We start from the raw sequence: 72,089 nt of genomic DNA, 5'->3' as shown, positions 1-72,089 counted from the left end.
GCCTTCACCCGCTGACTCTCGGTAGCCCGTACAGTAGCAGGGGCAGATCCCTGCGATGCTCCCTGTGCTGACCCCCGCAGCTGCGGACACGCAGCCTTCCGGTGTCTGGTCTGGTTGCAGTGGAAACAGACTGCAAACCCCTTGGGGCAATCCTTGGCCATGTACCCCTCCTTGCCATACTTGTAGCAAGACCCTGCTCTACAAATCCCCTCATGACCCTTGCCGCACTTGCCACAAGTGCGGCCCTTCTGGTTTCCTGATCTCGAATCGGCGGGCTTGGCCCGCTTGGCTGCCGGCTGGGACTGTGCCCGTCGCCGATCCCTCCCCTGAGACTCCGCCTCCTCCCTAGCCTGAGTCTCAAGCTCTATCTCCCTCTTCCGAGCATTCGCCTGAAGCTCGAAAAATGTCCGGTACGACGAGTTCGCCACGAACTCGCGGATGTCTCTCCTCAAAATGCTCAAATACCGACTCATGCGTGCCTGCTCGGAAGACACGTGATCAGGGAAGAACATCGCCCTCTCATGGAACATCCTGGTGATCACAGTAACAGACTCAGTACCCTGCTTGAGGGTCAAGAACTCATGGGCCAACCGTTCCCTTTCCACCGGGGGAACGTACTCATCACGGAACATAGCGGTGAACCTCTCCCAGGTCACTGCGGCAAGCTCTGCAAAAGAATCGTGCGCTCTCACAAACATCCACCAGTCCTTCGCTCCCAAGCGAAGCTGGTTTAGCGCGAACCGAACTCTCAGATGCTCCAGACAAGAACACGTATAGAAGCATCTCTCGATGTCAAAAACCTACCTCATCGTAGCAATCGGATCCTGTGTCCCATCAAACTCTGGTCGCTTCGTGTTCCTGAACTCCCGGAACAGCAACGCATCACCACCCTGAGGTCTAGCAGCAGCAACAGCTGCGGTAGCTGCAGCGGCTGCAGCCTCAGTAACCGCTGCGTATCTCTCATCAAAGGTCTCAATCAATGTGGTCTTAATAGACCCAAACATCTCCGGAATCTCTGCGCGGATAGCCGCAGCCACCTCCTCGTGGATCATCTGACGAAGCTCCTCATCACTCACACCGCTCGTCTCTGGTCTGTGGCGTGTCCCAACCATGATGTCTCTGAAATACAGCATAAGAAATATCAGAGACTCGCTCGAGCATACTCACACTCGGAAACTCAGCCCTACTTGTTCCTTGTACCCTAAGGATTCTTACTTCGACTGCGCACTGATCCGATATCTTCAGTAGTATGGGCCCAATACTACCATCCACACCGCATCAGTATTCACCCCAAGTCCTCCTCCTAGGATCCCAAATCCCAAGTACTCTACTCTCACTATGCATAGGCTACTCTCTAGCAGACCTGTCATAAGCTCTTCGCTGCTATCTACTCACTCTCAAGCATCTCCCAGCAGCAAAACCCCTAGGCTAAGGCATCACGAATCAGGCCACTCTAGTCCTAATAAGAATACCTAGCCTACTCTAGCAAGCATAACATATCATATCATATCTTATAACACATAATATAAGGATATTTTGGGAAATCATCGTTCGGGCGCTGACTGATCGTACACACTGCTCTGCTCTGCTCTTTTCAAAACCTTTTATTCCTTTACAAAAATTTTGTTTTATTTAGAAAAGTTTCTCAAATCCTCAATTTGAGTTCAAATGCGCCCGAAGTTGCATCCAAATCCCTCAAACCAAGGCTCTGATACCAACTTGTAACACCGTAAATTCCAAAACAATTTTTCTCTTAAAAAATATAATTCATTCATAAATATTATCAATCTCAATGTATCACATATCAAATCCATAAAATTCATCCCAAGATCACAATACATGAAAACTCCACAGGTGTGTACTGATCATGCCGGCGCCTTCCCGCGATCCTCACTAGTACCTAAAACACATAACACAAAACACTGTAAGCATAAACGCTTAGTGAGTTCCCCAAAATACCATATATAACACATATTAGCCACTCGAGGCTATAACTCTGTGGGCCTACTGGCCCTAACGTTGTGGACCCTCTGGTCCTAGCTCTATGGACCTTCCGGTCCTAACTCTGTAAACTCAGGAATACACACAGCATAAATCACATAGAAATAGTGCAATGCAACACATCACATACATAGCATACAAGATACTCTGTCACATAACTCTACTTACCACTCAAGGTAAAGTATAGTGAGAAGACTCACCTCGGATAACTCGGTAATCCTCGAACTCGGAAATACTGATCTAGCCTTCGCCTAATCACATAAAATAATTACTCTAATTAATACGACTTTCACAGACTAGGCTAATCCCTCTCTAAGTTCTCTAAGAAGGGTAAAAGACCATTCTACCCCTCCAATGGCTCACAAGTCCAAACATTGACTCAACCCTAAAAGTCAACGAAATCAACTCTAGTCAACGGTCAAACTTTGACCAGACTCGTCGAGTGCATCCGGGCGACTCGGCGAGTCCACGCAGGTCCTCTGAATCCTTCTAAGCCTCACTTGGCACGTCGAGTCCCTCCTCCACTCGTCGGGTTTCTCTGCAACGTATCGTGGGGCAACCCCGACTCGACTCGTCGAGTCCACTTATGAACTCGGCGAGTTGCTCCCATGACAACACTCAAATGACCTTCTGAGGTCAGATCTGCTTCTCAAAACTATAGATCTGACTTCCCCATGACCAATAACCACGTAAAGGTCGAATCTTGACTCACATGCAACGCACCCAAGGCTTCTTTTGGTGAAATAACTACTAAAATGGCCACCTAGGCTCATAACCTCAAAGGAATGGCATAAAGCAGAGTGATAGGGGCTCTCTGGACCTCTTAAGGTCCAGATCTAAGAATCATTTCACCTTGGGACCTCACACACTCCAGATTCAAGCTAAATAATGCATAAAGAAACCCTAGATTCAACTAAATCATCATAAATACAAGAATAAGCACAGATTGATACCTCCAACAACTTCCTCTGATCAAATGGAAGTAGATCAAAGCTCCCCAACCCGCCTAGCTTGTTCTTCCTCCTTCCTTCTTGCTAAAACACACAAGAAATGGTGAACAATGGCCTCCTTTCTCACTCACAAGACTCACAGATGCTCTGGTACTCTCCAAGACGAAGGTAGCCGCAAATAAGAGCCATAAGGTCCTTTAAATAGGGAGCAGAGCCGAGGATTTAGGGTTTCAGCCCACAGCGCGGACTCGTCGAGTCCACCCTTTCCGACTCGTCGAGTCCATTCATTAATCCAGTCAGCATTCGCGATCCTACTCGCCGAGTCTAAGCGTCAACTCATCGAGTCCCTCTCTTTAACTCAAAATAAATGATCAAAACATAATACCTGGGAATCCGGGTGTTACATAACTTCTCCATTTTATCAATTTCTTTTATTGGAAGGAAGTGTGCGGATTTGGTTAATTTGTCGACGATTACCCAAATGGTGTCATGACCACCCGTTGTCCTGGATAACTTGGTTATGAAATCCATTGTAATCCGCTCCCACTTCCACTCAGGTATTTATGGTTGTTCTAGTAGACGTGAGGGCTTTTGATATTCTACCTTGACTTTGGCGCAAGTTAGACACTTGCCCACATAGGTAGCAATTTCAGCTTTCATGTTCAGCCACCGATAGAGTTTCTTAAGGTCTAGATACATCTTGTCTGAACCTGGATGAACGGAGTATCGAGTTTTATGGGCTTCGTTCATGACAACGTCTCTGTAACCACCAAACTTCGGTGTCCAGATTCGATTCATGAGATAACGAACTCTGTCACCCTTGATGTCCAAGTTCTTTTCCATTCCTCTTAAGGCTTCACCTGTCATATTCTCTGGTTTGAAGGCTTCCAGCTGAGCCTCTTTGATCTGGGCAGACAGGTGTGAATGGATTTTCATAGTTGGAGACTTTACTCGGTGGCCCGAGTACTCTTTCCAACTAAGGGCATCTGCTACTACATTGGCTTTGTTGGGATGATAGCGAATTTCACATTCGTAATCTTTGAGTAGTTCTACCCATCGTCGTTGTCTCATGTTCAGTTCTTTTTAATCGAAGATGTGCTGGAGGATTTTGTGATATGTGAACTCTGTGCATTTCGTACCATATAGGTAATGTCTCCAGATCTTCAGAGAAAAAACCACTGCTCCCAGTTCAAGGTTGTGTGTGGTATAGTTGACCTCGTGGTTCTTAAGCTATCTCGAGGTGTAGGATATGAGCTTTCCTCGCTGCATAAGAACGCAACCTAGCCCTTGCTTGGACGCATCGCAGTAAACTACAAAATCTTCTGTCCCTTCTTGGATGGACAAGATCGGTGGACTGCAGAGGGCTCGCTTTAGTGTCTGGAAAGAAGTTTCTTATTTCTCTTCCCAACTGAAGGTTACACCCTTCTGGGTCAAGGTGGTGAGTGGCTTCGCGATCTTTGAGAAGTTTTGGATGAATCTGCTGTAGTAGCCAGCGAGACCTAGAAACTGACGAATCTCTGTTGGGGTTCCTGGGGTCGCCCAGTTTTCGATAGCCTTGATCTTGTAGGGTTCAATATTGATCCCTTCCTTGCTGACTAAATGACCTAGGAAGTCTACCTTTCGAATCCATAATTTGCATTTCGAGAACTTCGCATACAATTTCTATGCCCTTAAGGTTTCCAAGATTTACCGTAAATGTTGGATGTGTTCTTCCTTACTTCAGTAATAGAATAGTATATTGTCGACGAAAACTATAACGAACTTGTCTAAGTAAGGTCGACACACACGGTTCATAAGGTCAATGAACACTGCGGGCGCATTAGTTAGACCAAAGGGCATCACTACAAATTCATAGTGACCGTAGCGAGTTCTAAAAGCAGTCTTTGGAATATCGGTCTCCTGGACTCGTAGCTGATGGTATCCTGATCTCATGTCAATCTTGGAGAAGAAACTGGCTCCTTGATGTTGATCGAAGAGGTCGTCTATTCGTGGCAAAGGGTATCGGTTCTTGATAGTGAGTTTATTTAACTCCCAATAGTCTATACACATGCGAAACAATCCATCCTTCTTCTTCACGAACAAGACCGGTGCTCCCCAGGGTGAGAAGCTTGGTCTTATGAATCCTTTGCTTAGAAGTTCGTTCAATTTGCTGGACAGTTCCTGCATCTCTAACGGTGCTAAACGGTACGGGGATTTAGCTACGGGGGTAGCTCTGGGAATTAAGCCGATTCGGAATTCGAGTTGGCATTCAGGAGGAACTCCTGAGAGATCTTCAGGGAATACATCATGGAAATCACAAACTTTGGGGATATCTTTGATGTTTTTCACTTCTTGTGTCTTATCCACCACGTGAGATAAGAAGGCACAATAATCTTTGCGAAGATACTTCTGGGCCTTGACACAATAAATGATTTGAAGATTCATATCGGGTTTATCGCCACAGTTAACGAGAGATTCGTTACTTGGCAGATTAAGAAAAATCGTTTTTTCATAACATATGATATCAGCACGATGAATACATAACCAATCCATGCAGATGATAATGTCAAAGATTTTAATTGAGAACGACATAAGGTCAATTTGTACTCTCGGTCTTTCCATTTGCCATCTCTATGGTAAATGTGTCTTTTAATGTTTGGGGATTTTGTTTTAGTAGATGTTTGAATTTATGGCTCACGAAGCGTTTCTCCACACCACTATCAAAAAGAATGCATGCGTAAGAATTGTTGAGAAGAAACGTACCAGTAACCACGATAAGATCTACAATAGCTTCTTCGTGGCCAATTGCCAAAATTCTTCCTACAACGCCAGCATTCCTTGTCTTTGTGCAGTCTATCTTGAAGTGACTGGTTTCGCCACACTCATAACAAGCTTAACTTACTCCCGCGGCGGGGACTTGAGAGATAGGTTGTGTTGGCGCTTTACAGAAATGGACAGTGTGCCCCTTCCTGTTGCAGTTTCTGCAGTGCATTTCCCTGCAAACTCCCGTATGATGGAAGTTGCATTTATTACACTTTGTCAAGGTTCCAACATATCGACTCGGGGATGTTGGAGTAGTAGAAACAGTGGTAGGAACAGAAGCAGCAACAACAACAGGAACGATAGCAGTGTGTACTGCCACAGTTTGTTGTTTCTTAGAAGGCTCTTGCGATGATTGTCCCTTTCATTTATTCCAGAATTTCTTTTGACTGCCTCCTTCTTTGGGTTTTTCAGAAACGGCTGGCATGGAGCCTTGACGAACTCCATTGTCTACAAATTTATGAGCCAAACGCTTGGCGCTATCGATAGTAAGTGGATTGGCGGCACTAATGTTTCCTTGAGTCTGGGGAGTTAATCCCCAGATATACATCTCCACCTTCTTACTCTCCGGGGTGACCATCCCTGGACACATAAGAGCCAGGTCACTGAATCTGGCAGTATATGTAGCAATATCAGAGTCCTTCATCGTCAGACCCCAAATTTCCTGCTCTAGCTTTTGTATTTCGCCTCTTGGACAATATTCTGCCAGCATCAGAACTTTTAACTTTCCCCAGCTTATGGCATTGGCTACTGGGAGAGATAACGACTTGACATAGCCGTTCCACCAAGAAAGTGCATGCTGCAAATTTTACTTTGCTAGCTTCAGGGCACGCACAGATTTCAAAGACTGATTTGGTTTCCTCGAACCAACGTGTTAGAGTAATGACACCTCCAGTGCCATCAAAGGATTTAGGCTTAGCATTCGAGAAGTCTTTATAAGAACACTCCCTTGGGTGTCCAAGACTTTCCCCGTGATTAGAGTTGTGAGCACCACTACCGGCTTCACTGTGGAGGGTCATACTGTGGAGGTGGTGGCGGTCGTGGAATTGGTGGAATTTTGTTGAAACGCCTATTTGATTTACGTGGCGGCATCTTTTTCTGTAAGATTTAAAGACGAAATAATGTTAAGTCCTCTATAGTAGTTACGAGTCAGGCGATATTAAACAAGATATATCTTAGTTCTAAACGTATCATATCCTGAATTTCATAGTGTTCTGTGATTTACAATAGAAGTTTACTAATATAAGTATACAATCGCAATTTCAGTTTATGGAATTTGTAGTAACATTTCTAAGGAATTTGTATAGTATAACTCATACTCGGCCCCCCTATAATCTCATAGTGCATACGAATTATATATAACTAAAACCAAATAGACCTTTGAATAAACGATTCTACTCTAAGTCCACAACCAAACAAAGAACAGGAAGTAAAGCTAAATCACCAACTCTAAGTCTATACAGTCTTAATTATACATAACTCTTGTAATTATAGATCTACCAGTATGAGTCCTTTTTTTCACATGTTTTTTTCTAGTAAAAATGACCTTCTTGAATATTTTTGTTTCAGTGTTATAGTAACATAAAATACTCCTATAGTATTTTGAATTTATGTTTGGTTCTAGAGTTCTTCTGGTATATATAGTTTTGGTAAGTTTTAGACTTGTTGAAACACCACGATCACTCCTAAACACATGTTGGTCGTATCTCAATTAAATATAGTTGATAAGGCTATATTTATCCCATATATGATTACATAACTGTCCAGATTTAACTGCAGTGTCCAACATCTAAATACTTTTATGTAGTTCTCACTGTCATACTGTTTCTTGTACGTATGTATGTTAGTATACTTCTTATAAAATAATTAGATTTTAAAAGTATACTATTAGTTAGAGCGCTTCAGCCCCATTGTATTTATAGGTGTATATCTTTTGTGGTTTGATATACTTAGTTCACTATAAACACTGCTCTGATACCAATCTATCACAGCCCCAAACCGGAACGGTAGAAACGTTCGGGGGCGGAGGATATCATGTACAGTATCACAACAATTGCATAATAGTAATCAAAGTACAACAACCATTACATTGATAAACTATAAGTTTTTACATATGTGTTCAAATCATTGTATAATGTTACCAAAATGTATAGCAAAAGTTAAAAGACATGAGTTTATGAATCTCCGTCTTCTCAAAACCTATGGACACATGTTTACTGATTTCCTGAGAATACAAGTAGTTTTGAAAAGAGTGTCAGCAATTAACTTGGTGAGTTCATAAGCATGTTTGTAATTGAAATCTGTTATTTGTTCCTTTAAAATGTAAGTATGTTTTCCCCCGAAAATCCTATATTTTATGTTGTAATATATTGTAATCAAAACGTGTAAATGTTATTGTACTCTGTGATAGTTAAATTTAGTTTTGATTCACATAAAACCATGAAAAATATGTTTTTTTACATATGTGTTCAAATCATTGTATATTGACACCAAAATGTATAGCAAAATCTAAAAGACATGATTTTATGAAGCTCCGTCTTCTCAAAACCTGTGGATACATGTTTACTGATTTCCTGAGAATACAAGTAGTTTTGAAAAGAGTGTTAACAATTAAGTTGGTGAGTTCATAAGCATGTTTGTAATTGAATCTGTTATTTGTTCCTAGAAAAAGTAAGTATGTTTTTCCCAGAAAATCCTATATTTTCTGTTGTAATATATTGTAATCAAAACGTGTAAATGTTATTGTACTCTGTGTTAGTAAAATGTCGTTTTGATTCATATAAAACCATGAAAAATATATTTTCTTTGTACTTGGATAGTATTATGTATTTGAACTTGTGTGAAAAGTGGGTAATTGTAAATGCCTGGATTTACCATCTGTACTCGTAAATTATTTTATTCTAGTTTTATTATTTAATAAAACTATGTGAAGATGTTTACTTATTCTTACACTAATCGTATTGTTCAATACCAAATTGTGAGTTATTATAACCATGCTTGATGACCTAAGATGGCCTGAATACGACGTTCTTCAGGCGTCGAAATCGGTATGACATTTGTCACCCCAGGCCTGCAGGCCTAACTGTAGCGAACGGTTAAGGTGCGAGATTGTCAGTCTCGTATAGATCTATACACAAGTGTCACGCTCTCCCTCCAGGAGACTCTGGTTATAATTTCAGTACTTGGTTGGTACTTAGATAAGTACGTGAAGTGTGTCTCACAAATGCCATATTGACGGTTACGTGTAGAATAATGAAAAGTTACTTTGTAATGGATAAACTGTAAGTATATCTCGTAACTATATTTATTATAGTTTATAAATTTGTTTTCCGTAATGTAATCTGAATGTGTAAAGTAGTGCATATGATCCATAAACTATATCTATTATAGTTTATATGTTTGTTTTCTGTATTGTAATCTATATTTTTAAAAACAATATGTAAGTTCCATAAACTATACCTATTATAGCTTATATGTTTGTGTTTTGTTGAAACGAAAATCTTTGTATTGTTAATAATTCGGCATGTTTAAAACGTGAAATTTGTAGTACCGTTGTTCCGTGAAATTCAACATTTATGTCCAAATGGTACTAACACAGTTTGCAAAAATTATATTTTTGTTTAATAAGTTTTAAATTATTTTATACTTATACAAATATAATATTTATATAATTATGATTAAATAGACACTCGAAAAAATAATTCTACCCCAAGCCCACAACCAAACAAGGAACAGGAAATGGAGCCAAATTATAAATTTTATGCCTGTTGAACCCTAATTATAATATATATATATATATATATATATATATATATATATATATATATATATATATATATATATATATATATATATATATGACTAAATAGACAGTCGAAAAAATAATTCTACCCCAAGTCCACAACCAAACAAGGAACAGGAAATGGAGCCAACTTATAAATTCTAAGCCTGTTGAACACTATATATATATATATATATATATATATATATATATATATATATATATATATATATATATATATATATATATATATATATATATATAGGGAAAGGATCAAATGAGAAAACCTAAAAGGTTGCGAACACGAGAACAATTGTGAACCAATCATCTATAAGGGCATAAAGGGAATTTTACAATATAATTAATTATGGATAATTTATGAGTAATTAATTAATTTCTAAAATCATGGGATTTAATATGATTAATAGATTTTTTACCCAAATATTAGGAACTTATATAATCTATTTTTAATTAACAAAATCAATAAAATGATTTTAAAAAACGTTTTTAAAAATAATTAAAAAAAAAAAGTTTTTTTTTTTTTGCTTTAAGTTTTTTTTTTACCAACCACATCAAAAATTCTGACGCATTAATCATTTTATCCGAATATTAGTAATCATGCATTAATAAATATATATTTGTAGTCATATATGAAGCCGGTAATAATCTTGAATGAATACATGAATTAATTTATATTCATAAATGAATAAAACACAATTAAAGAAACATTGCCATAAATGAAAACATCTAAATATCAATTACTTCAATCATTAATGAATATACATCTAATGAATACATTTAAATACATATTTAATCATTAATGAATACATTTCAATCAGTAATGAATATACATATAATCTTATGAATACATTTGAATACACGTTTATTCATAAATAAATAGAAAACACTGTTAAGAGACAAAGAATTTCTAATATGGTATCGACTTTGGCTTCCTCGGTTAAAGAGATTGATTTGTTGTGGATCTTCGATGGGTCACAGAGGCGTGGTAGTCCGGCGATGATTTTTCTCAGACCGCCTTAATCTTTTGTTACTACGGCTTTGTATGTCGTACTTTGAGAATATTTCGTAACGTCGATGGCTGCCATCGTTAAAATTTTGAACCCAATGAAACCCTAATGAAACATCCCAATAAAGAAAAATACTGAAGGCGGAAACTATAGGGTTTCCTTCGAATCTCAGCGATACGGATTAGAGCTTCAGTCTGGCAGCCATGGTTCACATTCACTGAAATCAACTAAATTGAACAAAAAACAACTGTATTCGCATCAAGGTTTTGAGTAATCGGAGACAGATATACCTTTGTGTGATCTATTGACCTATAATCTTTCTTGATTTTGATCGCAAAACCCGTAATTGTCTAAGGTTGTCACAGTGGCTGAGGCGGTGGAGGAGTGAGGACTTGAGATCCTTCTTGATCTACTATCATTGTTGTTTCAGTAATTAGGGCTCGGATCTAGGGGATAAAGATGATATTACTAAGCAGAGAGGAGAATGGTACAAAAGATGGAGATATCAGTGGAGACGATGGTGGAACAGAGTGGGCTCATTCCGAAATCGATGTAAAAGGATCAGTTGGAAGCAGTCGAATAGATGAGAGAAAACCGTGGGGGAGAGACGTGTATCGGTAGAAATAATAAATTGTGGGAGAGAGAGAGAGATAGAGAGAGAGAGATTTTAGGAGCTGATAAAAATAGGATAAAACCTAATGACTATAGTACCCTTTTAGTTAATTAAGAAGTTACAGTTTAATCGTATGACTTTCAGAATTTATATTAATGGCCCGTTAATATTAACCTTTGATTTTAAATTTTAGAGGGCTTAGAACTGTTCTCGCGTTCTCAACCTTTTAGGTGATCTCATTTGATCCTACTCTTATATATATATATATATATATATATATATATATATATATATATATATATATATATATATATATATATATATATATATATATATAATTTTCATAACGGCAACGATTAATAAATATTTAAAACATTTATATATTAACACAAATTTTCTTGTGTTACACTTGTATTCCCCCCTAAAACAGTGAAAAATCATGAAAACGTAGGGGTATGAACTCACCTCGTGTGTGATAACGGTTTTGATAACGAGATAGAAAAAAGGTCTTCTTCGGCTAGATTACGGAAAGTGATCGTATCCTACGAGTATTTTAGCACACGATTTGTGGTGTGTGTTAGTTAAATTATTAAAACATGATGTAAACACTTGATGAATAAAATAAATACTTACTGAATTACTTAAGAAGAAAATTTGACGAATGAAAGAAAACTTGATCTTTGCAATGAAAGTAAGTATGATATTTGAGAGGATATATTGTTGAATTCGTTAACTGTAAGTGTAATAATGAAGGATATTTCTATGAAGTATCTTAAGTATGAAGTAATGAAATGAGGCGGTTATACTTAGAAAAGTGTGTCAAATGGATCAAAATTGGAGTTTTCAGCCGAGAACTCTACCCGAGAAAATGAGATTTCGGCCGAGAATGGAGATTTCGGCCTAAGGTTTGCGGTCCAATTGATTTCGGTCTAAGCATGTTTGCGGTCTGTGACAACTGTCAAATTCAGGTCATTCTCGGACTCATGCATCTTTATAAAAACCATTCATGCACAACATACCATGACCTAGTAGTATAGATTAGGTCAAAGTCTTGCATAAACTAGGATCCAACTAAGATCTAGGACTGATATACTTGACACTTACAATTCTAGTAAGTTGCTCAACTACAATAGGAAATGCCAATGCGATAAATTGAATGAAACTTTCAAGCTTTGTTATAATTGGAAAAAGGGTGTAAAACCCTAAAAATAAATTAAAGTATTCTAATTATACTTCATTATGATGATAAATATCAAGCAATATTCCAAAACCCTAAAAGAGTTAAAAATCCAAATTTGTAAATTATAAAGCTTAAAAACTTTATAAAATTTGGCTAAAAACTCTCTAATATCAAATTTTTATTAATCAAATGATGAATTATGTTCAATAAAATAGAAATTAAATTATCAAGTATTAATCATAATTTATTAGTTAAAAACAAGATTTTTAAATAAATCAAATTTGCTTAAGAAATATTTTTATAAAAGTTAGGGTTTTTATAAAAATGTTGGAGGGAGTTTTATAAAATTTGAAATTAGGAGAGAGGAGGCCTAACCCACTCAATGGCCGGCCATCTCCCCTCTCCCCATGCTCTCTCTTCCCAAAAACTCCATCATTAGGCTCATTCCCTCACTCCACCTCTTCTCTCTTCACTCTCTTCACTCTCTCTTCACTTCCACTCACAAGCTCTCCTCTCTCTCTCTAACCCATGAAAATCCTCTCATTCTCAGCCATAGTTTCGAAAATTTGAAGGCTTGGAGTGCTCTTACTTCCTTCAAGATCAAAACCAAGGTAAACAACAACATCTTCTTCCATGGTTTCAAGTTCTACTTCTTCATCTTCTTAGTTTTCTCTTCTTTTTCGGATTCTATGCCTTTCCATGGCTAGAAATCTTTATTTTCCCCTTGTGGTTTGTAGATTCTTACCATAACACAATGCATGTGTTTGAAATGGTGAAAATCCGGGATCAAACCCATGCAAGGAGTGAAAATGATGCATGCATGTTCATATGACTTCAAAAACTAGTGTTACATCTTCTTCTCCATTTCTTTGGTGTTCTTGCATGATTAAAAGCATTTACAACATTTCTAGTACATCTTGGATGCTCATTCACTCCATGCATGTGCTAGAAATCGGACCTTAACAAAGGCATGCATGGTGTTCTTGTTAAATGTCCTAAAAATGCACTCAAGCAAACATGCAATCTGCCAGAATACTTTGTTCAACTTTGAACGGCCATAACTCGGTCATTTCGTAACCAAATCCCGATATTCTTTTTGTGCTGGATAGTTCCATGGGTTAACTTTCAAACCCAACTGGTCTCACTGTAAAATATTAAATATCCGATTTTTGGCAATTTTTACAAAATGGTTGCGCAAACAGCTCTTTTTCTATGATTACCATTTTTGTCTTGCATGAACAATGGCTTTAAACCCAACCATAAATCTGGGGAAAAATACTTTGGAAACTTAACATATCCAGTGAATGATGGTTAAAATTTCGTGGCTTAAAACCCTACTGATTGGGCTACACAAATTCATGAACTTTAGCCACCTTTACACCTCATGCATCATTGCATGCTACTTTTCTTAACTTGTTTGGGTTCAATACCCCTATTTCCCTTCTGAATAAATTCTGGATATTTTTCCTTTTGAAAGCCCTCACATGCATGTGATAATCTGTAAAATACCAAAAGCTTTTATTATTTCTTTGATTTGTTAAAATTATTGCTAGAAACCAAGGGCATAAATCACCTAAAATACTTCCAGAGGTCAATAAATCCGGAATAAATTCATGGATGACCCTTATGGTGAATAATGACCCTCACTAAATTTCATCAGTTTTTGTTGCTGTTTGATATGATTTCCGATTTTCTTTTTGTTTGGGTATATAATAAATCACAAAACCACTTTAGAGAGTGAGAAAATTGTACCTAACAATTTTCGCATACCTTACCTGTGATGGGTGACTCAGAAAAATAATTTCAACATTTTTCATCATGCCTTGCTATTTTTCCCAATTTTTGGTAATTATAATGGTCTAAAAATAGGAAAAATAGTTCTGAGTATCCAAAATTCATGAAAATTTACCAGAACATCATGTTGAACAGTAAAAATTTTGAGGATTTGTCTCCACTGTAAACTATTTTTCCCTTAATTTCCAAAGTTAATCACACCTAAATACACATAAATACCCAAAACCAGATTTGACAATATGAAAACCACTTTTGGCATTTTTCCCAGGTTAATTGTACTGTAAATGATGTTACAAAAATTTTTGGTAATTTATTTTAACTGTTTAATATTTATTCTTCAGTTAATGATTATTTAGAGGAATAAAACAAGGAAAAATAGAAATACCCACTGAAAAATATGTTTTATATTTTTCCCAGCCTAGTTATGTATAATAACAGCTAAATAAAAAGTTTGGGTAATTTTGGAAACTGTTTTCTATTTATTTCAATTTTTATTGAAATAAAGGCTCAAAAATCATAAAATATAATTAAACAGCTTGGAAATCCATTTATATATTTTTCCCAGCTTAATATTGTGTAATAACAGTTAAATAAAAAGTTTGAAAATTTTTATCCTTTGAATGCTATTTTTCGTGAATTTATGTTGTAATAAGGATTTAAATTTGGAAAATTTATATTCCAATGTTGTAATTAATCGCACGATTTGTAGAATTGTATTATTCAGAAAAAGTGTAACCAATTGATACAAAATCAAATACTAAAATGTAAATTGGCATTTCACTATATGTAGGATTTAGTATATTAGCATTAGATTCGACATGGAAACTCACTAGCGTGTGTTTGATGTCGTAGGATCCCGGTAGTAAGACGTTGGTGCATTCCGAAGCATTACTTGTATCTTCTCGAAACATTGTGAGTATTCACGCACTCCCCTATTTTCAGTTTTTATGTTTTGGGGTGGAAAAGCATGTCCAGAAAAACTATTATTTGCATGTTGTATTTAAATTGAATTGTATCAAACATGATTGCTATTGTATTGCTATGTTTCTTTATGTATGTCTATGCAACACGGAACATGAGAACTTATCGTACTAAGGCCCTTCCCGTATCTCTAACCATTAACTCTTTGAGCCAATGGTCATTATGGATAGCGCTATTAGGAATTGACAACTCCTCACTCGCCCGAATCGCTGGAGTGCATGATACCATATTCATCTATGGAACGATAAGCATAGATCTCGATAGGGCTTCAGTCATAGGTTTGGTTGAGACTCATTGTTTGCTCATACACATACAAAACTCGATTCTCGTTATAGCAATAAACTTGTATTCTTTAATAGCAATCCACTTGGTTTATCATTCAAGCAATGTACTTGTATTACGAAAAGCTTTGTTTCAAGCTCGATTTTATATACTTGTGAACTCACCAACTATTTTCATAGTTGACGCTCGTTTTACATGCTTTTTCAGGAAATAATTAGTAAGTGGATGTAAAGATTCATCATCATAGAGCATGCTGCATCGTGTTGAAGCTATTATGAAGTTTTATTTTGAACAATGCTGTTTGGAAAACTTGTATTTTGTTTCTATTTAAGCTATGGGTTGTAAACTTTTAAATACTGCTATGGTGATGTATCTTTATCTTTTGCAATGAAACCGTTATCGCTGTCATACCTTGCGTTTCCGCTTTAGCGGGGTGTGACAGAAGTGGTATCAGAGCTAAAGTTATAGAGAACATCGGTTTTCCTTTAAGAAAACACAACCTATAACTAAAACTTACAAAGAGATTCTTTTTACATCAAACATATTACTAGTATAATTAGGTCGGGAGTTGTATCATTGGACCTCGATTAAACATAGCCTGATCACCTATGTTTAATTAAGGAAAGATTTATACAAAGCCCAAGCTAATTATAATGGGAACATGTTCAACAAAAATATTTGAGAAAACTTTATTTCAAAAAAAAAAAAAAAAAAAATTTAATTTTGGTGTGTGTAAGCATTGCATATTATAGGCATACATTGTCATCCATTTCATATCTCATTGAAACTATATCACAGTCCACTATGTCAACATCGTCATCTTCCCGCGCTACCGCCTCAGCCGATGAGTCCGGCTACGTCACTGTCATCCCTCGACGCAATCCCTCTGCCTCGGTAGAGGAAGACCCATCGGAGGACACGGAAGATACTGGGAACTCGGTGGAGATCAGCAATGACAACGCCCCGAGTCAACGACGTGAGGCATCGCCTTCATCCGTGTTGCCTCAGCCGCCGCTTTATGGACTTCGCATTCGGAGGACGGCGAGGAAGAGTGTTCCCATTCCAGGGAGGGTAGCCACCAGCACAGCAGGACTTGGCACGGCAGGACCTAGCAGGGTAGGACCCAGCGTTGCAGGACCGAGAGCACCCTCACCGCCGCGAGTCATAGGGATACCTGTCAGGCAGCCAGGTATGACCCCGAAGGATTCACAGAGATTGCAGTCACTGGCAGCGGGCCTACGTCACAGTCTCGCTGTGATAGTTGGGCATCGGGAAGTTTTGGATGAGGTCTTGACAAGGATGGAAATCCTGTTTCAGCATTCGATGGAGACTGCTGTCACTGCTAGTGCTGCTAGGCGAGAGGCAGGTCATACGATGACCGCATATTATGTGCTTGGAGGGCTATTACTGATTGTGGTGTTGATGTTTCTTGTTGGGATAGCGATTGGCATTTGGTTCTGATTTCAGTATTTTATTTTATTTTGTCATGAAATGAAAACCCATGTTGGGTGTCTTTTGGGGAAAAACATTTAAAACTTTATTTTGGAATTGATGTATTGGTTTGGTTTTAAAGCAGTTTCAAATGGTAATGAAGAATTTTATTTATGTTTGAAAACTTTTACTATGAGGTCAAACCTTAGAACTTATTTGGTAAAAGGTAGAATAAAGAGATTTTTCTTTTCTTTTCTTTCTCAAATCTATATGCATGGTATTAATGCAACCCCTTTATTTGACAACACGTATGGTTTCCAAAATAGTAGTGAACTAAATATTATACATTATTTCATGTATTTATACGTATTTCTACTCTTGTGTCATAGAACCATGTCAGGAAGGCCTAATCGCGGGCGCCCACAGAACGAAACACCCGATGTTGCTCAAGTTGTAGCACAACAGCTTTTGGAAGCAATCCCAAACATTGTTACTCAAGTAACTGCAGGACTTAATGCTAACCAAGGAAGTAGTGGAGGAAACCGGGGAAACAATGAAAGAGAATGCAACTACAAGTCCTTTATGGCCTGTAAACCTAAGGAGTTCCATGGAAAGGAAGGTGCGGTCGGGTTGCTGAAATGGATTGACAGCATGGAGTCGGTCCTTCACATTAGCAAATGCCTCGAGCGCAACAAAGTTGAGTATGCATCTTGCTTGCTCCAAGATAGGGCATTGGTCTGGTGGAATACTCTAGTGCAAACCCGAGGCCGTACAGCGGCATATCAGCTAACTTGGGAAGACCTAAAGAAGCTGCTGATAGAGGAGTATTGTCCCAAGGATGAACTTCAAAAGCTTGAATCTGAATTCTGAAACCATTCTATGGTTGGAACACAGATAGAGAAGTACACAGTCCGATTTCATGAACTAGCAAAACTGGTACCTCACATGGTTACTCCTGAGGAGAAACGGATAGATCGTTACATCTGGGGTCTGGCACCAGAGATTCGGGGAATGGTTACCTCAGCAAACCCAACTACTATTCAGAGTGTAGTAAGCCTGGCAAACCGACTAAACAATGATGTGATAAGGATGGGGACATCGACAAAGGAAAACTCTAGTAGCAAGAGGAAGCCAGTAGAACAGGGAGAGAAGAAGTATGGAGGCAAGTCAGGGAGGAAGCAGAAAGTCTCAAGAAACTTTATGGTAAGAGCCCAGGAGCAAGAACCAGTGAAAACTCAAGAACAGGAAGTGCAGGAGAGAAAGCAGTACTCAGGACCGCTTCCGAAGTGCAATAAGTGTAACTTTCATCATAAGGGAGCGTGCCCAGTGTGCCAAAACTGTAAGCAATCAGGCCATTTCTCGAAGTATTGTAAGCTGAATAAGGAAGGAAAAAGGGCATGTTACGAGTGCGGAAGTATTGATCATTTCCGTAGAGCATGTCCCAAACTGAACAAAGGGCCTGGTAACAATGGACAAGGCCAAGCCAGGCAAAACTTCCAAGGAAATCAAGTTGGACGGCCAAGAGGTGTGGCCTTTGTGATTGGTGCAGAAGAAGCTCGTCAGAACCCTGAAGTGATAACAGGTACGTTTCTCCTGAACAACCATTTTGCATCGGTAATATTTGATGCGGGAGCAGATATGAGTTTTGTTTCTTTAGCATTTAGCCCGTTAATTGGCTTGAAATCGAAAAAGATGAGGAATGCTTATGCTATTGAACTTGCTGATGGGCATGAAATTAGGGCTAATGATATAATTCCTGGTTGTACTCTGAATTTAGCTGATAAGCTCTTTAGCATTGACCTAATTCCTATAGAGCTAGGTAGTTTTGATGTGATAGTAGGAATGGATTGGTTATCCAAGAATAGAGCGGACATTGGTTGTTATGAGAAAGTCATTAGAGTGCCTCTCCCTAATGGAGAAACCCTTATCATACACGGTGAGAAGCCAGGGAGAAGTTTAAACATTGTATCGAGCATGAAGATTCACAAGTACCTGAAGAAGAATTGTATTGCATTCATGGCCCACGTGATAGAAAGAGAACCTGAAGCTAAGCAACTCAAGGAGATCCCAGTGGTTCGAAACTATCCCGAAGTGTTTCCGGAGGAATTACCCAGTCTACCCCCTCTCAGGCAGGTCGAATTTCGGATAGACTTAATTCCCGGAGCGGCACCGGTAGCAAAAGCACCATATCGCCTTGCGCCATCCGAGATGCAAGAACTGTCCGGACAACTTCAAGAACTTCTAGACAAAGGGTTTATTCGACCAAGTTCTTCACCTTGGGGAGCCCCAGTGTTATTCGTCAAAAAGAAAGACGGGTCATTCCGAATGTGTATTGATTATAGAGAACTGAACAAGTTGACAATTAAAAATCGATATCCTCTCCCACGGATAGATGACTTGTTCGATCAGTTGCAGGGCGCTTCATATTTCTCAAAGATCGACCTTCGGTCAGGGTATCATCAACTAAGAATTCACGAAGGGGACATTCACAAAACAACATTTAGAACCCGTTATGGGCATTATGAGTTCTTAGTCATGCCTTTTGGACTAACGAACGCGCCCGCTGTTTTCATGGATTTGATGAATAGGGTCTGTAGACCATACCTAGACAAGTTTGTAATTGTGTTTATCAATGACATACTTGTTTACTCGCAAACCAAAGAAGATCATGAGAGACATCTGAAGCTAGTGTTGGAGCTGTTGAAGGAGCAGAAATTGTATGCAAAGTTCACTAAGTGTGAATTTTGGATTCGGGAAGTACATTTCCTTGGACATGTGATCGGTGAAAGAGGAATTCATGTAGATCCAGCTAAGATAGAGGCAATCAAGAAATGGGAAGCCCCCAAAACCCCGACAGAAATACGACAGTTCCTAGGATTAGCTGGGTACTACAGACGCTTCATTGAAAATTTCTCTAGGATTGCTCAGCCATTAACATCTTTGACTCAAAAGGACAGAAAATTTCTCTGGGAAGAGAAACACGAAGAGGCGTTTCAAATCCTGAAAAACAAGTTGTGCAATGCACCAATTCTGGCTTTACCAGAGGGATCAGAGAACTTTGTGGTGTATTGTGATGCGTCTCATCAAGGATTAGGATGTGTGTTAATGCAAAAAGATAAGGTCATTGCGTATGCTTCTAGACAACTCAAACCGCATGAGAAGAATTATACCACCCATGATCTAGAACTAGGAGCAATAGTTTTCGCTCTTAAAATATGGAGGCATTATTTATACGGAACCAAGTGCACCGTTTATACCGATCACAAAAGCCTTCAGCACATCCTAGATCAGAAAATGTTAAACATGCGGCAAAGGAGATGGGTAGAGTTGTTTAGTGATTATGATTGTGAGATACGTTATCACCCAGGGAAGGCTAACGTAGTAGCCGACGCTCTGAGTAGAAAAGAAAGAGTGAAACCTTCCCGTGTGAGAGCTTTGGGAATGGTGATTCAGACAAGCTTGAAATCTCAAATCATTGATGCCCAGGAGAAAGCTTTATTCAAGGAAAACCTTCCAGGCGAGACCTTACATGGTTTGGAAGTGAGATTTGAAACCAAACCTGATGGAGTTCGTTATTTTAAGGACAGGGTCTGGATTCCAAGGGTTAACAATCTGAGAGACATGGTACTAGAGGAGTCTCATCGATCTAAATACTCAATCCACCCTGGAGCGGATAAGATGTATAAGGATCTTAAAGGGTACTATTGGTGGCCCGGAATGAAAAAGGATATTGCCTTGTATGTCGGGAAGTGTTTGACATGCTCAATAGTCAAAGCTGAACATCAAAAACCATCCGGCTTGTTGCAACAGCCTGAAATTCCCCAATGGAAATGGGAGCAAATATCTATGGATTTTGTTACCAAACTTCCTAGAACTGCTAAAGGTCACGACTCAATTTGGGTCATAGTGGATCGACTGACAAAATTTGCTCATTTTCTCCCCATTCGGGAAGATTTCAAGATGGAAAAATTGGCCCAAATCTACATCGACAAAATTGTTTCTCTACATGGTGTACCCCTATCTATCATTTCTGATAGAGATAGTCGTTTTACATCACGATTTTGGTGGATGCTACAGAAGGCACTAGGAACCAAGATAGATTTGAGCACAGCTTACCACCCTCAGACAGATGGGCAGACGGAGAGAACAATACAAACATTGGAAGACATGCTTCGAGCGTGTGTCATTGAGTTCAAAGGAAATTGGGATGCTTATCTGCCTCTAATTGAGTTTTCCTACAATAACAGTTACCATACGAGTATCCAATGTGCTCCATATGAAGCATTGTATGGACGCAAGTGTCGTTCGCCCTTATGCTGGACTGAAATTGGAGACAGACAATTGACTAGACTCGACCTTATCCAGGAAACATCTGACAAGATTGCTATCATTAAGGATAGGCTTAAAGCTGCTAGAGATCGTCAGAAAAGTTATGCGGATAATCGTCGAAAACCATTAGAATTCCAAGTAGGAGACAAGGTACTTTTAAAAGTGTCGCCTTGGAAAGGGCTTGTGCGTTTTGGTAAGAAAGGAAAACTAAGCCCGAGATATGTTGGACCCTTTGAAATCATTGAAAGGATTGGTCCGGTAGCTTATAAACTCCAGTTGCCCCAGGAGTTAAGCGCCATTCATGACACGTTCCACGTCTCCAATCTTAAGAAATGTCTAGCCGATGAAGCATTGATAGTACCCCTGGAGGAAATCAAGATCAATGATAAGCTAAACTTTGTTGAGGAACCGATAGAAATCCTTGACAGGGAAGTTAAACAACTTAAGCGGAGTAAGATCCCGATAGTGAAAGTTCGTTGGAACTCAAAACGCGGACCGGAATACACTTGGGAGCGCGAGGACTTCATGAAGGAAAAGTATCCACAACTTTTCCTTTGCGACGACAAGTGATGACATAGAATGAATTTCGGGACGAAATTCTTTTTAAGTAGGGGATACTGTGACAACTGTCAAATTCAGGTCATTCTCGGACTCATGCATCTTTATAAAAACCATTCATGCACAACATACCATGACCTAGTAGTATAGATTAGGTCAAAGTCTTGCATAAACTAGGATCCAACTAAGATCTAGGACTGATATACTTGACACTTACAATTCTAGTAAGTTGCTCAACTACAATAGGAAATGCCAATGCGATAAATTGAATGAAACTTTCAAGCTTTGTTATAATTGGAAAAAGGGTGTAAAACCCTAAAAATAAATTAAAGTATTCTAATTATACTTCATTATGATGATAAATATCAAGCAATATTCCAAAACCCTAAAAGAGTTAAAAATCCAAATTTGTAAATTATAAAGCTTAAAAACTTTATAAAATTTGGCTAAAAACTCTCTAATATCAAATTTTTATTAATCAAATGATGAATTATGTTCAATAAAATAGAAATTAAATTATCAAGTATTAATCATAATTTATTAGTTAAAAACAAGATTTTTAAATAAATCAAATTTGTTTAAGAAATATTTTTATAAAAGTTAGGGTTTTTATAAAAATGTTGGAGGGAGTTTTATAAAATTTGAAATTAGGAGAGAGGAGGCCTAACCCACTCAATGGCCGGCCATCTCCCCTCTCCCCATGCTCTCTCTTCCCAAAAACTCCATCATTAGGCTCATTCCCTCACTCCACCTCTTCTCTCTTCACTCTCTTCACTCTCTCTTCACTTCCACTCACAAGCTCTCCTCTCTCTCTCTAACCCATGAAAATCCTCTCATTCTCAGCCATAGTTTCGAAAATTTGAAGGCTTGGAGTGCTCTTACTTCCTTCAAGATCAAAACCAAGGTAAACAACAACATCTTCTTCCATGGTTTCAAGTTCTACTTCTTCATCTTCTTAGTTTTCTCTTCTTTTTCGGATTCTATGCCGTTCCATGGCTAGAAATCTTTATTTTCCCCTTGTGGTTTGTAGATTCTCACCATAACACAATGCATGTGTTTGAAATGGTGAAAATCCGGGATCAAACCCATGCAAGGAGTGAAAATGATGCATGCATGTTCATATGACTTCAAAAACTAGTGTTACATCTTCTTCTCCATTTCTTTGGTGTTCTTGCATGATTAAAAGCATTTACAACATTTCTAGTACATCTTGGATGCTCATTCACTCCATGCATGTGCTAGAAATCGGACCTTAACAAAGGCATGCATGGTGTTCTTGTTAAATGTCCTAAAAATGCACTCAAGCAAACATGCAATCTGCCAGAATACTTTGTTCAACTTTGAACGGCCATAACTCGGTCATTTCGTAACCAAATCCCGATATTCTTTTTGTGCTGGATAGTTCCATGGGTTAACTTTCAAACCCAACTGGTCTCACTGTAAAATATTAAATATCCGATTTTTGGCAATTTTTACAAAATGGTTGCGCAAACAGCTCTTTTTCTATGATTACCATTTTTGTCTTGCATGAACAATGGCTTTAAACCCAACCATAAATCTGGGGAAAAATACTTTGGAAACTTAACATATCCAGTGAATGATGGTTAAAATTTCGTGGCTTAAAACCCTACTGATTGGGCTACACAAATTCATGAACTTTAGCCACCTTTACACCTCATGCATCATTGCATGCTACTTTTCTTAACTTGTTTGGGTTCAATACCCCTATTTCCCTTCTGAATAAATTCTGGATATTTTTCCTTTTGAAAGCCCTCACATGCATGTGATAATCTGTAAAATACCAAAAGCTTTTATTATTTCTTTGATTTGTTAAAATTATTGCTAGAAACCAAGGGCATAAATCACCTAAAATACTTCCAGAGGTCAATAAATCCGGAATAAATTCATGGATGACCCTTATGGTGAATAATGACCCTCACTAAATTTCATCAGTTTTTGTTGCTGTTTGATATGATTTCCGATTTTCTTTTTGTTTGGGTATATAATAAATCACAAAACCACTTTAGAGAGTGAGAAAATTGTACCTAACAATTTTCGCATACCTTACCTGTGATGGGTGACTCAGAAAAATAATTTCAACATTTTTCATCATGCCTTGCTATTTTTCCCAATTTTTGGTAATTATAATGGTCTAAAAATAGGAAAAATAGTTCTGATTATCCAAAATTCATGAAAATTTACCAGAACATCATGTTGAACAGTAGGAGGTTACATAAAAATTTTGAGGATTTTTCTCCACTGTAAACTATTTTTCCCTTAATTTCCAAAGTTAATCACACTTAAATACACATAAATACCCAAAACCAGATTTGACAATATGAAAATCACTTTTGGCATTTTTCCCAGGTTAATTGTACTGTAAATGATGTTACAAAAATTTTTGGTAATTTATTTTAACTGTTTAATATTTATTCTTCAATTAATGATTATTTAGAGGAATAAAACAAGGAAAAATAGAAATACCCACTGAAAAATATGTTTTATATTTTTCCCAGCCTAGTTATGTATAATAACAGCTAAATAAAAAGTTTGGGTAATTTTGGAAACTGTTTTCTATTTATTTCAATTAAACAGCTTGGAAATCCATTTTTATATTTTTCCCAGCTTAATATTGTGTAATAACAGTTAAATAAAAAGTTTGAGAATTTTTATCCTTTGAATGCTATTTTTCGTGAATTTATGTTGTAATAAGGATTTAAATTTGGAAAATTTATATTCCAATGTTGTAATTAATCGCACGATTTGTAGAATTGTATTATTCAGAAAAAGTGTAACCAATTGATACAAAATCAAATACTAAAATGTAAATTGGCGTTTCACTATATGTAGGATTTAGTATATTAGCATTAGATTCGACATGGAAACTCACTAGCGTGTGTTTGATGTCGTAGGATCCCGGTAGTAAGACGTTGGTGCATTCCGAAGCATTACTTGTATCTTCTCGAAACATTGTGAGTATTCACGCACTCCCCTATTTTCAGTTTTTATGTTTTGGGGTGGAAAAGCATGTCCAGAAAAACTATTATTTGCATGTTGTATTTAAATTGAATTGTATCAAACATGATTGCTATTGTATTGCTATGTTTCTTTATGTATGTCTATGCAACACGGAACATGAGAACTTATCGTACTAAGGCCCTTCCCGTATCTCTAACCATTAACTCTTTGAGCCAATGGTCATTATGGATAGCGCTATTAGGAATTGACAACTCCTCACTCGCCCGAATCGCTGGAGTGCATGATACCATATTCATCTATGGAACGATAAGCATAGATCTCGATAGGGCTTCAGTCATAGGTTTGGTTGAGACTCATTGTTTGCTCATACACATACAAAACTCGATTCTCGTTATAGCAATAAACTTGTATTCTTTAATAGCAATCCACTTGGTTTATCATTCAAGCAATGTACTTGTATTACGAAAAGCTTTGTTTCAAGCTCGATTTTATATACTTGTGAACTCACCAACTATTTTCATAGTTGACGCTCGTTTTACATGCTTTTTCAGGAAATAATTAGTAAGTGGATGTAAAGATTCATCATCATAGAGCATGCTGCATCGTGTTGAAGCTATTATGAAGTTTTATTTTGAACAATGCTGTTTGGAAAACTTGTATTTTGTTTCTATTTAAGCTATGGGTTGTAAACTTTTAAATACTGCTATGGTGATGTATCTTTATCTTTTGCAATGAAACCGTTATCGCTGTCATACCTTGCGTTTCCGCTTTAGCGGGGTGTGACAGAAGTGGTATCAGAGCTAAAGTTATAGAGAACATCGGTTTTCCTTTAAGAAAACACAACCTATAACTAAAACTTACAAAGAGATTCTTTTTACATCAAACATATTACTAGTATAATTAGGTCGGGAGTTGTATCATTGGACCGTGTCACACCCCGCTAAAGTTATAGAGAACATCGGTTATGTTGTTTACAGTCCGAGGATGGGGATGGTTTGCGGTCCGAGGAGGGTGAAGCTAGATGCGAGGGTTCTCGGTTGTTATGTTTTATTTTCAATATTTGCAACACTTTAATAATAAAGGGTTTATATACATCAAAATTATTAATTTAGACTTATTAAAATAACAATTCAAAAATAAGGGTTATCATAAATAAATAGGTATTTTTTTCATTTGTTGATTTGTTGTAATAAATTAGTTAGACTAGTTGTATCTCTTTTTATGACATCCCCTAATTTCTCGGCCAGAAAAGACCGATTTATTTTATGCTTTTTAAAATAAAATCAGAGTAATCATTTTAAAAGATGTTGCGGAATTTGTTCCCAAAACAAAATATGATAAAAATTTATCAAAACCTTTCTTTAAGAAATATATATTTTCATTTCATATCAAAACCTCGGGATGTCATGTTCCGATACAGATCAAAAGCATAAACAAGACATTATAAGCCTTACAACAGTTATTTACAACTACTGGCCAAGAATCCAAAAATCACTCATCATCATCATCCGACTATGCTCGGGGTCCACTTTCTGTAATATAAAAAGCTGAGTAGGTCAGGCTTGGAAGCCTGGTGAGAATATATGGTTTTCAACCCACAATAAATAATAAATTTATTAAGTTCATCAATCGACAATAAATTTATTAATTTCATCAATAAAAAATAACCCTAATTACTCATTCCAGTTATCCTCACTTTACGTCCCTAAAACAACTATCACAAGGGATCTACCCTAAGGATTTTCATTAGGGGGACAACATTGCTTCAGACGTTCCTCAACAATTTATGTCAAATAAGGCAACCATTGGGGTGACAACACTGCTTTCCTCAGCAATTTATGTCAAATAAGACAACCAATGGGGTGACAACATTGCTTTCCTCAACAATTTATGTCAAACAAGACAACCAATAAGGTGACAACATTGCTTTCCTCAGCAATTTATGTCAAACAAGACAACCTGACATAAAACAACCAATAAGGTGACAACATTGCTTTCGTCAGCAATTTATGTCAAATAAGACAACCAATGTGGTGACAACACTGCTTTCCTCAGCAATTTATGTCCAATAAAACAAACATCGGGGTGACAACATTACTTTTCCTCAGCAGTTTATGTCAAACTGGCACGAAGTCACATCGTCGCCAAGGTTTATACAACAAGCACTAAGTCCATAGCTGCCAACGTACTAAATCCATAGCTACCAGCGTACATCTATATTGTACTAAATTCATAGCTACCAAAGTACATCTATACTGTACTTTTATCCCTCATCCTTTATCTACCCATGTTTTACCCAACATATTTGAAGATAAAATATATATACATTTTAAATTATTTTAAACATGTATAAAACATCCATTCAACATCCATTTCAAATAAATAAACAACATATATACACATAGCACCTATTTTATATAAAATACTTCATATCTATGTGTAAGATGAAAGTGACTATACACTCACTTGATTTAACGATAATTGGACAGCACTTCGTTTCCTAAAACGATCGTTTCTAATAAAACCGGGAGTTTTATTGAGAAACCGGGCTCTGCGAGGGTCGGGCTTCAAAACCGAAAAGATAAACTTTTCGGGCTTCTCGGGAACTTCAGGACGTGTTTCAGGTGCTATAATTGATACCGGGGCTTCGGGGGAAGTTGGAATGAAAGAAATATTGAAAAAGGGGTTAAAAATGACAAGTTTGCAAAATATACCCAGGAGGTCTCGCACCCTTCTATTTATAGGGGCGAGGCTTATGATCCAAGGGCTGAGAAGCCTCCACGCTTCAGCAGATCCGGAGCGAAGTCACTTGGGTTGCGCATGCGAGGGTCTTGCTGGCAGCTTCTAAGTGGACCGAGGTCTAGGGTCCGAGGTGGGGGTTCGTGGCACACCTGCGAGGCTCGGACACGTGAGAAAGGGTACGCGTCGGACACCAATTGGACCGAACTTCGGATGCGAGGGCAGGCGACTTGTCTCGCCAGCTGGCTTCGGTGACCCACCAATTTCGGACACGTGGCGCGTTTTCAGCGAGGGTGACGTGGCTTTTCCGGGTGAAGCTTATCTATGCGAAATTTATCGATTTTTGTGCCAAAATCTTCTAAAATTCATAACTTTCTCATACGAGCTCCGTTTTTGACGTTCTTTATATGCACGCGTAGGTAAAATTACGCTCTACAAATTTCGTTTATACTTCATCGGCTAATTTTGAATTTAATTTGTATATTATTATTTTTAACAGACCGGGACAAGAAATCTGTTAAAAATTCATAACTTCTTCATCCGACGTCCGTTTTCATCTGTCTTTTTACCGTTGTGCTACTATTGACGAGACCTTCGATTCTCGTTTAGGTCGTGTCGGCTAAAAATCACTCGATCTAAAATTCGAGTTTTTAGCTGTCTACTGCTAAGCTGAAACTTAGAAAAATCATAACTTCCTCATACGAAGTCAGATTTGGGCGTTCTTTTTATACATACTCTCGGTTTAACAAACACTACGACTTTCGTTTAGATCACTAAGGCTAAAAAGTAGTTTATCAAAAACTCACTTTTTACGACATTCGGCATCGTGCCGGTTTTGTCGCGAAACTTCGACAGGTCATAACTTCTTTGTTATAACTCGGATTTCGGCATTCTTTATATATCTGTAATCCCTGTCACGACCACTACAACTTTCTTAATAGATATTGGCTTTATCTAATATTTATTTTCGACGCTCATTTTTATTCTTAATTAATTAAACCCGAATAATTAAGCATAAAACACATAATTCACATAATATTCACATAATTCCTTTTCATTTCTTCAAAATTAATTACAAAGGTTAACCTAGACTATCACATCAATATTAATGCCTAGCCTAGAAACACAGGCATTACAATTCTCTCCCCCTTAGGATGATTTTGTCCCCGGAATCACACATCAACAAACAACTGCGGGTAGCAACTCATCATGTCACTCTCTGTTTCCCAGGTGAGATTTGGCTCATTCGTATGTTTCCAGCGCACAAGCACTAAATCAACCATCTTGCGTCGCAACTTCTAAGTCTTACGGTCAACGATTGCCTCAGGTTCTTCCATTAACCTCTTGTTTTCATCCAACCTTAATTCAGGGATTGGAATTATGTCGGGCACATCTCCCGTGAACTTTCTCAAATAACACACATGAAAGGTGTTATGAATACCCTCTAGTTCTACTGGTAATTCTAGCTTGTAAGCTTGATTCCCGATCCTCTGAAGAACTTTAAACGGTCCAATAAACCTTGGACTCAGCTTTCCCGAACCACGTAACATACCTATCTTAGTCGGACTCAATTTGATATGACCTCTAGGGTCGGAATAACAATCATCTTCTTAGTCATTACCGAAACGAAGGTAATGAAATACTCGAACAATAACGGAATCAATTTCTAGCTTCTTGGTAACCTTGTGACTTTCCTTGATCCAAAGTACGAGTCCTGTACTTCCGATAGTATAGGCCTTTACTACCATTCACACCTACTCATACTCGTCCCATGTATTGTCTCGTAGTTCTCCATGTCACCATACAAGAATTTCACATAGTCATTCAATTCATCAGATGACAAAACCAGGGTTTATATTATTTCTTGAACTAATTACACAGAGGTTCGAGTTTACCCTATACTACGCCTCTAATAGGCTACACCACAAGTTACTAACTGCATTGCTACTTTATATCTTAGTTTCGGGAATATAAGGTCCTTACTCCTGATCCCTTGTATTTCCATCTGCTTCATTAAGGATCATTTGGAATGCCTTTGGTTTTTGTTTTGGTGGAACATTGGGCCTTGCTGCCTCATTCTTCTTTGGGCAGTCTTTCAAAATGTGCCCTTCCTCGTTACATCTATAGCACATCCTCTTGTTGGACGGACACTCGTTGGTATAATGCCCATTCTTCCCACACTTGTAGCAGGCCACCTCTTCGCTACATTTCCCGAAGTGCTTCTTTTTGCACTTCTCGCACCATTTTGCTTCGCCGCCTCCTCCTCCATACTTCGAGATTTTTCTTTTCTCGTTGGACCCTGAAGTCCCTTCAAACTTTCTTTTCTCGCCAACTTCAATCTTGTTGGCGGCTCTTCCCTTAATCATATCTGTTACAGACTTGGCAGCTGTGACAACCGTCAAAATTGGAGTCGGTTCTAGATTTAACTAGACTTAGTTTCACATATAGGCATTACACATACTAGACTTAGTAACTAGAAGCTAAGTTATAACCTACTAGAAACTTGGAAACAATTAGAATCAATGGATAGTGTACTTAGATTGCACATTGATATGTGAATTCTATAACTACTTAACTGTAGAGACTATCCATATTTGGGTCACTCTTTGACTCGAACACCTTTTCATTAATCATATACACACATCATGCACTTGACCTAGTGGTATAAATTAGGTCCGAGTCTCGTAGGAACTTAAGTCAAAGTTGAAGACTAGGACTAGTATACTTGATTCCTCAATTTCGCTTGAATCTCGGAATCACTACATAGAATGCCAATAAACCGATAAAAATAAATTACAAACATTATTTATAACTATAAAAGAGTTATAATACCATAAGATAATTTAAAGTCTCAAATATTCTATTTATTTTGATATTCAAAGTTTATTAAACTCCAAAACACTAAAAGCCCTAAAAACTCATATTTATAAACTTTAACCTTAAAAATCCTATAAAAACAATTATGAACCTTATAATATTATCTTATCATAATAATTATTATGAAATACAATTCAATGAAAAATAAAGATTTAGTTATTGACATTTACCCTTGATTTATAAGCCAAAAATCAAGAGTTTTATGCATAAAAACTAGGTTAAGGTGCACATTTTATAAAAAGTTGGATATTTTTATAAAAGATTTGAATTTTCATAAAAGAAACAAGAGAGAGGGAGCCTCTCCTCCCCTAAAATCGGATCCCTCTCTCCCCATATCTCTCTCTCACACTCTCATTCTCCAACACACACACATCTCTCTTCTTTCTCTCTCTAGAAAACTCTCTCTACCTTCTCTCTACTTTTTCTCTCCAAACACCACTCCATTCTCTCTTCCTCCCTCTAAGAACCAAGAAATATTCCAGAAAACAAACCCAAGAACATTCCTCAAACTCGAAATCTTCATCTTCTTGTGGTATTCTTGAAGGTAAAATCGATTTCTACTTCACTTTTCCTTCAAGTTTTGCTCTTTTTCTTACACTTTCTCCTTCTTCATCTTCTTCAAACTTGTTTTCTTTTTGTTAAAATGGTTTTTAGAACATTATGGATGTGTTTTAACACCATGCATGTATGATAAACAAGGTTGCATGTTCATGATCTTAGGGCAAAAATCGATTTTAAGGATTAAAACATCAAACTCAAGTTAAGAGTTTTTGAGAAACAAAATTTTCTTCATAAATGCATGTATACATTTTGATAAGTTTTAATCTTTTGATCTCTGGAAACATGACCAAAATATGAGGTTATCATGATATATTTAAAATACTTCAAAAGATTTACTCAAGGAAATGATGAAAACCCACTTTTCTAACCAATCATCATGCATGCAATCTGCCAGATTTCTTTACCTGACTTTAAACTGTCATATCTCACTCATTTCTTAGCCAAAATTCGTGATTCTTTTTCTGAAATATAATATTTTGAGTTAGCTTTCAAACCCATCTGACCTCACTGAAAAATTCCAAAATTTCGATTTTTACCAATGTTTACAAAACTGTTGCTCAAACAGCACTTTCCTTATGAACATTTGTTTTGTGTTGCATGTTCAAAGGACTTATTCATCACTAAAAATCATTCAAAAATTATTTTGAACTCTTAATATCATGTATTAATAGGTACAAAAAGATCTTGATTCAAAAGTCTTTGTAACATGTTGCAAAAATTGTCAAAGTAACATCAATAATCTTTACATAAATCACAAGAACCAAGTTTTCTCTATAATTTATTGAGCCTTTAGGCATGGTGTTCAACATCAAAAATAAGAACACAAATTGTCATTGTTATCAAATTGTATGAAGATGCATTCTGGAAATTTTCAGCTCAAAATATATTTTCTTTATTTTTATATGAAAATAATAAGAAAATAAAGTGTTAAATCATATAAAATACTTAAGCTAGTAAATAAATTATGGAAAAATTCTTGGATGATCCTTTAAGTTAATAAACATCTCCCATTAAGTTTCATCCATTTTTGTTACTGTTTAATATGGTTTTGAATTTTCTTTTTGTTTAGCTCTAATAAATCATAAAACCAAATTAGGGAATATAAAAATGGTATCTAATAATTTTCGCAGCTTATACTCTCTGTGGAACACTTAGAAAAATATTTTCAGCATTTTTCATAATGTATTCCTATTTTTCTCCGATTTTTGTATTTATAATGGACTAAAAACAGGAAAAATAGTTTTACTCATCCAAACATTATGAAAATTTACCAGAACACCTTGTAGTACATTAGGATGCTACATAAAAATTTTGATGATTTTTCTCTTCTGTATACTATTTTTTCTTCTATTTTCCCAAGATTAAATACACTTAAACCCAATTTTTATTAGAATACATACACAAAAATCATAAAATTGGGATAAACAGTTTAGAAATTCATTTTTATATTTTTCCTAGCTTAATAATGACTAATAACAGCGTTACAAAAATTTTGGGCAATTTTGGAAACTATTTTCTATTTATTTCAATTTTTATTAGAATAAATGCTCAAAAATCATAAAATTGGGTTAAATTGTCTAGAAATCTATTTTTATATTTTTGCCAGGTTAAGTACGTGTAATGACATTACTATAAAAAGTTTGGGGCATTTTCTTAACCGATTTCTATTTTTCATGAATTTTTATATATTTAGAGAATTAAATATATGAAAAATGGTTATACATATCCATAATCCATGAAAATTTATCTAGAAGTCTTTTAACATATTTAGAACCAAAATCTGAAGTTTGGTAATTTTTATTAATTGTTTAGTATTTTTCATGATTTTATGGTTATTCAAGAAACTAAAATGGTGAAAAATAGTTAGACAAATCAAAAATTCAAGAAAATTTATCTTGAGGTATTTGACTTCAATTAAAACTGAAATACAAAGTTTGGGAACTTTTAGAACTAAATTGATTTAGTTTTGAATATTTAATCATTGGAACACTTCTAAAATGTTAAATATTAACATTTCAATAATGGAAATTTTCCACTTAAATTGTTATATAACAATTGATTCATTGAAATTAAATTTTCATAGAAAAATGTTTGTAACTTATCTATATTAAATTTTGACACAATATTGGCATAATTCTATGGTAGTAGTATGTATACTAGTGTTAGATTTCGATTAGAGACTCATTAGTGTGTAACATCGTTGTAGGAAAACGATAGTGGTACGAGTGGAGCGTAGTTCAAGGCACCATTTGCATCATCTCAATGCATAGTGAGTTTTCACGTACTCCCCTATTTTCAGTTTTTCTGTTTTGGGGTGGAAAAACATGTCCCGAAAAATTATTATTTGAATGTTGTATTTAAATTGATTTATATCAAACATGATTGCTATTTTATTGCTATGTCTCTCTATGTATGTCTATGCAACACGGAACATGAGAACTTATCGTACTAAGGCCCTTCCCTTATCTCTAACCATTAACTCTTTGAGCCAATGGTCATTATGGATAGCGCTATTAGGAATTGACAACTCCTCACTCGCCCTATTGCTGGAGTGCATGATACCATATTCATCTATGGAACGATAAGCATAGATCTTGATAGGGCTTCAGTCATAGGTTTGGTTGAGACTCATTGTTTGCTCATACACATACAAACTCGTTTCTCGTTATAGCAATAAACTTGTTATTAATTATAGCAATGAACTTTGTTTCTCATTACAACAACGAACTTTTATTACTGAAAACTTATATACATGTTTTAGCAATGAAATTGTTTGCTCCTTGTAGCAACGAAATTGATTGCTCATTTTAGCAGTGAAACTTGTTTACTCGTTTGAGTAACGAACTTTATCTTCCATGAGAATATGAATGTTGCATCTTATTTGGGCAACATACCTTATCTCTCATGATGACAAAGAACTTTGTTTTTACAAACTTATTTACTCATCTTAACAATATACTTTTATTATTGGAAACTTTTATCAAAACTTTGATTTCAATTCATGGAACCAGTACCATTTTGTTTATCTATGAGTACTCACCAACTATTTTTATAGTTGACGCTCGTTTTACATGCTTTTTCAGGAATCATCGAGTAAGTGGCACTTAGGGACACTTCACCTTTAGGAGCATTCGCATGTGTTGTATTTCAATTTACATTGTAATTTCTTTTAAAAGTTGTTCAAACCCATTGTGAATTTGTAATGATTTTTAATACTATGGTTGGTGTTGTCTTTTAACTTTTGCGATGAAACCCTTTGTACTGCCATGCCCTGTGTTTCCGCTTTAGCGGGGTGTGACAGGAAATGGTATCAGAGCCGAAGGTTATAGAGAATACTGGTTTTCCTTTGGAGAACCACAACTATAGCCAAAAAATTTCTAAGCGTTTTTTAAAATACTGAACATACTACTGGTGTAACTAATTCGAGTACGCATTATCAGACTTTAATTAAGTATAGCCTGGCCAACTATGCTTAATTAAGGAAACTTAATGGAGGCTTGAAACGGTTATAGTAGAATTATGTTCAAAAAGATTTTCAACTTAAACTTTTGAAAAACAAAATTTTTCGGTGTGCGTACGGGCATTGCATATTATAGGCATTCATCTAGATACACTTAGAAACTAAGTGCACTTTTATAACAATGCCTTTATTTAGAAATATTCTTGTCCCTTATCAAGTGTTAGGTTAACCACTTAGGTTATATCACTAGCTACTCTAGGAGCAATGCACTTAGTACTGAGAATGAGTATTCCTTGGTAGCTATTGACTTTAGATATAAGGTTAGTAGCTAGATATACACTAGTAATAATCATAAGTCGAAACCTATACAAATTATTCCTCAATACCTCTTCATCGTCTTCGTACTAGAGTTACAACTAGGAAAAAGCGTTTCGATATCGACACAAATGATAATTGGAGCATCGCGTAAGGAGGTAGATGAGTCGCCACTAAGTAATCACTTGGATACCATTGGTGGGCATTTCGGATTTGACTCACGAGGAGACACAGAGGTTTAACCCATACGTGAGACCTTCTTAATATGCTACGATTTAGCTCTACGTTGTTTCCACCTTGAGCTTAAAACTTAACATAGGATGTCCCTTTAACCTCTATAAAAGGTCGTAAACTGCATTGACACCATAAAACGTTTTACAAACAATTTTTCTTGTCCTTTATTTTGAGGAAAAGACACCGATACTCGCCTTGTACTCGCCTTAGTATTTAGGTACGATCAGCTACACTAACATACTTATTCCTTACTTCTTAATCTTCCATCGAAAAATTATTTCGCTTCATCGGTTTTATTTATCATCAATAAAATATCTTATAACCACTTCAATCAACTTAGTAGACATTTCTTAACAATGTAAGCAATATTCTCGCTAAAAATCTTTTGACAACTTGCTTTAACTTAACACTTTTCTTCAAAACTCAATTTAACCATTATTGGTTTTAACCTTGCTATTACAATCTCATTTCAAATCCATTTCAATGGATAGATGTGCTTTTGAGGGCACATAAACCATTTTAAACATTGCTTACCATTTTGACATGTTTTCGAAAAACTAGAAACATTTTCTTTTATAATCGTGTTTAAACTCTTTGCTACAAAACGTAGACCTATAACATTGAAGTTCATTTTATGTGTAAAAGCTTCATCGAATCTTCAAAACACTTTTGTTTTGACACTTTTAACAGCTTTCTCATTTAGAAATTGTAATTTACTTTAATGTGTTTTCTCGAAACCCAACATGATATTTATGCAAATTTCTACTTCAAACATGTTTATAAGACATCTCTAATGCTTGTATTTCAAAACATACCTTATTTGTGTTCTTTGCTTCAATATAGTTTTATAATCTATAAAGTTTTTAAAATTTATAGCATTTGAAAACTTAGTGTTCATTTTTAAATTTCCAGTGATACACTTTCAACAATGAATAATTATTCTTATAAATATATTGAGTCTTTACCTTATCCATTTTAATCATTGTTGGACTTTCGTTTAAAAAGTCAAAATTGTCAGATTTTCAATTGCCATTTGTAGGGCTTCTTCTTTTTCACAAATGGAGTTTAACTTAATAGGTAACTTATGAATTTTTAGCAATCCTTAGCAAACACTTTAGAACTCCCACATGTCTATTTAATCATCAATATACATCAAATATTGAAGTTTGAAATATATCTCAACCTGGTTTTAAATCTACCTATAGGTATTGTTCTTATAATTTTAACAATAACAATCATTGTCGCCGCTACCTTCCTTTTTCTTTCGCCCGAACTTGATTTCTTGCTCTCCTTTTAATTTTAGATATTGCACACCCACGATAATAACATAATACATTGACTAACTTAGTTTCTTTCTATTTTGCTTCTCTTGGTACCATGTTCGTACACATATAGACTAGAAGTCTACCCTTTCGTTTTGAGCAATTAATACGTGTATAGTCATGAGACATACTTTAATTTTAGTCAACTTTGATATATTCAATTACGCCTTTTATCATATACATCTTGTTTTTTATTTTGAAATCTACTATAAACAAGTGATCCTTATTTACATTTGCTCTTTCGTTCTAAATTCAAAAACTTGATATAAAATGCAATTTTCATTGTATTTTTCCTTATAATTAATACACAAGATGAATATTCTTATGCTTATCATTTTTTCTATATCCGAAAAATATGTGGAGGATATGTATTCTTATGCTTCTTCTTTTCTTTAAATACATCAAAAGTCTTGAATTTTACTATTACATATTCTCTAAATGATTGTTTTTGTAGAAACACTAAATTAAGAATCCACTATTTTCAATTATCGATATTTTTACATGTTTCTTAAAATAGCATTCTACTTTGTAATTTTCAGTGAGTTCCTAAACTCTCAACTTTGTTTTCATAAATATTCTGACTCATAAGCTTGAACTTGTCCTGACTTAGACAATTAGACAATTTTTATTTTTATTTATTTATTTTTTTTCAAAAGAGTAATCAAAATATTTTTGTATAGATTCCCTTATTGATGACTTAAACTTGTAACCTTAATTAATCTTTATATTATTTTACTACTTCGTTTGATCGCCACACATGTATCTTCATTATCTTGGAATTATTATACGTTTTGATAATAGTGAGATTAATTATCATTTCTAAACACACATTTTGATAACAGTGAGATTTTTAATCACTTCTAAACACTTAAAATGCTATATACACAATGTGATTTAATTTATCATAAATTTTCATCGCCTCCATTTGCACCAATGACTCTCTAAATATATTTATTCTACGAATAAGGTTTTATTATTGTAAGAGTAATCGTAGTAGTAATTATAGCCTCGGAGATGCTCAATCATTTCGTAATTTATTTTGTCGACGACACTTAATTAGCCTTTACATTTGAGATGTACCAAAACTTCGTTGTCTACCCTTAGTACGTATTTTTAGGAACTTACCCTCAATCGCTTCTTTTTCATTCGTGCCACCCCTTCTTATTTCAAAATATATCTTTTCCAGATGTAGTAGCCAACCCGGAAGTGAACAAATTGTTCCTAATCTCTTCTTTATTAGGCGACGAATTTACACTTAGTGCTAATTTAGAACGCGACTTAAGGATCAATGCGGATTTAACGCTCAGTGCAGTTAGTGCTTCAGCAAAACTTATAGCTCTCTTAATTCAGATAATATCTAACTAGATGATCTTTTTCGACTAGGTCGCCATGTTTGGATCATGATTTCCATGATCCTAATTTCTCGCAATCTAAATTGTAGAACTCGAATTAAGGAAACATTAATTTGACTATAGCTAAAGAATTGGGTTCCTCCTTTGAGGAAATAAACCCGAAATAATCAAAGAACACTGCAAGTCACCACCTCTCCAGCTATATAATTGTATTCGACTGAGTTCTAATAGAATACGTCACGAATTGAATTTCGGGGCGAAATTCTTTTAACCGGGGGAGAATGTGACAACCGTCAAAATTGGAGTCGGTTCTAGATTTAACTAGACTTAGTTGCACATATAGGCACTACACATACTAGACTTAGTAACTAGAAGCTAAGTTATAACCTACTAGAAACTTGGAAACAATTAGAATCAATGGATAGTGTACTTAGATTTCACATTTATATGTGAATTCTATAACTACTTAACTGTAGAGATTATCCATATTTGGGTCACTCTTTGACTCGAACACCTTTTCATGAATCATATACACACATCATGCACTTGACCTAGTGGTATAAATTAGGTCCGAGTCTCGTAGGAACTTAAGTCAAAGTTGAAGACTAGGACTAGTATACTTGATTCTTCAATTTCGCTTGAATCTCGGAATCACTACATAGAATGCCAATAAACCGATAAAAATAAATTACAAACATTATTTATAACTATAAAAGAGTTATAATACCATAAGATAATTTAAAGTCTCAAATATTCTATTTATTTTGATATTCAAAGTTTATTAAACTCCAAAACACTAAAAGCCCTAAAAACTCATATTTATAAACTTTAACCTTAAAAATCCTATAAAAACAATTATGAACCTTATAATATTATCTTATCATAATAATTGTTATGAAATACAATTCAATGAAAAATAAAGATTTAGTTATTAACATTTACCCTTGATTTATAAGCCAAAAATCAAGAGTTTTATGCATAAAAACTAGGTTAAGGTGCACATTTTATAAAAAGTTGGATATTTTTATTAAAGATTTGAATTTTTATAAAAGAAACAAGAGAGAGGGAGCCTCTCCTCCCCTAAAATCGGATCCCTCTCTCCCCATATCTCTCTCTCACACTCTCATTCTCCAACACACACACATCTCTCTTCTTTCTCTCTCTAGAAAACTCTCTCTACCTTCTCTCTACTTTTTCTCTCCAAACACCACTCCATTCTCTCTTCCTCCCTCTTAGAACCAAGAAATATTCCAGAAAACAAACCCAAGAACACTCCTCAAACTCGAAATCTTCATCATCTTGTGGTATTCTTGAAGGTAAAATCGATTTCTACTTCACTTTTCCTTCAAGTTTTGCTCTTTTTCTTACACTTTCTCCTTCTTCATCTTCTTCAAACTTGTTTTCTTTTTGTTAAAATGGTTTTTAGAACATGATGGATGTGTTTTAACACCATGCATGTATGATAAACAAGGATACATGTTCATGATCTTAGGGCAAAAATCGATTTTAAGGATTAAAACATCAAACTCAAGTTAAGAGTTTTTGAGAAACAAAATTTTCTTCATAAATGCATGTATACATTTTGATAAGTTTTAATCTTTTGATCTCTGGAAACATGACCAAAATATGAGGTTATCATGATATATTTAAAATACTTCAAAAGATTTACTCAAGGAAATGATGAAAACCCACTTTTCTAACCAATCATCATGCATGCAATCTGCCAGATTTCTTTACCTGACTTTAAACTGTCATATCTCACTCATTTCTTAGCCAAAATTCGTGATTCTTTTTCTGAAATATAATATTTTGAGTTAGCTTTCAAACCCATCTGACCTCACTGAAAAATTCCAAAATTTCGATTTTTACCAATGTTTACAAAACTGTTGCTCAAACAGCACTTTCCTTATGAACATTTGTTTTGTGCTGCATGTTCAAAGGACTTATTCATCACTAAAAATCATTCAAAAATTATTTTGAACTCTTAATATCATGTATTAATAGGTACAAAAAGATCTTGATTCAAAAGTCTTTGTAACATGTTGCAAAAATTGTCAAAGTAACATCAATAATCTTTACATAAATCACAAGAACCAAGTTTTCTCTATAATTTATTGAGCTTTTAGGCATGGTGTTCAACATCAAAAATAAGAACACAAATTTTCATTGTTATCAAATTATATGAAGATGCATTCTGGAAATTTTCAGCTCAATATATATTTTCTTTATTTTTATATGAAAATAATAAGAAAATAAAGTGTTAAATCATATAAAACACTTAAGCTAGTAAATAAATTATGGAAAAATTCTTGGATGATCCTTTAAGTTAATAAACATCTCCCATTAAGTTTCATCCATTTTTGTTACTGTTTAATATGGTTTTGAATTTTCTTTTTGTTTAACTCTAATAAATCATAAAACCACATTAGGGAATATAAAAATGGTATCTAATAATTTTCGCAGCTTATACTCTCTGTGGAACACTTAGAAAAATATTTTCAGAATTTTTCATAATGTATTCCTATTTTTCTCCGATTTTTGTATTTATAATGGACTAAAAACAGGAAAAATAGTTTTACTCATCCAAACATTATGAAAATTTACCATAACACCTTGTAGTACATTAGGATGCTACATAAAAATTTTGATGATTTTTCTCTTCTGTGTACTATTTTTCTTCTATTTTCCCAAGATTAAATACATTTAAACCCAATTTTTATTAGAATACATACACAAAAATCATAAAATTGGGATAAACAGTTTAGAAATTCATTTTTATATTTTTCCTAGCTTAATAATGACTAATAACAGCGTTACAAAAATTTTGGGCAATTTTGGAAACTATTTTCTATTTATTTCAATTTTTATTAGAATAAATGCTCAAAAATCATAAAATTGGGTTAAATTGTCTACAAATCTATTTTTATATTTTTCCCAGGTTAAGTACGTGTAATGACATTACTATACAAAGTTTGGGGCATTTTCTTAACCGATTTCTATTTTTCATGAATTTTTATATATTTAGAGAATTAAATATATGAAAAATGGTTATGCATATCCATAATCCATGAAAAATTATCTTGAAGTCTTTTAACATATTTAGAACCAAAATCTGAAGTTTGGTAATTTTTATTAATTGTTTAGTATTTTTCATGATTTTATGGTTATTCAAGAAACTAAAATGGTGAAAAATAGTTAGACAAATCAAAAATTCAAGAAAATTTATCTTGAGGTCTTTGACTTCAATTAAAACTGAAATGCAATGTTTGGGAACTTTTAGAACTAAATTGATTTAGTTTTGAAAATTTAATCATTGGAACACTTCTAAAATGTTAAATATTAACATTTCAATAATGGAAATTTTCCACTTAAATTGTTATATAACAATTGATTCATTGAAATTAAATTTTCATAGAAAAATGTTTGTACCTTATCTATATTAAATTTTGACACAATATTGGCATAATTCTATTGTAGTAGTATGTATACTAGTGTTAGATTTCGATTAGAGACTCATTAGTGTGTAACATCGTTGTAGGAAAACGATAGTGGTACGAGTGGAGCGTAGTTCAAGGCACCATTTGCATCATCTCAATGCATAGTGATTTTTCACGCACTCCCCTATTTTCAGTTTTTATGTTTTGTGGTGGAAAAGCATGTCCCGAAAAACTATTATTTGAATGTTGTATTTAAATTGATTTATATCAAACATGATTGCTATTTTATTGCTATGTCTCTCTATGTATGTCTATGCAACACGGAACATGAGAACTTATCATACTAAGGCCCTTCCCTTATCTCTAACCATTAACTCTTTGAGCCAATGGTCATTATAGATAGCGCTATTAGGAATTTTCATGATTTTATGGTTATTCAAGAAACTAAAATGGTGAAAAATAGTTAGACAAATCAAAAATTCAAGAAAATTTATCTTGAGGTCTTTGACTTCAATTAAAACTGAAATGCAATGTTTGGGAACTTTTAGAACTAAATTAATTTAGTTTTGAAAATTTAATCATTGGAACACTTCTAAAATGTTACTATTAACATTTCAATAATGGAAATTTTCCACTTAAATTGTTATATAACAATTGATTCATTGAAATTAAATTTTCATAGAAAAATGTTTGTAACTTATCTATATTAAATTTTGACACAATATTGGGATAATTCTATTGTAGTAGTATGTATACTAGTATTAGATTTCGATTAGAGACTCATTAGTGTGTAACATCGTTGTAGGAAAACGATAGTGGTACGAGTGGAGCGTAGTTCAAGGCACCATTTGCATCATCTCAATGCATAGTGAGTTTTCACGCACTCCTCTATTTTCAGGTTTTATGTTTTGGGGTGCAAAAGCATGTCCCGAAAAACTATTATTTGAATGTTGTATTTAAATTGATTTATATCAAACATGATTGCTATTTTATTGCTATGTCTCTCTATGTATGTCTATGCAACACGGAACATGAGAACTTATCGTACTAAGGCCCTTCCCTTATCTCTAACCATTAACTCTTTGAGCCAATGGTCATTATAGATAGCGCTATTAGGAATTGACAACTCCTCACTCGCCCTATTGCTGGAGTGCATGATACCATATTCATCTATGGAACGATAAGCATAGATCTTGATAGGGCTTCAGTCATAGGTTTGGTTGAGACTCATTGTTTGCTCATACACATAGAAACTCGTTTCTCGTTATAGCAATAAACTTGTTATTAATTATAGCAATGAACTTTGTTTCTCATTACAACAACGAACTTTTATTACTGAAAACTTATATACATGTTTTAGCAATGAAATTGTTTGCTCCTTGTAGCAACGAAATTGATTGCTCATTTTAGCAGTGAAACTTGTTTACTCGTTTGAGTAACAAACTTTATCTTCCATGAGAATATGAATGTTGCATCTTATTTGGGCAACATACCTTATCTTTCATGATGACAAAGAACTTTGTTTTTACAAACTTATTTACTCATCTTAACAATATACTTTTATTATTGGAAACTTTTATCAAAACTTTGATTTCAATTCATGGAACCAGTATCATTTTGTTTATCTGTGAGTACTCACCAACTATTTTTATAGTTGACGCTCGTTTTACATGCTTTTTCAGGAATCATCGAGTAAGTGGCACTTAGGGACAATTCACCTTTAGGAGCATTCGCATGTGTTGTATTTAAATTTACATTGTAATTTCTTTTAAAAGTTGTTCAAACCCATTGTGAATTTGTAATGATTTTTAATACTATGGTTGGTGTTGTCTTTTAACTTTTGCGATGAAACCCTTTGTACTGCCACGCCCTGTGTTTCCGCTTTAGCGGGGTGTGACAGCAGCCCAGATAGCCACCTGCAAAGTAAGTGCTTGACGCACTGCCACTGCATACTCCCATGGAAGTCCCTTTGCGTACCTGTCTATTTTCGTCAACTCATCTGGGACAATACGCAAAGCAAACTCCATTTTGTCTGTTAAGTTATTGGTATATTCATCAATGGTCATACTTCCCTTCTTCAACGTCAGGAATTGGTTTTCTAGCTCAAGCACATTTTGGGCCAAGCAGTACTTGCGCTTGAAGTGCCCCAAGAACTCTGCCCAAATCAGTTGTAGTGGCTCATTAGGGCTTAGGGTTTTCCCCAGAGTATTCCACCAACGAGCAGCGCTACCTCTGAACTGACGCACTGCAAGTGTGGTTTGTAACTTGCCTTGGCAACCACACGTCATGAAAGCCAATTCCATTTCCGAGATCCAATCCATTACTCCGACAGGATCTTCTTTTCCAGTGAAAGTTGATGGCTTGCAAGTCATAAAGTCTTTATACTTACACCCATTTCTCTCCACTCTATCCTCGTGGTTATTTCTCCCAACCAGAAGTGGTTCACTATGACCAAAAGATCTACCGTTGTTTCCTTCTTCAGATCGATCGTCATTTAATTCACGTTGTTCAACAAGAATTGAGGGTTCACTCCTGTTGTTTAGCAATATTTGCCTCATTTCCTCCCTTTGTTCAGCCATCATTGTCTGAATCATGGCTTGTACACCAGCCATGGTGATGGGTTCTGGTGCAACTCCTGCTATAGGCACCTGTTCCATCACTTGGGGTTGAGGTTGCTGATTTCTATTTACATTGCAGCTCCACTTCGGGTTCTTGCCATTATGATCTATACGCCAAATTAAGTTAATTTAAACCTTTATCTACGACAGGTATTTAAATTCTCCTTATCACTCCGAAACGTTACATGTTAGTTCTAATATCGTAGTCATACGTTTAGAATCCTACACACATAAGGTTTTCAGATCCGGTCGGCAACAGACCATAGATCCGAACAAATAATATCATATATGGCAAACATATAGCATTTAACACTTAAAAGCATTGTAGGCATCTTTCCTAAAATATACTAGTGCTCGTGTCTAAAATATGGTAGACACTCATCTCACAATCATCACTTAGCATTCTAAGTTTAAGTCTAGAAATCCTACAAATTCCTAGTTCCCTTAAACTAATGCTTTGATACCAACTATGACATCCCCTAATTTCTCGGCCAGAAAAGACCGATTTATTTTATGCTTTTTAAAATAAAATCAGAGTAATCCTTTTAAAAGATGTTGCGGAATTTGTTCCCAAAACAAAACGTGATAAAAATTTATCAAAACCTTTCTTTAAGAAATATATATTTTTATTTCATATCAAAACCTCGGGATGTCATGTTCCGATACAGATCAAAAGCATAAACAAGACATTATAGCCTTACAACAGTTATTTACAACTACTGGCTTATAATCCAAAAATCACTCATCATCATCATCCAACAATGCTCGGGGTCCACTTTCTGTAACATAAAAAGTTGAGTGGGTCAGGCTTGGAAGCCTGGTGAGCATATAGGGTTTTCAACCCACAATAAATAATAAATTTATTAAGTTCATCAATCGACAATAAATTTATTAATTTCATCAATAAAAAATAACCCTAATTACCCATTCCCGTTATCCTCACTTTACGTCCCTAAAACAACTATCACAAGGGACCTAGCCTAAGGATTTTCATTAGGGGCACAACATTGCTTCGGAGGTTCCTCAGCAATTTATGTCAAATAAGGCAACCATCGGGGTGACAACACTGCTTTCCTCAGCAATTTATGTCAAATAAGACAACCAATGGGGTGACAACATTGCTTTCCTCAACAATTTATGTCAAACAAGACAACCAATAATGTGACAACATTTCTTTCCTCGGCAATTTATGTCAAACAAGACAACCTGACATAAAACAACCAATAAGGTGACAACATTGCTTTCCTCAGCAATTTATGTCAAATAAGACAACCAATGTGGTGACAACACTGCTTTCCTCAACAAGTTATGTCAAATAAAACAAACATCGGGGTGACAACATTGCTTTTCCTCAGCAATTTATGTCAAACAGGCACGAAGTCACATCATCGCCAAGGTTTATACAACAGGCACTAAGTCCGTAGCTGCCAACATACTAAATCCATAGCTACCAGTATACATCTATACTGTACTAAATTCATAGCTACCAACGTACATCTATACTGTACTTTTATCCCTCATCCTTTATCTACCCATGTTTTACCCAACATATTTGAAGATAAAATATATATACATTTTAAATTATTTTAAACATGTATAAAACACCCATTCAACATCCATTTCAAATAAATAAACAACATATATACACATAGCACGTATTTTATATAAAATACTTCATATCTATGTGTAAGATGAAAGTGACTATACACTCACTTGATTTAACGATAATTGGGCAGCACTTCTTTTCCTAAAACGATCGTTTCTAATAAAACCGGGAGTTTTATTAAGAAACCAGGGTCTGCGAGGGTCGGGCTTCAAAACCGAAAAGATAAATTTTTCGGGCTTCTCGGGAACTTCGAGACATGTTTCAGGTTCTATAATTGATACCCAGGCTTCGGGGGAAGTTGGAATGAAAGAAATATTGAAAAAGGGGTTAAAAATGACAAGTTTGCAAAATATACCCGGGAGGTCTCACACCCTTCTATTTATAGGGGCGAGGCTTCTGATCCAAGGGCTGAGAAGCCTCCACGCGTCAGCAGATTCGGAGCGAAGTCACGTGGGTTGCGCATGCGAGGGTCTTGCTGGTAGCTTCTAAGTGGACCGAGGTCTAGGGTCCGAGGTGGGGGTTCGTGGCACACCTGCGAGGCTCGGACACGTGAGAAAGGGCACGCGTCGGACACCCATTGGACCGAACTTCGGATGCGAGGGCAGGCGACACGTCTCACCAGCTGGCTTCAGTGACTCACAAATTTCGGACACGTGGCACGTTTTGAGCGAGGGTGACGTGGCTTTTCCGGGTGAAGCTTATGTATGCGAAATTTATCGAATTTTGTACCAAAATCTTCTAAACTTCATAACCTTTTCATACGAGCTCCGTTTTTTATGTTCTTTATATGCACGCGTAGGTAAAATTACGCTCTACAACTTTCGTTTAGACTTCGTCGGCTAATTTTGAATTTAATTTTTATATTATTATTTTTAACAGACCGGGACAGGAAATCCGTTAAAAATTCATAACTTCTTCATCCGACGTCCGTTTTCGTCTGTCTTTTTACTGTTGTGCTACTATTGACGAGACCTTCGATTCTCGTTTAGGTCGTGTCGGCTAAAAAGCACTCGATCTAAAATTCTAGTTTTTAGCTGTCTACTGCTAAGCTGAAACTTAGAAAAATCATAACTTCCTCATACGAAGTCAGATTTGGGCGTTCTTTTGATACCTACTCTCGGTTTAACGAACACTACGACTTTCGTTTAGATCACTAAGGGTAAAAAGTAGTTCAAAAACTCACTTTTTACGACATTCGGCACCGTGCCGGTTTTGTCGCGAAACTTCGACAGGTCATAACTTCTTCGTTATAACTCGGATTTCGGCATTCTTTATATATCCGTAATCATTATCACGACCACTACAACTTTCTTAATAGATATCGGCTTTATCTAATATTTATTTTCGACGCTCATTTTTATTCTTAATTAATTAAACCCAAATAATTAAGCATAAAACACATAATTCACATAATATTCACATAATTCCTTTTCATTTCTTCAAAATGAATTACAAAGGGTAACCTAGACTATCACATCAATATTAATGTCTAGCCTAGAAACACGGGCATTACACTTTTAAATGTAACAAGATGAAGAAATGAACTCCTTGAAGATGACTTAACCATTTAAGACCATAATCCCAACCGCAAGCTTCCACGTTTGGTTTTGGGCTTAATTATAGTCTTAATGGTTTAAGTGTTGCAACTTTTAGAACATGAAGATTTGAAGTCCTTTTGCAAGCAAGAGTTGACTTGACAAGTGGGAGCTTGAAGATCTTTTGAAGTGTCCCTTAAGTCCTTTAGGAAAGACTTAATAATTCTTCTGATGTCTCACAAAAATTATTACTAGACATGGCTTGGTTTATACACATTATAATGCATGCTTGTGATGTTTATTTTATGTTAAATGTATGTTATGTTTTATGTATAAAAATGGTTTTTACATGTCAAATAACATTTTTTTCATAAGATAATATCAATTGGAGTTTGAGTAAAAAAATATTTAAAAGATAACATAAGATGTTTATAAATGGATATTTATAAAAACGTTTTACTGGTTATCGGTTACCGGTTAAAACTCAATTTTTTGATGAAAATAGTTTTATTGTAAATATCCAACTTTAAAATATTTCAAATGGTTTAAAAGATGTTTAAACATTATATAAACTCCATGTATTTATAACAAATAAGGAGTTTTTATTAAAAATACTGAAATCGGTTTATAGCGTTATAACGACAAATAATAAAACTAGTGATTATTTTTTGCGTCGAAACTTAATATATGATATTGGTATTTTAAACATAACGCAACATGTTGATATTATGTTTTATGCATGCTAAATGAGATTTAAAACATAAGTATCATCAACCAAGTTTTGGTTTATCAAAATATGACTTTTATCATAAGATGCATAAAATTGAGTTTATAAAATAAAATGAGTTTATTCTACAAATTCATTAAGTCATAAGCTTTTTAATTGTTAAAAGGAGATTTAAAATAGTGATTTTATAACTCATCCAAAACTCCAAGTCTTAAGTATAAAGTAATGTTTTATTAAGACTATTACCGGTTCTTAAAACCGATCTACGACTAAACTTTAAAATACCGGATTTCGGTTTATAATTGATTGCGGTTAATGGCCAATAAAATGAAGTTTTATTTGGCACCAAAAGAACCTCATAACAAGTGATATGAATTTTATAAAAGGGTACATGAATTGTTGGATGCATGTAGTATTCATGAGACCATGTTTTTATAAACTATAATTGTAAAACATATATAAAACCTTTTCTAAAAATGAAAGTCATTGCCGTCCTTTTGAAGAACACTCGTTATCATTTGAGGGTTTTAGTGTCACGGGGTCACCTGCGCCTAGGATTGGATTTTGATGTTCAGGGTAGTTTGTAGTTTCTGGTTTCTAAAGGGTCACCTTGTTACTGGTTAGTTGCAATGCTACAAGTTGTTTCAAGTAGGATGACTTGATTGGAAAGGTCACCTAAGCATGAGAGGTCTGAGGCATAGATTGGATAACCATGCCAAGCTAAGCAATAGTTGTTTAGAATCCCATAATCTAGGAGTTACATATCATATGCAATTGGTAATCGCTACCTACCGAGTTTGATTAAGTTTATGAGATAAAGGTCACCTAAACATTTACTTTTTTCGTTACTTGGATCCTAGACTTTAATAAATTAATGATTTAAGAAACAATAAAAGGTATTAATTTTTAAAGACTAAATATGAAAATACTAAATGAAACTTTGTTAAATTCTGGTGATAATTGTTAATAATTTTACACCCTACAAAACCTCTCTCTTGCTGAGTTTCAAGAGATAGTAGCATTTGATGGTTATAATTTCTATTACTGATATAATATCTTGAGGTTCTACCTTTAAGATAAATAGAAATTTATAAATACTGAAAGATCCCATACCTGAATAACCTCTGCAAACCAATTAGTCTGATCATGATACTTTGATGGAAGTATTATTGTGATGATATTGATGTATCTCACATCATACTGAAGAAATTAACCATGACTTGCAGAAAGTCTTGGATAATTATGAAACATATCAGATGTCTCATCAAGTAAAGGAAATATTCAATCAGAACACTAAAAATAGCTTCAAGTCTGTTCAAGCATTGAATAAAAGGAAGTCTAAGAGATTCTGCACTCATATAGACTTATAGTTCAGTTAAGGGATATACCGCATGAACCCAGAAATCAAGAAAGCATCGAAATGATTAGTGTTGTTTCTATTGTGGAATAAACTGGACACTAAAGGAGGAATTGCTCCTCTCATCTCATCAAGCTGAAGAGTCTAACTTGGACAAGACTTCAGATATATATATATATGTTGGAACTACTTATTTTTCCATCATTCACTTGAATATGTAATACTTCATGTGACACTAATAATTGATATTATGTGTTGATGATTTGAAGAAATAATCAACTGATCACAAACGAATGGTATTTTGTGTTGAAGATATAACAAGTGTTGTTATAGTCTTTTATTTAAACAATAAATCTATTGTACCTATCCTTATAGGGACATGTAACAGTTGTAATTTATGAATAAATCTAGATTTACTTATCGTTTAATGGATGTTCACATTCATGTTCTGAAACGATATATTCTGTGTTAAAGAATATTTTCTCATAGTGTTATTTATGATGTAAATCTATAACATTTCATTAAATTAATAGTTCTGATCATAACACCTATATAATCAAATGATATTTTATTGGAACTTATCTATGTCATAATCATCATGACAATATAAATAAGAAATACATATACCAACTTCAAAAGGATGGAATTTTTAAAGACAAATGAGCTTCATTCATTTGATATATGTGAATTCTATTTTTATGGGAAGATGATTCAAAAGTGTTTTTCTCTATTAGTAGTTAAATAATAAAAGGCTTGACAAAGAGTTATACATAAGTGATGCATGTAATCCTTTTCAATCCATGACTAGATTTGGTGATAGATGTGTTTTCAATTTCAATCACGACTTTTATTCGTTATTTTTGAAAGCTTTGATTTGCTTAAATTGTTTCATAGTGAAGATTGACATACGACTTAATGAGATCATCATTATCCTTTCGTTGTGATAAAGAAAATGAGTTTTGTAAACCAAGTCTTCTTGGAACATCTTAGGAGTTGTGGAATTGATCCAGAACTCATTCCGACAAAAACACTCACTCATCATTAGTATGTTTATTATGGCACAGGATCATCTGGTCACTTGAATCTATCTTTTGATATTCGAGGTAGCCTTCGTATTCTCTAGTGGGATAGGGTCACCTGGCCACTAGCTGAATGTCGATAGCACAAGCTTTTAGAGAGGATAAAACATAGACCTTGAAGTCTATTATATGATGTTTTAAAGGGATTATTTACTTTATAAAATTTTGGAATTATGCTTACTGCAACAAATATATATTGAATATATATTTCCAACCAAACAAGATTACATACTTATATTTGACTGAGGATGAAATGGTTCATCCTTATCTAAAAGGTATAGAGTTATAGAGCTTATGTTAGAAAATAAGTTTAACCACTTTAGCATCTATAGTTGCATTTATGTAGATTATCCTAAATGATTGTTTAGGATGATGTCTCTACTTAACCCACTAATTTTCATTCCATAAGACAAGTACTTAGAAAGTTCCTTTTCTAAGTGAGAGCTATATGGAACTTTAAGAGCTAAAGAACCATAAACTAAATGCATCATAGTTTGGAACTAGCAAGTTTTCAACTGTTGTTGAATCTTCTTAATAGTTTATCACAAGCTAATAAAACACATAGAGATGCATTCATGTATGATTATCAAGTATGGGCTTGATTAATCTTCCTCGATATAGTTTGACTATACAGAGTAGGTGAGTTTTCAAGGGAGAAAACATAGATGATTGAAAATATTCCAAGATTTAAGCTAACATCTCAAAGTAAGAATCTTCTTTCTTATAAGATAATTACATGGTGTGATTTAATTATGAATCTATATGACTCTTGTATTTTCTACAAAGCTAGTGGGAGCGCAGTAACATTCCTAATATTATATGTAGTCGACATATTAATTCATGGAATAAGGATCTATATAGATAGATCATGGCAACTTAAAGGATTAAGTAAAATTGCATTAATTGTCAAGGATCTTAAAGAGCTTAAGATAAAGGACTCTGAGAGAGTCATATTGTCAAAAACCACATGCAATGATTTTGAGAAAAATCCTAGTGCAAATGTTTTGAACTAGATAACGTGATTGTATTCCATATGCTGCTGCAATTGGAGAAATAATATATGTCATGATTATGCATAAAGGCTAAATACGTCGTATGCTTAAAGCATGTTGAAAGATACCAGTATGATCCGAGAACAAGTCATTGTATGACTTATAGGAATATTCTAAAGTACTTGCGAGAACTAGAGAAATATTCCTAATATAGGGAGTAACTGAAAGAAAGCCATGTTTAAAGTTGTTACACATGTGCTAAATTTTCAAATAGATTGAGATGACTCTCAGTCACAATCAGGTTTGTCCTCATTATGAATGAAGAAAAAGTTACATGGATAATGTTTCTATGAAACATTTAATTACAATTACAAATTAGAGTTAGAGTACATTGTGGTTTGGAGAACCACATACAAAGATGCTTAATGTATAGTTCATTATGACTATGAGTAATCCCATTACGAAGTATTGGTATCTAAGTCATATTTAAGCATCTAATACATTCTCAATAGTTTTTATTTATATATAATTTATATATAAAAATTGAAAATCATTGTATTCTCAATAGTTATTCTTTATATATAGTTTTTCAAGTAGATGTATTTGATTTAAATTTAGTATTTGGATATTGGAACAATACAAACAACATATATTGAAATGGATTGATATATTGGATATGAGTATTTCATTTAATAATTGTTGTAGACTATATTAGCATGTTAAAAACCTTAAATAACTAGGTTATTCTAAATGTCCATAGTTGTTCATAGTTGTGAGAGCATCTATGACGTAAGACTAATATGAGTAGATTGGTGGATTCTCATGGAGATTAGAATAGCAAGAGTTGCTACCAACTTCTTAGATACTTGACTAAGGGAATAAGTATTGGAATTGACCAGCATCAAAACCACTTTATGGATCGTAGTCAAGAGTGATGTTTTGATCAAGGTTGTACATTTGTATTCTTAGACCTGAGATACATATTTGGGACTTGAAGTGTAGGAATTCTTGTGCTTTGACATGATTTAAATGTTGTTCCCTAAAAGGGCAGTCATATGGGCCGTCGTTGGGTATGACATGAACTACATTGATGGGCGTATGTAGTCGAGATGGGATTTGTCCCTCTTATTCGTTAAGAGTTACATATATAAGGCCTTACTTAAAGTTGAACAGTAAATGAGATTAATAGAGATCAATATCTCATGTTCGACATGATGTCTGAGACAAATGAATAATTGCTATCGCACCTTTAGTAACAATTGTATCTTAGAGCTCATGGAATTGGTTGTTGATGAGATGTTTAAGGGATTTGAGCATTCTAACACTCCTATGATGTACATACAACCCTATAAACCTTGGATCTATGTTTTCTCTATTATACATGCAAATATTCAATATTCCAAGGTTTCATCCTAACTAGCATGATATGAAGCAACTATACTACAAAAGCCTAGTTAGATGACATACCTTTTGATGTAGCTTGAAGTCTTGAACTTTAAGAGCTTAGCCCCAATAGTGTGGAAGCCTCAAGTGGAATCACAAATCACCAAAACCACCTTGGAAAACTTGAGAGAATAGTAAGCATTTCTAGAAATCGACCCACCCTTTGTTCTCACACACTAGTGCCAATTTCAAGTGCCAAGGACCTCTTTATATAGTATGGAGGATTAAGGTTACATTCATGTAAACCCTAATACCCATGACCTTTCATTTCCATAGGATCCATGGGTTAAACACTCCATGGACTATCCATGAAAGCTTAGCCCAACCTAAATGAACTTGGCCCATTCCATATATATATAAGGGTCCATATTTAATTAGTTCCTTTTGATCAATAAATTAATTCTTGATCAATACTAATTAAATAATATGATTCCATATTAATATATTAGAACTTATAATATATTAATATAAATCATAAACATACTATTCTCAAAAGACTATCCATATAAATTGTTCTGGTGAAGTGCAACCCAAATGGACCATGCCAAATCAGATCAAGTACATACCAATTATAGTTATGGACTTAGACATTAATCCAACAGTCTCCCACTTGGATAAGTCTAAAACTATTATTGCGTATCACTCCAAAACCCAACTAGCAATCGTAGCTCTTAAAGCCGATGTCGAACTCTGACCTTAGTCAATGACTTGTCCATTAGATAAGGGATCATATATTCCTCCATTCTAGATATCATATGGACTGAGACATGGATTATAGTCATTCTCTCTGTCCATTTCTTGTTTCCCGATTTCCGATTTATGAAGACCGACTAATTGAACAAATCAAATTAGTCCAGGCTTGCCCAAGCACTTCGGGGTGTCATCACTAAATCATCGAGGGGCCCACAGATATCGCTTTTATCCCTTTAAGGGTAAAAGGAATGGATAAACTTCGACTCATATGCTTGTTCTACTACTTGTTGAATCATACACAAAGGCACATTTTATAACATCGAGTTACCAATGCTTTTTCGTACAATCAATGTATAACCAACTCGTAGGCAACAACTCGTATCTCTAGGTTTGATGAATATAAGATATTATCGTCTCATGATCACTCATGATAAAATCCATGAAGTGAGTCAAATGAGCGTGGGTTTAATCCAATACTCAGAACTTATGAGCACTCATGAATGTTGTAGCAACTCTTGCTATGTCCACTACCTTGGAAATCTACAAACCAGCTTCATGACAGTCTCGCCTTAATACCTACTTCCAACGTATTATCTACTGTGGATGGTTTGAATAACTTATTAATTCAGGAAGAACGACCTAGTTACTCTGGAAGTCAAAACATGCAAAGTGAAACACAAGAATAATCGAAACCAATATGGTCTCAGAACTTATGAATATAAATAGAACACCTTTTATTTATCACCATATTGATTAGACATTATTCATTGCATATTGTTTCAAATTATTAACTTTATACTTGAATCAAAACAATAGTCATTCCATGCTCCAAGCATGCACACTATGTTTATCCAAACAACAGTCATGCCATACACCAAATATGCACACTATGTTTGTCCAAACTTTAGTTATGCCATACACCAAGTATGCACACTCAGTTTGTCTATGATCTTTTACTTTGTGGAATAGATCGATTGAACATAATTCCAATGATTCTCATTTCACAATCCCAACTCCATACCGAAAATGCAAGAGTTCCAAATTCCTGCCATTTACCGAAATCTGTTAGATTTTAAACTTATATACATTGATCCTCTTGTAGTGATTATGGACAAAGTGACAAAGACTTGTCAACAGTCATTACAGAGTATTCCAATGGAGATCATTCCATGGAAATGAAGTCTAAAATTCAAAGTACATTGCTTTGAACATCCTTCTTGCATTAAGTTTCCTAATCTTACACAAATTTAATGCATAACTTCCACCTATGGGAATATTTCCATATTCTCATTTTGACTATCACTTTTGAACAAGTGTTGCCTCTTTTCAGAATATGTCAATATGGTCCTCTCAAAAATTTACACCATACTTCCAACTGTCCCTGAGCAACCAATCTTTGGTATACCTTAGATTGTCCTCGACAATTGCTTAATGACTTTAGTCATATTCAGTTCTAGTACCTTTTCCCTCTTAATGCTCTAGGCATTTGGAAAAAGTTAGAACATATGAATATTATAGCACATGTAATCGACACTATATCCGAAGCATATGGGACACAATTCATAATTTCTCACATAAAGACATGATATTAGACCAGTCTTTTGCTATAATATTTCTATTTCTATTTGCCATGTTCTCATAATTCAGATTATGAAAAGGGATGTCGTAATCATAACTGAATTTTAGAACGCAAATAATGTTCCCATATATAGAATTTCCTTATGTTGAACCATTCCAACATAACATTCATATATATACTTGACCAATTTTGATTAAAATCTCACGATCTAAGCTTCTAGATTCGAAACGAAGTACAATTTCCTCCCCCTTAATTATTGCAAAACAACTTTTTCCAATTGAAACTTTTTGTTTTCTATAATTAACATTGGTAACTTGCAACACTTATCATAATTATCATGCTCCTACTAACATGATGATTATTAGCATAACACTTATGCTCTCACTAGCTTTGACATGTACTCAGAAATCAGTTGGACTTTTAGAAATCAATACTTTATTGACTTTCTTACCAAAGTTCAGATTTCTGATACGAGATGCTTTGATAAAACTTTATCAAAATCATACACCTTTCCTTAGGTAGCTCACATGTGTGTCTAAACAATTTCAGAACTATGAAAAGGGATGTCGTAATCATAGTCTCAATTGTTTAGACCTTTGCCATTCCTACAAGTTCATGTTAGTGTGTCGGTTAACCACACACGCTCCATTAACGACTTTGAGAATGCAAATATCACAATTGCTATCTACTTAAAATCTACTTAGTGAAAACGCTTCCTCACCATCATTTTCATGAATCAAAGAGAAACCTTATGACACTTAGATTTTATGGTGTATGTGTTCCTATCCATGTGAATTTGTCAAAACCATAATCACAAGACAAGGTTAGTGACAAATCCAAACTCATATGGACCGAACTTGTGCAACCTTAACTTCTTGCCACCTGGCAGCACAAGGGCCTGCCATTGCTTCCAAGTTGTAATGCAACCGATTGAGAACTCTCGGAACTCATATGCAAAGCCAACTTTAACTGGAATGGGCACAAAATTAGGAATATGTCAACACGATAGGTTATAAACCTCAAGTCGTGTGCTAGTGATAAACTACAGGTTTTATTCTTGATTAGATCTTGAAACTCTTTCAGAATCTTTTAGACTCCCACTGTCCTCTTGACATATAAGACTCTCTTGCCAAGTACCATGCCTTGTCAAACAAATATTCAAGAGATAGTGCGGATTTTTATCAAGACAAACACTTCACACAATTGGACTAAGTTGGTCTCTGTTTTATCCAAAACATCACAACTTACCAATTTTAAATGTACAATAGTAGGACACATTTTACTCTTACATTTGACAAGTGTTAATAAACCTTCTTTAAGATATGTCACTCAAGTTACAATCTTGGAGTATGACTCTAAGAATTGTTTTGGAACCAAGTATGACTCATCTTCTTGATTTAACCATTTCAACAATTCATGATTCCTCTTCTTAACCATAGGAATGCACTAAGATGTCCCTAGAGGATGATATGTGATATGATCTCACAATCATTAAGATGATCATAAAACATGATACTAAAGTACTCTCCCATCTTTTCAGATTTGAGAAAATTTTTATCTTTCTGCCTAATTTGATTCTTCTCATTCGTTCTGCCATACATCGAAACTTTTCCAATGTTTCAGAATTTTACTTAAACTTGTAAGTATAACCATATTTACTGAGCTTTAGTAAATCATGACAAATAGTCTTACCGATCTTTTGTGGTGGACTTGACCAGTGCACAAGAATGTGTACTCGATCCCTTAGTCCTTCACTTGACTCACATATACATGTGAACAAGGAATTAGTCTTAATTTTCCAAAGATGAAAATTCTCATTCACCATACAATACAACTTGCATAATTCCAAGTTTCTTTCCAACTGCAACTTGGTTGATGAGAATCTTTCCTTATTTGGTAAATTATGACACCACCACAAACGACAGAATCAAATCCATTTTCAATGTTGCTATCAATGGAATCATATAAACAACAATATTTCACAAATGCCATTGTAAGGATACTTAAAATAAATAAAATAAAAAATTTTCTTTTATTTTAAAACTTGCGGAAAAATTTCTTCTATTCCTAAGAAATCTATCACAACTCTTAAGCAGCAGCTCAAAAATTCTAATCACCGAACCATGCGATCGAAATCCATCTTCCCGATCAGAATCAACTTACTCTCCTTTAAGCTTCCTCATTTTTTTCCTTTGATTCTTAAAACTTCAATATGTGACCCAGTCACATCATGTAATAAGAATCTCCAAATAGGAACTTAATAGAGTTAGATAGTAGACTTACCTGAAGTAGAGTCAAACTTTTTGACTTGACCAACCTTATGATCTTTCAGGTAAATAGGGCAGCTTTGCAACCAATGCCCCTTCCTTTGGCAATATAAGCATATGGACTCTTTGGGAATGGTACACGAGACGGTCTCAGACTTAGCCTTTCTCTTTACCATTTGGTCAACCGAGTTGACTATGGCCGATCCCTTTCCATTGGGAATAGAAAGCTTTTCTGGATTTTCAATGTTACCATTATCAATGTCCGTGGAAGTTTGGGAAGTTGATCTTCTAATCAAATTTGATTTACCAATGCTCTAAATCATTGCTGATTCAGCAGCACCTAGCAAATAGATAAGATCATTAAGGGTCATGTCATAGTCTGTTTCATAGTAGTCCCAAAGGAAACTCGCTATATGACTTAGAAAGTGATTTAACAACCAACTTTCTCAATACTTTGACACCTAACTCTTCGTGCTTGTCAATAGGTGACTTCATCTCCAAGATGCGAGCACACATAGACCTTGCTTGCCAATAGGGCTTTGAGTGACCTTGAACTATTCAAGAACTTGTGGGTTAGGGAGAATAATTTGAGGAGATAGAGGAAGTGAAGTATGATTTCCATGAACCAACCATGGGACATCATCTTCATTAGGAAAGCTTGTTCCTAGGGATTTGGGAAGATCATAGTTGTCTAAACCAGACATCTACAATGGGAGATATTCAAGTTAGTTGATTTAAGTCGTTAATATAACACCCAATATGAAATATTAAGGCTAGGACCCAACACAATATTTTATAACTTGGAAGAGGGATGCCGTAATCCAAGCTATAAAATATTTGAAGGGAGGCGAATGACGATTCACCAGTTTCCACCATGAAAAACGAAATAGAAATATTAGGTTTTAATTAGATTTGAAACTCCTAGATCTTTTGAGATTCATTGAATTTTTCAATGGCATGTTTCAATCTCGATTGTGCCCGATCAAGTTTTGTGACTGGGATGCCGAGGATCACAAAACAAGGTGTGAACAAACCATGCAAATATATTTGGTACCCTTAATATTTATCACTTAATCGATGTTCCGGTTAACCACACGCGCTCCACCGATCCTATGATAAACATTAAGTTACCCTTTTCCTACCTTGTTAAATCCAAGTTAGCGTGCCGGTTAACCACACATGCTCCACTAACGACTTAAGCAAAGTGCAAAGTGTAATTTCATGGGTTAGCACCAAATTCACATTTTCCAAAAGTAACTAAGATTGGGAATTTATAAAATGTTTAGTTACTTTATATTTATCATTATACTTATAATGAAGGGAGAATTATAATCCTTGTCCTACCCATTCGGCTAACGACCCTCCACCAGTCAAGGAAGCGGTGGGTGAGAGTGGACACCCATTAAACTGCCATTTTATAGGCAGTAACCTTATACCCCCCATATAGACCGGCTTCGTGAATGAGGCCTACTAACAGTAAAACTGACTTTGTTCTTATACATATATATATTATTAACTTACTATACTATAAAGTATAAGGGTTGAATTTTAACTTTTAAAACTCTAGGGTTCGGAATTAAAGTGTGTGTGAGACTTTACAAATTCCAAAACTTGAGGGCAAGTTTTGAACTATTCAAAAACTTTTGGATTTTCATAACTTATGAGTTTAATTAAGTTTTTAAAAACTTTAATGAAGAGAATCTTGAACATCCATAACTTGAGGACAAGTTATGGAGTTCATAAAACAAAAAGACTCTTTAATTTTGTAACCTATGCATTTTAATGAATCTTTAAAAGAAATGTCTTTTGGTAATCCATAACTTGAGGACAAATTATGGACTCCATTAAAACACATTTAGATCAAGAATTAACTAACAAACAATTTTGCAAATAATTCCTATGATCTACCAAAACTCATAAGTGAATGAACAATCATATCAACAATTTCAAGAAATACATAAACACACATAAAACTTGAAATTTTGATAACAGCCTTGAAATTGGTTTACCATAATCATTACCACATCAAAACAGGTTTTATAGGTCCAAAACAGTTTAAGGAAATGATTCTAGACAAATTTCAGCCTTAAAACTCGAAGATATGCTGTCAGGGGGTCCAACTCGTCGAGTGCAAGAACCAACTCGACGAGTTGGATGAATTTAGGCATGGACTCGTCGAGTCCGTTAATGGACTCGTCGAGTCCCTTAATGGACTCGGCGAGTCAGCTGTCTAGGCAGCATATAAACTTCGATTTTCAGCAATTTGCATCAAGTATAAAAGAAAACAAGCCTAGGCTCTAATACCACTAAAGGGATTTAAGCATTCTAACACTCCTATGGTGTACATGCAACCCTATAAACCTTGGATCTATGTTTTCTCTATTATACATGCAAATATTCAATATTCCAAGGTTTCATCCTAACTAGCATGATATGAAGCAACTATACTACAAAAGCCTAGTTAGATGACATACCTTTTGATGTAGCTTGAAGTCTTGAACTTTAAGAGCTTAGCCCCAATAGTGTGGAAGCCTCAAGTGGAATCACAAATCACCAAAACCACCTTGGAAAACTTAAGAGAATACTAAGCACTTCGAGAAATCGGCCCACCCTTTGTTCTCACACACTAGTGCCAATTTCAAGTGCCAAGGACCTCTTTATATAGTATGGAGGATTAGGGTTACATTCATGTAAACACTCCATGGACTATCCATGAAAGCTTAGCCCAACCTAAATGAACTTGGCCCATTCCATATATATATAAGAGTCCATATTTAATTAGTTCCTTTTGATCACTAAATTAATTCTAAATTATTTCTTGATAAATACTAATTAAATAATATGATTCCATATTAATATATTAGAACTTATAATATATTAATATAAATCATAAACATACTATTCTCAAAAGACTATCCATATAAATTGTTCCGGTGAAGTGCAACCCAAATGGACCATGCCAAATCGGGTCAAGTACATACCAATTATAGTTATGGACTTAGACACTAATCCAACAAATATCACCCTTTATATGTTGTTAGGGGGACTAGCCTGTTGCTAGATGACAGCTACTGTCTTTGTCAGCCTGTAATGAATCATGTGCAATTGGGCTATTGTTGAATCTATATGCCCAAGAATCATTATGGAGTGATATTGCTAATAATATATGATCCTATAGGATCACATCTTTATCAAGTTGGCACATTTTGTATATTTATTATTAATATGATTATTAATAAATAATATCAATTCTTGTATTATAATTAGGGAATAATTATTGTTTTGTGAAAATAATAATTATAAGAGAGTATTATTAGTTATTATTTCATATGGTATGAATTAATATGTCATGCACAACATTTTGGACTAGTTGGATTTTTTTGTCTTTTACTTAAAGACAAAGTTTATATTTTATATACTTAGAGTTTATAAAAATTAAAGAATCTTTCTTATTTAATTAGGCATGGTTGAAATTGGATGATGGTGTGGGAGGTTGCTTGTCAACATTCCTCCCTTTGTCTCCCATGCTTCTGAAGGATACCATTACTTTAGATTATTTTAATGGTTAGGTCTTACTTTGCCTAGACTATATAAGAGATGCAAGAGGCTGGCATTTTGGTTAAGTGAAGTACTTCTTCTTCTTCTCTTATGCTCTCTAAAACCGTGGGTTTTCTACTTTTCTTCCTCTCTCTCTCTCTCTCTCTCTCTCTCTCTCTCTCTCTCTCTCTCTCTTTCTTTTGAAGTTAGATTGGTGGTTTAGAAGATCTCGAGTTGTATCTGTAGTGACTAAAGAACATGGTTTGGCATGCGGAATTAAAGATTGCACAATGAACATGGTGATTTGGGTGTTCAAGAGATGTATTGATTATGTATTGTGTTACAAAAAGGGATCTAGATCTAGTCTACATAAATAACACACACTTACACACTCAACTTTTACACCTCTCAAGCACACCTCTACAAGTGGTATGAACCCACCTTATATAGAGGTGTTTACATGTCTCTCTCTCACTCTCTATCTCATGAGTCAAAAGGCTAATGCACCACATGCAAGTGGGTTTTACAAAATTCAACACATTACAAAGTCATACATGGAAAACTTTGCACCCCAACATTCTCCCCCTCAAAGTTAGGAATGGATGACCCACTTCAAATCCTCCAAAATCGAGCAACTACGCGATCCGAGCCTCAAAGGTGACACATGTCGAAACAAACTTCAATCTTCAATTCTTCCATGATTCTTTAATTTGGGCTCTAGGATGTGAGACCATACAAATCAAGCATCAACGAATGATCACGAGCTTCTCAAACTCCAAATTGATCTCCCAAAAGTTGAGCACAGAAGCACAGCCCAAAAATCTTCAATAAAACCAAACCCATTTCGAAATGAAATCACTTCCGAAACTCCAATCGCTTCATTTCGTATACTTCTAAAATTCAAGGTCACTTCGGTCGTCAAATCCGCGTAATATGAAAAATTCAAGTTCGAATTTCCATATAAATTTCTCCCTCTTTTTATAATCGAAACTTGATTATAAAACCTTCAAGGAAAAAGAACGTGCTCTATTCGGAATTTTTCGTGTCAAAACTCCCCCTTAACATGGGGCATAAACTTTGTGCTTCAATCCGGAAAATCAAAAAAATCTTCAATTTTTAGCTTCGTTCACGGATCGCCTTTGACAAAATTTCTCAAAAATGGGTAGAAATTGTCAATTTCAAAATTCTGTAGTGACCCGGTGCGCCCAAAACAGCAAAATATGCAAAACTCTCCTCCTTTTCCAAATCTGGGTAGAAAGTGTCAATTTGCATAAACTGCAGGGGCCTGAAATGTATTTTCTTCAATTTTCAGCAAAAACAGTCCTTTTTCGAATTTGGGTATGAACTGCCAAACATTCGAATCCTCAGGGACTATTTTCGAAAATTCTGCACTTTTCTTCAATTAATACGAAATTTTTTACCAAACATACGAAGAGTAACCCCAATTGTCAAAGTTGCCAAACATTCGAAAGGTTAGGGGCTGTTTTCGAAACTTTCTCCTTTTTCTTTAAAACATACGAAATTTTTAACCAACCATACGAAGGGTTTGTCCCAACATTCGAAGGATTATTAAAGATGTTAATCTTTCGTAAGTTTAGGGGCCATTTTCGTAACAGTTACACTCTTTTTCAAAACACACGAAATTTTAACCCTTCGTATGAAATCTTATCCACCCTTCGTACGAAATCTTTCTCCACCCTTCGTACGAAACTTCATCTGCCCATTTTCTTTCTCCTCTTCGTATGAAACTTCATCTGCCCATTTTCTCTCTCCCCTTCGTTCAATCAAAGCACCAACTCCATAGCCAATTCTAACAAAAAAAAATTTCCCACTGATTAACGAAATCTAAGGCATACGAAGCCTCTGAATCTTGTCTGAATCATTCAACCACTGAATCAAGATCCAAAAATAAAAAATTTCGTTCGTTCAACAACAACTCAATATCAAGTCTTCCCACATTACTACTCTCTGCTCGTTTTATCCCTTCGTTCCTTAATCATGTAAAGCCATGGACATCAAAACAACCAACTCCAACCCATCGATCATATAACCAAGGCTTCGAAACATTTACTTCTTGATATAACAGATCGACATTCAAGTCTTCGAATCTTAACCTAAATCGATCATTAACCCTTCGAATCTAAAATCCATTTGCTAGATCCATCAAACAACAATATTTCAAAATCAACAATGAATTTTTTTTTCATAGCCCAGCATCTACAATCAACCCTTCGTTCGTCCACTCTTCCATTCGATTTTTCATTCAGGAATCGTCATCAAACATTCGAAAATCGACTCCAAACCCATGGACTTTAACTGATTCGATCATAACCTAAAAACACAATCTAATCCCAAATCAAAAATCGTTAACCTCAACTGTATCGATCAAACCCTATCTGTTCCAAATGACAAATCGATTCTAATGATTCCAACATTTGCGAACCCAACAAATGAACTCCAAAAAAAATCAGATTTCGTCATCATCGATTTTCATGACATATTGACTTTCAAACTAGATGAGAACGACATGAAGAAATCAAACGAAATCGATCAACATTCAAGTACAGCCCTTCGATAGCATTCAAAATCCAAAATTAGTCATCGACATACTCATGTGTTCTTGATTCGGTTCATCAAAATCAAGATCCAAATATCAATTTCTACTATATGACATGAATCAAATCGATTTCATCATATACAAATAATTTGAAATCGATTCTCACAAACAACAACCATCAATTATTAGAAATGATGGAATGAACACGTAACTCAAGAATGAGATTAACCAGTAACGTTGAATGCGACATCCGAGTTTCGAACATATGTTGACGAACACATAAACGTATTTTAATGAATAAATAGGATCGATTAAGTGAACAGTTTTGGATCTATTCGTTTGGGCTCAAATATTCTTGGATATTGAATTAAAATGAGTTTTGGGCTCAAATACGTGAATCATGAACAGTAAGTAGATATTAGATTGGACACGAATTGATGAACAGTAAGTAGATATTAGATTGGTTTTGTTATGAACAAAAAATAAACTTGTTATTTTTAAAGACTTCCGTTGTTGGTTTTTGTGAAAAGCAAACTTATATTTCGTATCAGAACCCAACATTATAAACTTCTTAGTTGGTGTTTTTATTTGAAATACATGTATTAATGATTACAGCATAATCCCAAAAGGATAAAGGAATATAACTTCTACTGATTAGAAAGTAAACCATATATAGTAAGGATTAGTTCATCCTTTATTATCTGTAAGGCTTATGATGGTTCTACTGATTTGTATATCAACTATATACTTTAAAACTTCAACAAATGTTTTACAATTATCTTTTATCATATAAAATATGATTACAACGACTATAATTGTTAATATAGTTGATTAGTTATCTTATACTAAATCTTGAGATTCGGTAGAAGGGAAGTCATACATCAGTATGTATAGCTCCTTAATAATTATTTTCTTTGCAATTTAGTGAAAATAGAATTAGTAGTGTTTTATATATAAATAAGATTGATATATGTCAAATAAACTATATTATTTGCCTTCAAAAATCCATTTCTTGAATTTGCCATATGTGTATTTTGTTCATATAATAAAGATAACAATGTCATAGATAAGTTTAATTCAAATCATCTTTGATTCAAAAGTGTTTGCTTATAGAAGTTTTTATTTAGAAAAAAATTGATATTTACTTTATAATTCTATTAAGATATCTAGTTCTCAAAAACCAAAATTTAATTATTTAAGAATATGAATGTGATTGTTATAAAAAACGGTTAAGTAATTAATCAATCCTCTAATCAATTAGCAGAGATATATATTTATCCAAGCTAAATTCAAAAATATATTGTTCCAAAAAATACAATGTTTTACAATCTAGGAGTGAAGTTTCAACTTGCGTGTTCTCAGCTTGATACTCTTCTGAAATAATTGTGACATTTACAAATATTAGATTAACATAAAGTATCAAGTACTTGGGTTTTAAATCAAAAGTATAAGTTATATCTAATAGATACTGAAATTATTGGCTCGACCAGTATTTCTCAGATAAGAGGAACAATTCCTCTTCTAGTGTCATGTTTCTCGACAATAGACACAAGATCCATCTTTAAGGGCTTTTCTTGGATTTCATGGGCTTATTGGTATCATTTCCATGAACTAAGGGCCTCTTAGAGCACACATGGTAACTTTTTAAGCTTTGCATTCTTCATGTTTTTGAACTAGATCAAACCAAATAACATTGTATTTTAGGAATATCCACTTCACCTGAATAAACATATGATATGCTTCTAAGTTTTGCAATTCCTTTTGAAGGTCAAGAATAATTGTTCCAATTATGATGTCAGAAACATGCTTCCCCCAAGTTCTGATCTCTCTTGAGATTATCCCTCAAGGTACGAGTCCATTCGTTTAAATTGTATCCATCGAATGTTATTATCTCTTGTAGATCAACAAGAGCAATATAATGCATGGTAATGAGATCAGATTTTTTTTCATCTATAAAATTTTAAAAGAATTCATTTACTATTTTAAATAGTTAAATCTTTTATAATTAATACGCTTTAAGTTTCTAAAACATTAATTATCAAAGTATATGATCCAAGTTGCAAAAAAAAATGGTTATGTGACCTTTATCCCATTTATTGAATCCAACTAGGTAGATATCAAATATTAATTATATTATAATATATAATGTGTAGCATTATGGGATCACTAATAACTTATGTTAATATACATGTTTGATATCATTTATGCCTCAAATCTTTATTGCTTAGGTGAGCTTTATAACAACATATTTCCAATCAAATCATCTTTTTTGAGGAACCTATGTAATCGGCCTATAACTTGGTTATAAAAATCGTGAATACAACTCGACCATCCAAAAATAAACACTAGCGGTTATGTGGCATTTATCTCAATAGCTTATATAGGTGACATGTTAGTGCTTTCACAGTAGACGACATAGATTTGCATGTAATAACGGGTATTTTAATATTTTTATAATTCCAGTTTAAAAAACATATTATATCATTGTTACTTCATGCATCCAATAATCCATGATATACTTTTATTTAAAATCACATTTTAGAAACGTTCTTTTATAAAATCCAACTTTATATAATTGATGCGATCAAATTCTAAAATTAATATTTTGTATTAAGTTTTGACGTTTCAATAGTAAAGAACATTTTTAAACCTTTTAGTAAAACTTCTTTTTATAATATAAGCTTTAGAGTTTTATAAGTCTTTAAAACGCCATTTTTAAACTTGCATAATTTTAATCGTTTAAATTTTTTGTTAACTAGTTTTAAATGATAAATCTCATTTTATTTTTAAAACCTCTTTACCATCTTATGTTATATGAAAAGTTTCATTAAAACCAAAATCCTTATGATCATTTGATGTATAAAATATTATATAGCATTTTAGAATCTAATGTTATAAACATGCATAATTAACATCACAAAGAATAAAACATATGTACATAAACCAACCATAAACTATTGACATTTTGTGAGTCATCAAAAAAATGGGAATTGCATTACTAAGGGACATAAAGAGACCAAATCACCGTATGATGTATTCATGATCTTACTTGCTTCAACACCTTGTTGCAAGTTCACAAAAGAATAATATTATAAAGTTTATAAGACTATAATAAATTAAGTGCATGAACTTTTGATCTTCGAAATGACCATCATCTTCCTTCTTGTTACATTTTTATAGAAAAACAAACTATTCTAACTAATCTATTACTTACAAAAATATACAAAATAAAACTATCAATTTAATTATTACATATCATATGAATAAATAAATATTACAAGTATTTTAACAAATCAACATAAACATCAGCACAAGAGGTGCATCGCTAGTTTATATATATATATATATATATATATATATATATATATATATATATATATATATATATATATATATATATATATATATATATATAGGGGTGAGATCCATTAAGAACTCATAGTTTCCCAAGAACATGACAACTAAAAGTGGAGCGTTATATCAAAATTAACTCATTAAGGGCATGATCGTCATCTTATCAGTCTTATTTAATGTTTAATTCTTTTTGTTATTGGTAAAGATTAACAAAGAGTTCTAAAAATTAACATAATAAATCAAATTTCGGATTAATTTTTTTTTAAAATAATTTTCGATTTTTTTTGAAAAAATGGAGATTTTTTAATTTTTTTCAGAAAACATGAATTTAAAAAAAATTGAAAAAAAAAATATTTTTTAAAAAAACCGCAAAATTTTATTTTAAAAAACTGCATTTGTTTTTTTCAAAAAAAATGCAATTTTTTTCTCAAAAAAAAAGCAATTTTTTAAAAAAAAAAACTACATTTTTTTAAAAAAAATGCAATTTTTTCAAAAAAACTGCAATTTTTTCAAAAAGTAAATTTTTAAAAATCAGTAAATTTAAAAAAAAAAAACTAGAAAATTTAAAAAAAAAAACTCTAATTTTTTTAAAAATAAAAATCAACGTTTTAGGTGCATATATGCATATTTTTTCAAATGCATATATTAATATTTCTTATACTATAATATTCGTAAGTAATCATAAAAAATCTCATTTTTATTAATCAATTTATAAACATAATACTGCAAGTATTTTATTCGATATAAAATAAAATATATAAAAATAACTACAAAGATTCACAATGTAATCATTTCTTCATATCAAGGTTTTCATATTTTCTTCAATTTATCATTTTTCACCTTTTCAATATTTTCCACAAATTCTTCAAAATCTACAAGAAATTTTAAAAAAAAAGTAATGCAAGAACACTCACAAAAATGCACATGTATATATCATGTAAGATTCATATGAGAATATATCATGTAAGATTTACATGTGATTATATAATATGATATTCACATGTGATTATATCTTTTAAGATTCAAATGTGAAATTCACAAGAAAATTTTAAAAAGTAATTAACGAAGAACACTCACACAAAATGCATGTGTACATATAGACGTAATTCATATCTGATTCACTTGTGGTTTACATGCGAATCACATATAATTCATATGTTATTCACTTGTGATTTACATGTAAATCACATGTAATTGATATGTGATTCACTTGTGATTTACATGTGAATTACATGTGATTAATATGTGAATTACATATGATTTACATGTGAATCACATATAATTTTATATGTGATCCACTTGTGAATCACATGTAATTCATATGTGATTCACTTGTGAATCACATGTAATTCATATGTGATTCACTTGTAATTTACATGTGAATCAAAAATGAATCATATGTGAATTACATGTGAATCACATGTAATTCATATGTGAATTACATGTTATTTACATGTGAATCACATGTGATTCACTTGTGATTTACATGTGAATCACAAGTTAATTATATGTGAATTACATGTGATTTACATGTGAATCACATATAATTCATATGTGAATTACATGTGATTTAAATGAGAATCACATGTAATTCATATGTGATTCACTTGTGATTTACATGAGACTCACATCTAATTCATATGTGATTCACTTGTGATTTAAATGTGAATCACAAGTGAATCATATGTGAATTACATGTGATTTACATGTAATTCATATGTAATTTACATGTGATTTACATGTGAATCACATGTAATTCATATGTGATTTGTTTGTGACTTACATGTGAATCACATGTGATTCATGTGTGCTTCACTTGTGATTTACATGTGAATTACATGTGATTCATATGTGAATCACATGTAATAAGTGTATTTGATAAGTTATATATGAGTCTTTTTTATTTTATTTTTTTACTTAATTGATTTAATGAGAACCAAAATTAATTCCATAAGATAGATATGTGTGTGTCTTTATGACTTAATTCAGAAAGAACTTAATACAATAATACAAAAAAGGCCAATGAAAGAAAGCTTTTTTCCCATCAAGTCCTAATTTTTAACAAATTTCCAAACTTTTTTTTTGAGTAAAAAAATAAAACAATCAGAAAGGTTGCAAGTTGTATTTTTTTTAATTAAAAAAAGTAGATTACTAGACTAATAGCATTATTTTCATGACCATATTAAAAATATTGAAATAACAAACCTGCCATGCAAACAGCTTGCCATTCATTTCTACTTCAAAATCTGATGAACAAAAAAAGAATCATGAAATTTAAGTATGAAAAACTTCAAACTATTTATAAAGTACAAAAATGCTCATTTTTTTCATACCTGTTGGATAAAAATCAACAATTGGCGAGTTTGGATCTGTCACTAATTTTCTATATTGTTCTAAAAGTGCATGTGCATTGTAACACCTGATTCCTGGTACGTATTTAATTCAAGAATTTCATGAATTTTTCTCTGGGACTCGACGAGTTGGTGGCCCAACTCGTCGAGTAGAGTCGTGATGCGCGGGGAGTTTAAGTGACTTACTCGACGAGTCGGGAGACCGACTCGGCGAGTAGGTGCTGTTTGAGTGAAACCCTAAATTTGAGGGTTTGCACCCTATTTAAACAACTTATCTTAGCCTCCATCGTCCCTTATACTCCCAGAAGACATCATATCGAAACTCTAGCCTTGTTTGAGTATTCTAAGGCCATTTTAGTGCATTTTGGTGGATTGTGAAGCATGAGAAGGGGAAAGGAGCTTGGGAGGTCAAGTTGGAGCTTGGAGATACAGAGATTGTGTTCCATTTCCATCTCATTTAAGGTAAAAAGCTCTTGCCTTGATATTCAATGTGTTTGTTCATCTTTAGGGCTTGGATTTTGTGTATATTTAGGGCTTTCTAAGCCATTTTCGGGTTATGAACTGTTATAGGGAGTATTGACTTCAGATCTTGGTCATTGGAGGGTTCTCATGGCATAAAGGTGCCAACTTTATGGCCATGAGAGCCGCATGCATCTTTTAGACATCATGTGTAGTCCTTTAGGGCTAAAAGACCCATGCATGGACGTAAACTCCGTGGCTTTACGTGTTATATCGGCTTTAGGAGGTCAGATCTACCCTTTGGATGAGATGAGCTTCACAGAAATCGAGTTTATGGACAGAGACTTTAGTTGACTCGGCGAGTTGTTCTTGGGACTCGACGAGTCGGGTAGTAGTTCTCCAACCCTTGCTGTTTTGGGGGTCTCGTTGAGTCTAGAGAAGGACTCAACAAAGATGGAAGAGATTATACACCTGGGGATCATGGGCCTCGACGAGTGTTTGAGCAGACTCGGCGAGTCCAAGGCAATCTTCCAATTTTTGAAGATAGACTCGACGAGTTGTTTATACAACTCGGCGAGTCATAGACTTGACACATTAGTATGAGGGAGATGAACTCGGCGAGTTCCAGGTCGAACTCGGCGAGTCGGATGAAGATGGTCCCGATGGTATGATTGAAGAAGAACCCGTCGAGTTCTTGCTAGACTCGACGAGTAGAGGCAGGGATTAGCTTGGGTTTGAGGAGTATGGACTCAACGAGCTGGTAGACCAACCCGGCGAGTTAAGTCAACTGGATGTTGACTTTCACCAAAGTTGACTTTGACCGGATTTGAGTTGACCCTGGTTAGGGTTGCCAGTACAAGTTGATAACTTGGATGGGGTTGTCGTGTAGGGATTGAGGAGTCGAGGAGATTTGGTTTTCACGCCGAGGACAGTTCAGACACTACACGACTTTGAGGTGAGTCTTCTCCTAGTAGGGGTGGGTCTACGGCCACAATGTCGGCCCACAAGTAAGAGTATTGGTTAGATGATTGTCTTTATGATAATTATATCGGACTTGATATGTGTTATGCTTACTGTGCTTGATATGGTTATGATTGTTATGGTTATTGTGCTTATTATGTGTTAGCAGTGGGAGGGGTGAAATAGTCCGTGGTTACCGGTTGAAAGATACCGAAGGGGAGGGTAGTTCCCAGATACCGGTTGAAAGATACCGAAGGGGAGGGTAGTTCCCGGTTACCGGTTGAAAGATACCGAGGGGGAGTCCAGCTCCCGGTTATGCTTGACAGTTACTGGTTGAAAGATACCGAGGATCATGTATTATTTTGGTATGGGTATGATGGGGGAACTCACTAAGCTTCGTGCTTACAGTCTTAGTTTTTGTTTCAGGTACCTCGTCGTCTAAGGGGAAGGAGCCGGCGGTGTAGCAGCGCATCACACACACATGGTTTCTGCATTGACTTTTTGGGATTGTACTCTGATTTTCATTACTTCTGATGATATGGTTTTGAGACACGATATTATGGTTTTTATAAGTTGATGTAATATTGACAATGTTTGGGTGAACTGTTTTTTGAATTACTTAATTAAAAATGAAAATTTTTGGCCTCGAAATTTGGGGATGTTACAAGTTGGTATCAGTGCCTTGGTTTGAGGGATTCGGACACACCCTCGGGGGTGCCTGGACTCAAACCGAGGGATTAAAAGATTTTTCACAAAGAAAACAGTTTTCTAAAATTTAAGTTAAAGAATTTTGAGAAAGAACAAGGTGTGTGATGCGTGCGACCGGCCGAGCTCAAGTAAGTTTTCCCCAAGATACCCATACTTGTTATGTTATGTTATATGATTTATGATTCTGAGAACTACATGCTAGATTAGGGCTAAGGATCTACGAGGATGCCTTGTATGCCTGATGTATGATTCTGAGAACTGCATGCTAGAATAGGGCTAAGGATCTAGGAAGGATGCCTTGAATGCCTGTTGTATGAGTTGTATGCTAGGACTGTTTAGTCAGCGGTAGGATATCCTGATTAGGTTATGCTTGATGTGGTTACTCGATGCACGAATGCTGCTTGCTTTGTGCTATAGGGGTTCTAGCTAACTTTAACTAACTAGTGAGCGGATATGTAACAGTATTCGCAAGCTAGTTAAGGAAAGGTGGTAGGGACTCCTAGTGCAGCTGACGGCGGAGAGTAGGTCGGAGAGTGTCCTAGGAAAGCCTAGGATGAGCTTAGTTGGGAAGTTGTATTAGTAGAACGGGACTTGGTGAAGTCAAGGCAGTTCTTGAGGAAAGTACGGATAGATGTGGAAGGTAGTATGGGCCCGTACTATTGGAAGCAGAGGATTTGTACTCAAATCAAGGAACGCTGAGACAGAACCGGGAAACTTGGAGAGTGTGTGAGACCTCTCGAGGATATGTATGACCCTGACGTTTATGTGTTTATTTTCAGTATAGCGATTACACGACATGGAGCAGGATCTGTGTCAGGATCAAGGTCAGGCTCGGGCGCGGGATCCGAGCAGGTTGATGACGGGTTACGCGAGTTCATCGCGTCTGAGATCACTAGAGGTATCCTTGAGTCGACCCCTATCATCTTCGGGTCGATCAAGGAGGGGATTATTGAGTTGATGGAGGATCGCCTCCAGGCATTCAAGAGGGACGCGACGTCCAGCCAGTCGGGTACGCTCACACTATCCTTCAAGGACTTTAGAGTCAGTGGTGCGCCGGACTTTCATGGGGTGAAGGACCCCATTGCAGCCAGGAGATGGATTGCAGACATCGAGTCTGTGCAGTTGACGAGCTTCTGCCCGGAAGGGTAGAAGGTCCGTTTTGCTGCAGGTTGTTTGAGGGATCGAGCCAGAGATTGGTGAGAGTTAGTTGAGGATTCTTTGGGGGCCCCAGCCATTGAGGCTATGACTTCGTCAGATTTTATGA

The sequence above is a fragment of the Lactuca virosa genome, chromosome 8 (assembly GCF_052849685.1).
Source record: "Lactuca virosa cultivar CGN04683 chromosome 8, Lactuca_virosa_CGN04683_v6, whole genome shotgun sequence".
Taxonomy (NCBI): Eukaryota; Viridiplantae; Streptophyta; class Magnoliopsida; order Asterales; family Asteraceae; genus Lactuca; species Lactuca virosa.
This window is presented reverse-complemented; position numbering follows the sequence as displayed.